This window comes from Nelumbo lutea, chromosome 7 (genome assembly GCF_056320005.1).
Source record: "Nelumbo lutea isolate HS-2025 chromosome 7, American lotus-T2T, whole genome shotgun sequence".
Lineage (NCBI taxonomy): Eukaryota > Viridiplantae > Streptophyta > Magnoliopsida > Proteales > Nelumbonaceae > Nelumbo > Nelumbo lutea.
In genome coordinates, this window is record NC_142690.1 from 13,146,046 (window position 1) to 13,218,134 (window position 72,089).

At 37.0% G+C, this 72,089-nt stretch overlaps 2 protein-coding genes, 1 long non-coding RNA gene and 1 pseudogene across 4 annotated transcripts; all 4 read right to left on the reverse strand.

Moving 5' to 3' along the window:
* Nucleotides 1–2,471: 2,471 nt before the first annotated feature.
* Nucleotides 2,472–7,080, reverse strand: LOC148845179 (putative linoleate 9S-lipoxygenase 5; annotated as a pseudogene).
* A 16,545-nt stretch (nucleotides 7,081–23,625) lies between these two features.
* On the reverse strand, nucleotides 23,626–47,888 carry LOC148845180 (Homeodomain-like superfamily protein). Of its 2 annotated transcripts, XR_016102531.1 has the most exons (9): nucleotides 47,455–47,888; nucleotides 39,978–40,085; nucleotides 39,198–39,866; nucleotides 32,317–32,396; nucleotides 25,494–25,970; nucleotides 25,308–25,391; nucleotides 25,127–25,227; nucleotides 24,140–24,485; nucleotides 23,626–23,999 (listed from the first exon to the last, which is right to left on the reverse strand). XR_016102531.1 is itself a non-coding variant. In XM_088955997.1 (8 exons), the coding sequence occupies exons 1-8, from the start codon at nucleotides 47,459–47,461 to the stop codon at nucleotides 24,416–24,418; spliced, it is 1,596 nt and encodes a 531-aa protein (XP_088812123.1). In that variant the 5' UTR covers nucleotides 47,462–47,888; the 3' UTR covers nucleotides 23,626–24,415. The 2 variants fall into 2 exon arrangements, 1 of the variants encoding a protein (XP_088812123.1); XM_088955997.1 differs by having other exon boundaries at nucleotides 23,626–24,485.
* A 17,542-nt stretch (nucleotides 47,889–65,430) lies between these two features.
* On the reverse strand, nucleotides 65,431–66,103 carry LOC148845181 (uncharacterized). Its single transcript, XR_016102216.1, has 2 exons — nucleotides 65,983–66,103; nucleotides 65,431–65,481 (listed from the first exon to the last, which is right to left on the reverse strand). It is a non-coding gene; the product is annotated as an uncharacterized LOC148845181 (long non-coding RNA).
* A 405-nt stretch (nucleotides 66,104–66,508) lies between these two features.
* On the reverse strand, nucleotides 66,509–68,472 carry LOC148845182 (two-component response regulator ORR9-like). Its single transcript, XM_088954923.1, has 5 exons — nucleotides 67,911–68,472; nucleotides 67,642–67,742; nucleotides 67,479–67,556; nucleotides 67,278–67,348; nucleotides 66,509–67,091 (listed from the first exon to the last, which is right to left on the reverse strand). The coding sequence occupies exons 1-5, from the start codon at nucleotides 68,011–68,013 to the stop codon at nucleotides 66,812–66,814; spliced, it is 633 nt and encodes a 210-aa protein (XP_088811049.1). The 5' UTR covers nucleotides 68,014–68,472; the 3' UTR covers nucleotides 66,509–66,811.
* Between the last annotated feature and the right edge of the window lie 3,617 nt (nucleotides 68,473–72,089).

Genomic DNA, 72,089 nt, shown 5'->3' on the forward strand with positions numbered 1-72,089 from the left:
GCAACAGTTATGGAAATGGTGGGGCTGAAGAGTTAAGGCTTGGAGAGTTGAAACCACAGAATCCTGAAAACCTCGGAGAGATGTGGAGCCTTAAATGGATTCATCATTCATGGTTCCATGAACCCAATGCAGAATTCGTTCAATCTTCTTGTAATTGCTGTCATGGTCCCTCATCGTTGGGGTGCAGGAATACTCAAGGTGGAGGTATGAGTTTTTCAATGGCGAGTTGGGATTTCCTGCATTTTTTTCCTCACCTTTTCTTGCACTTTCATTGACAAGGTATTTTAGTATACATGTATAAAAATATTCATAAAATATATGTATAATGGGACATTTGTCACAAATTGAATAGAAGTGTATGAAAATAGTTTAGGCTGCGTTTTGAAACGATGCAAATGGAGTGTAAATTCCGGTTTGGGGTAAATTTGCACTCTAGTTTACTTTTGCCTGTGTTTGGCAATATTACATTTATGCATTGACAAATGACAGAAAATACATTTCCCAATGCATATTTATATTGATAATAAGATGTAAAAATATATCAATAAAAAAGAAGTAAATTTACATTCAAGTGGGCTTTTGATAAAAAATGTATATGATTTATTGAAATTCTTGTTTGCATCCATTACATCTAAAAGTCTGTTTGGTAAAATGGTAAATTTGTTAGTGCAAAATTAACCCAACTTTGCAATTTATATGAACCATTTTACACTTTACATATTTACATTCACACTTATTTGCATCGTTCCCAAATGCAACCTTAAAAAAAAAAGACTGAGTTCACATAACTAGGAGGGCAATTCGGGTGGGTTGGGTGGAGAGTCAACCATTGCTTAGCGTATCGTATCATATCTTTTAGCTGTGTTTGGAAGCGACGTAAATCAAGATCAATGTAAATATTTACATCGGTTCGGTTTTGTTGGCATTTGGGAGGTGTATAAATCAAGATCAATGTAAAACCCCACTCCAATCCGTTTTTCATATGTTTGGATGGAGTGGAGTTTTACATCATAAATCGATGTAAAATTTCATCTAAAGTAGAGTTTTATATCGACCATCGATGTAAATACTACATTGATGTAAAGTTTTTCTTTTCTCGTCATACCTTTCGAAATTCAAAGTATTCGATGTAAAACGTCATTGATATACTTTTACACCGATGATGTTTTACATCACTCCAAATGCAGCCTTGGGGTCCCGATACACTTGTTTACAGGTGTTCTAAGAATCCTCTTTGTTTTAATAAAAAATATACTTAAAAAATCCCCAAAACCAAAATTTGAAAAATAACTAAGAAAAGAAACACACATGGTTTTTAGGTTGTGTTTGGAATTGTTATAAATCAAGAACGATGTAAACATATACACTGGTTCGATTTTGTTTGCATTTGGAAAGAGTGTGTAATAATGATCAACGTAAAACTCCACTCCAGTTCAGCTTTGTGCATGTTTGGATGGAGTGGAGTTTTATGTTGTGAACCAGTGTAAAACCTCATCATATGTAAAGTTTTACATCGATTATCAATGTAAATACTACATCAATTATTGATGCAAATACTATATCGATAAAATCAATGTAAAACTTTATACCGATTGCATCACGTTTTACAAAAATACAACGATCACTTAATGACAGTTCAGTGTAAAACGTCATTGGTGTACTTTCAAAAATACATTGATTCCAAACACAACCTTAGTATTAATACACCTCTCCTGATACACAGGGCGCATCGAAATTGATACTTTGAACCCCAACCCGAGGTAAAGCCTGAATTTTTTTAACTCATGCTCAATCAAAGTTTAATCTAATACACAATGGGCTTAGTCAGGTTTGGTTGGGCCTGAGCAAGTTGGTCAAATTTGAAGATATTTTTTTAATATGTCTTAGGCACTCATCTTATATGGGGCTTTATAAATTATAACCTTTCTTAAGATTAGAATGGATTAAAATTATGCACAAAATGTTATTAATGAATACATATATAAATGCTTTATAAATATAAACAAACATATATAATATATGCATATTTGTTCAGATAGGTTTGGGTTGGGCCTGAGCTACCTAAGCCCAACCCGAATTTAGGTCAGGCTTGAATCTTCTGGACCAAAAGGTTTGGGTTGGGTTGGATTTGGCTCCGGTTGGATCTGCCCAAGTTGCAGCCCTAGTGATAAGTGTCCCTATATACTTTATATGGTTTCATCAAGAACCATGATGTAAATAGGGGTGTCAATCGACCGGTTTTGGATTGGATTCAATCCGATCCAAACCTTATCAAATCAGATTTGGACGGTCCATTATAATTATTGGATTGGGCCAATCTAAAATAAATTGGTCCATATTCTTATTGGTTTGAATTGGACCTAAACCAAATTTCCAATAATCCGATCATGAGGCCAAATCCTTGTCCAATTTGAAACCGATCAGAACTGAAGCTGACATAAAATTACTTTTATAAAAGTGCTTTTATACTTTTATGAAAGCACTTTTACAAAAGCACTTTAATAAAATCATTTTTACGGAAATACTTTTATAAAAGCATTTTTATGGAAGTACTACAAAAACACTTTAATAAAAGCACTTATACGAAAGCACTTCTATGGAAGTACTTTTACAAAAATGCTTCTATAAAAGCACTTTTGTGAAAGAACTTTTATAAAAACATTTTCACAAAAGTACTTTTATATACATTCACCAATTAGATTATGGTTGCAATAAAGGAATGATAGTTCAATGTTGTATCATCACCTAGGCTTTGCTTGTAAAAATTGCAAAAACTGAAAAACTCACGTCAATTTACTACCCTCATTTGAAAGAAACACTTTTTGACCACTCATAAGCATTATCCTTTATTAACTTATTTATCAAATAAGCACTCCCAAACAATGGGGGTTAGTGCACATTTGGCTGGGTGGCTGAAGTGTAGTGGCTTCTGGCTTTTCGAATTGGCCTCATGTGGGCAGTGTGCTTTTAAGGCTATAAACTATGTTTGGTGAAACTGAAAAATGTGGAGAGCCCAAATTGGCTGTCAGTCCTATATTGGTTCAGTGAGTCACTTGTGCATTTCAAAACAGCTGAACCAGCTTAGCCGAATCTTCAGCTCCTCCCAAGAAGGCCTTATTGCTTTTCCAAACTCAGTTGGATTAAAAGAAAAGATCCAGTTTCTCATAGATAAGTCTTTACAAGGCAAGTTTTTATTATATACCCACATCTATTACCAAGTGCTTAACTCAGCTAGCCCATAGCACAGCATTGAGCTTTGGGCTAAAGCTCATAGTGATAGCATAATGTTTCATCTTGTGAATCTACAGGCTAATAATAAGGCCATCTTTGCTTTTTGGTAAGTTATTTATCCGAGTAAATGCACTTATCCAGGTAAGTGTTTCCTAGAAAAGACTTACTTAGGTAAGTGCATTTACCCATGGTCTTTTATTTCCCATGTAAATAAGACATTGACCTTGTTAACCATAAAAATCTATTATTAATTCTCCATTTGTTTTTCAGTAGGTCATTTACCCGGGTAGGAAAGACTTACCCGGATAAGTGCATTTACTCATGTTCTTTTATTTCCCATGTAAATAAGGCAATGACCATTTTAGCCATAAAAATTCCATTATTAAAAGGGGCATTTTTGTCCCATCCAATTATTGACAACTTTCCCCTAGATGGGAAAGTTAATTTACTCACTTAGGAGATGGGTATCACTTACCTGTGTAAATGATACCTAGGAAAATAAACTTTCATTGATCTTCACATAAATCTGAAAAATGAACATGGGTTTCTTGGTCAATGGGAATCAAAATCCCATTACCCAACTTCCCCACCTCTCAAAATCCAAAAAAGAGAACACCCCCTTAAAGGGGCATTTTTATCCCATTTAAGAATTGGCAACTTTCCTCCCATGTGGAAATGTTATTTACCCACCTAGGATAGGCAAGTGAGATACCTAGGAAAATAAACTTTATTTGATCCCCACATAAATATGAAGAAAGAACATGGGCAGCGTGGAAGCAATGAAATCGGGCTGGCTATGCAAGCACCGGGCGAACACAAGCTTCTAGCGAAGCAAGAACAAAATTTCTAGAGGAGAGAGAAAAGGTGGCGAGAATTGAAGAGAAAATCTGAAGTGTGTATTAGCTTGGAAAGAGCAACATTTATAGTACATCTGGAAATTGTAGAATAAATATGAAAGAAGTTTATCTAAACATCATGTAGCTAGGATCGAATTCTTCTTGATGTTGCCTTGCTTGGATCGAAATCTTCTTTGGCTTGATCTCCACCGTCCGATCTCCTTGGATCTGATCCATGCATGGGTTATCTTGATCTTGGTATGAATCTTGGATTATCTTGAATTCTTGAGTTTCCTTGGATCTTGGACTTCTTGAATTCTTGATAATTCTTGAAATCTTGAATTATCTTGGATGTGCCCCCTATCTCTTGCATGGCCGCCTATGTGAGGAGATGGGTTTTGAGATGGGTCTCCATCATTCTCCCCCACTTGGAAAGAACTCGACCCTGAGTCGTGACTAGGGTATGCAAGTGTCATCTCTGGTAGGTAGCGATGGAGGTCAACAACATTGAATGTCTTAGAGATACCCATATGATCTGGTAGGTCCACGACATAAGCATTGTCATTGATCTTTTTCATGATCTTGTATGGACCGTAGTTCCGAGGCTGTAGCTTGTTATACTTTCCCACAGGTATGCATTATTTACTTAAGAACACCATTACCCACCGAATCAGCTGGCAACATCTAGGGAGGAACATGCCAAGGATGGTTTGGAGCTGGGCTGTAATTGTTTTTAGGCAGACCTTATCAGGGTTTGGCTCAAGCTCAGCATAATCAGGAGTCCCTGGCTCAGGCATGAACCGATGACTTATAGTCAGACGGTTGGGGAGGTTGTCTGCATAAGGATACTTGTCCGAAATTCCCTGCTGCATAGATGGCTGAGGCTATCCATATGATGATTGTGCATGTTTGGGTCTAGTCCGAAAGCGTTTGCATCTTGGACCACCATGGCTCGTCCTTCTTGTCGCCATGCCCCACGTTGCGGAGCTCAGTCCACCAGGATTGGAGTTCAGAGTCACCCTGGATCAAGCCATCGTTCGGGTAATAGTAGGAGCAGTAGTCATGGACCCATGTTTCAATGGTGAACCATATTTCAAGTCCATCAACGGCATAGGGATAATCATCAATGAGAAAGCGGAGGCCATGGGGGCTGTTGCTGTCTGGAATTGCTATACCCCTGTACAGAGCAAAATGATCTGTTGATGAGATCTCCTGGGAGTGCTAGATCCGTGAAGACCCAGCTCTTGTAGAGCACGTAAGACATTTCCATGGAAAATTTTGCCGGAAACAGTCTTTCCAAGCACTCCACCAGCATTGATGAGAATCTGCCGGGCCAAGGCATCTATGCTCAGTGTGTCCCAGAAATGAAGATGCAAGAGCTTATACATCGGATGCAGCACACTCAACTGTCTATTTGTTGCAATCACAAATGATTCAATGGTCGCGTGAGTGTTCAACCAGTGGCTGATGAGTTGATGATAGCCAGAGTCATTAACAACAACATAAGTTTTAGCCAGCTGCCAAATTGAACCCTCGACGCCATGTTCAGATGGAGTGAAGACCTTACTAACTAAACCATGTTGCACTCCTTGTGGGTGTGGTATGCTCAACTCAATAGCCAATGGCTTCAAGGTCCCATCATCTTTCAGGAAGAGGATTGTTCTGGATGCATAGGTTTTTGTGGTAGTCGAATTAATCCTCTCCAAGTAAGGAATCAATGCATCGTGATAATCCAATATGAATAGCCTCTTCTTCCTAATAGCCTCGTTGACTGATAGTAGCCCATTCAGGTTATTCTCTATATGTTCTCTGGTTATCGAACCAGTCTGGTTGCCGTATAATTTAGGATCAAGCTTGCTTGCCGGTGGAAACTCTTGAAGACCACAAATGCAAATTGGGTTCACTCCAGCGAGCATTTCTCTTGCAAATTCTTCGTCTGTCCTCCAAGCAAACTTATCGTGCTTAATAACTTGAGGCAAAGGGAATGTGAGGAGCTGTTCACCGTTGGTCCGGAAAAGTCCTTTGAGCATCCCGAAGGGGATTGCACCCTTGAGACGATCAAATGCACCACTGGGTAGCTGGGTTCCTCCTTCATAGGGATTGAACACATCTTGAAAAGTGTCGAACTCGTTAGGGGTTTTGTCACATAAAGCTTTCAGCTCTGTGAGCAAGAATTGAACCAGGGGTTTCAGTGCATATGCAAGGAAATCCGATATCTTCAGGTGACCAAACCGTTCATCTGTGGGGACGTAAATGTCCAGACTGAGAAGTGGCGGCAATCTGCTGAGTTAGGATCTGGCATGGTGGGTTTCTGGCCAGTTCTTCCCCTATGAGAATATGGGTACTCTGTGGAACCTCTAAGGATGGGATGGGCGTATTCAGGACCCTCGTCAGGAGCACCTAAGTCATTGTAGCAAGCATAATCATAGACTGGGTCCCATTCCTGGAGCTCTTCGATTCCATCTCCTCTAAGATTAACAAGTTCTTCCTCCCTGTACTGGTGCAAGGGTTCTGGCGTTTTAGCTGGTAGGTAGCTCTGGTTGGTGAAGAAAACCCGATTATTTTTGTAGCGCTTAGCCGGGTAAATCCAAGAATTATAGAGGAAGTGGAGGCGACCCACTCTTGGAACATCTTCGAGCATGACAGTCTTGAGGAAGAACTCACTGTGATGAAAGTTCTTAATCATGAAAGCTCCCGGAACTCCGATATCATCGTCCCAATCAAAGGTGACCTAGAATGACGATGCACCATCCGTCAACGGTGTCACGGTTGTAATCCACTCTTCCAAATAAGCAGCCTTTCCAACCTTGCCTCGCATCCCATTGATTGGGTCTGCATTAACATAACTAATGAGCTGCAATGCAACTCCTTCACCAAGTAACTCATCAAATCGATCGAGGACCGAAGCGTAGAGGTCATTGAAATCCAACAAGTTCGTCTTCATCAACACAACCGTTCCTCTAATCTTCGTCTTCCCGCCCATCTCATCATTCAACTTGGTTTGGGTTTCCTTCCCGGTTCTGCCCTCACCGGGAATAACTGGAGCAACGCCGAATTCTAGCTCGTCGTTGCCATCATCATCAAGAATAGGGTTCCGGGGTATAGGATCGATGATTGGTCTACCATGGTCATCTACTTCGATTGGATGTGGCTTTTCCTGGTTCCGTGGAACAACCTCCCGTAACAAGGTTCACAGTTGTTCAGTCATCTCTGCCAACTACTGTTCGATGTTACGTGTGGTCGTGCGTTGCTCTTCGATTGCTCTCCAAACAGCTGGGAACCCCTGATCTTCGTCATGGGGTGGGTTGTGACTGCTACCGCCTGGGTTGGCCATCTGGTTGGGTGAATTCCCTGCTCTGATACCACCTGACGCAGCGTGGAAGCAATGAAACCGGGCTGGCTATGCAAGCACCGGGCGAACATGAGCTTCTAGCGAAGCAAGAACGAAATCTCTAGAGGAGAGAGAAAAGGTGGTGATAATTGAAGAGAAAATCTGAAGTGTGTATTAGTTTGGAAAGAACAACATTTATAGTACATTTGGAAATTGTAGAATAAATAGGAAAGAAAATTTGTAGTTTATCTAAACATCATGTAGCTAGGATCGAACTCTTCTTGATGTTGCCTTGCTTGGATCGAAATTTTCTTTGGCTTGATTTCCACCATTCGATCTCCCTGGATCTGATCCATGCATGGGTTATCTTGATCTTGGTATGAATCTTGGATTATCTTGAATTCCTGAGTTGCCTTGGATCTTGGACTTCTTGAATTCTTGAATTATCTTGGATGTGCCCCTTATCTCTTGCATGGCCGCCTATGTGAGGAGATGGGCATCCATCAATGGGAATCAAAATCCCAACAAACAACTTTCCCCCTTTTCAAAATCTCAAAAAAGAATTCCCCCCAAGGCCCCATTCTCTTTTCGGTAAGTTACTTACCTAGGTAAATGCAATTACTTGGGTAAGTTTTTCTTGGAAAATACTTACCCGGGTAGGTGCATTTACCCATGTTCTTTTATTTCCTATGTAAATAAGGTAATGACCATTTTAGTTATAAAAATCCATTATTAAAAGGGGCATTTTTGTCCCATTCAAGTCTTAGCAACTTTCCCCCTAGGTAGAAAGTTATTTACCCACATAGGAGATGGGGTATCACTTATCCAGGTTAATGATACACAGGAAAGGTAAGTGGTAACTAGGAAAATAAACTTTCTTAGGTCCCCACATAAATCTGAAAAATAAACATGGGATTCTTGGTCAATGGGAACCAAAATCCCATTGACCAATTTTTCCCCTCTCAAAATCCAAAAAAAGAAGGCCCCCTAAATAGTATGACCAAGCCATTTCATCAAAGCCAACTCTTTTGTGGATATAATGACATACTCTCTCATTCTTCCAAAATAACTTCTAAATCATAGAAAAGTGATTTGAGGAAATTAGTTGCATCCTAATTTCTAAAGGACTATTTTGCATATAACCTTTGATAGTTTTATATTTGGTTATTCTCTTCCTAAGGTTGTATTTGGTATTGTTGATATATTAAGTATTAGCATAGACTGTTTTCAGTTAAAATTAATGCCGTTAATACTCAAAACACAAGTGCCGCTGTTTGTACTTGAATCCTGTTTGGTGAGAAATTTTTCATCAATGTCAGCAATCAGCATTACTTCAGTCAGGTCATTGAAACTTTGCCTCCCAAAACAAGAAAAATCAAATTGGTGTTTCTTGAAGCATTCCTGATTTATGTTTCATGTAGAAACACCATGACTGTTTTAACTCAGAACAATCTCAACCAAACAGAAAATTGACCATTAAACTTGAAATGCATAGGTGGTGCTGATGGGGCATGTTTCAATTAGACACAGCATGGTTCCAAACAAACATTCCCTAAATCTGGTATTTCATTTTTGACCAAGGAAATGAGATATTTAAATATCATTTAATAGTATAATTAATTATTTTCTTAAATTTTATACTACAACTTTTCCCTTGTGGACAGTTCATTTTAATTTATCTGTTTTGATTTAACTTAGAAAACACATTTCATTAAAATAGTTTCTATGGTACAAAATTGATAAAAGGATTAATGAATAACATTAAGAACTGGATCACTTAATTGGTCCTTTACTTTTTAGAACAAATTGATCCTGATTAGGTATTCTCCTATAGAAGTTTAGCTCCAAGAATCATTTACACAAGAGTGTTGGCTAATGAGGGAGCATGCCTTGACAAATTAAGTCAATCAAGATGTTCTTATGATCTACAAACGCAGCCTTAACCTGGCTGAGTGATCAATCACGATGCTGACCGTGATGACATTAGCTGTTCAGAAGGCTGTGAATAGGGAATCACAACCATTCAACCTCTCAACGTATGTAGGTCTCATGTATTTTGTCACGAGTGTGAAACATTATTATTGGTTTCACAATCTGTTACACAATTAAAGCGTTTAACTAATCCGATTTCCTGTTATTAGCCCCTAAATAGTATTATTGGTTCTACAGTCTGTTACACGGTTAAAGCATTTAACTAACCCGATTTCCTGTTATTACCCCCTAAGTAGCAGGGGAAGGGTTCTGCACTGTTGTGGCAATTGGAAGTTTTGTTTGGAATTCATAGAGCACCATGTGATATAGCTTGAAAATATTAGACTTAGAAATCTGATAGAAATGAATTGGGTTTTCAAATTGCAAATATTACGTTTACATACAAGCAAGGTTCAAAAAATCGATATGATACGCCCCATATTTAACCCATATTCAGACCATTTGCCATGACCCTGGACCTAATATTTCCATTTTCTTAAATAGAAACTAGTCGAGGCATGTCTAATCCAATTCTCTATTCAGAGCTTGGGCCTTCTCTCCTCCACTATAAACCAATAAATATTCCGAGTTATCTCTTCCTTTCTAAAGCAGTAAAGTCCTCTTCTTTCTCAAGCAATGGCTGCAGCTAGGGTTGATGATAGCAGTTTCAAAGACGACCAGCTGGCGCCACTGTCTGTACAACATCACTAGGGTCAGGAGAAAAGGGTCAAGGTGGATTGGGTTACGGGAATCCAATGGGTCACCTAAAATGATACATGTTTAAAGCAACACTTACCTCATAAAAGAGAAAAATAATTGAATAATCTTTTTATCAGTTTCCTCCACCATTTCAATGCCACATTTAACCCTTTTTTCCCTGAATCTTCAATGAAAAAGAAGTAAGAAATAATTTTTTAAAAACATGATAACTAGAAATGTTGTTCTTCTGAAGGCATAGAGACAATACCTAAAATTTCTTCTGATGTTATTCATTTGATCAGACATGTTGGAAAACGACCAGGGAAATGAAGATTACTCCATTTTTGGCTTGTAGTCTCATTAGAGGAGAATGGTATCGCCTTAGAACTTCTGATTGTATGATAATGTTTTTACCTGTTCTTCAAAAGATTATACAAATTATAACCGTCCAGGGGCATTGAATGATAAATCAGTGTTAGAAGCATGAAATATCCATCTAGGTTGCATGAATGAAGACCTCAAGAAATGTTATTAGCCCGTTGAATCAGTTTTGCTGGCAAAAATTGTATGGATAAATTTCTTATATCTCCCTTGAAGTTTCTGGTTGTTGCTGAGACTTTCCTTGAAGTTTGATAATTGTAATAACTTTCCCTTAATTTTTTGATATTGTTGCAAGTAGATCCCCTTTGATAGAATCTTCTAAAAAGAGACAAAAAATATCCAAAATACCCATGTAGTTACTTTGACAAAAATGTTTATTTTTCATATTTTTTTATTCATATAAATCACTACCTCAAATCCTTCTAATCTCTTTTCTGAAATTGATTTTTTTTCCAAAATTGCCCTTCATATCAATCACTCAAAGGTAAGATGCAACTTTAGATTCTCTTTTTTTTTGTTGTTCATAAAATTTGCATTGCTTTTTCTCTAGAAACTAGCCTCAATAGTAACTTCACGGGTATTTTAGACATTTTCATCCTTTTTTTAGATGATTCAACGGGGAGAGGGTTTACTTGCAACTGTATCAGAAATCTTAGGGGAGGTGATTACAACTACTAAACTCTAGGGATGTTTCAGCAATGGTAAGAAACATCAAACATCAAGAGAGGTTTCAGCAATTTACCCAAATTATATTTATACCCATGTTCATAACATGTCTGTTTTCTTTATTTCTTTTTCTTGGGGGAGAGTTAGAAAGATGTATGGCAGTAGGGGTGTCAATGGATCGGCCGGTCAGGTTTGGCATAGGTTTGGATCAGCCCAAACTGACCGACCAAATGAAATGGGTTACCGAAACCAATCCAACCCATTCAATGAATAGGCTATTCATCAAGGAAAGGGAAAAATTCTACCCTGAGGTTTTTAACAAATTTAAGGAATACTAAAACTTCTGCCAGTTTTATTCTAATCCTCAAGCATTCCCCATTAAAGGATTATAGATTCTACTGTTAATCTTGGCACTTTGACAGAATGGGAGAGACAGGAAAAAAAGTCTTATGGGGGTTTTGGATGGTTGAAGCTAATTCTCACGCATTCCCCATTAAAGAATTATAGATTCTACTGTTAATCTTGGCACTTTGGCAGAATGGGAGAGACAATTAAAAAAAAAAAGCCTTGGGGTTTTGGATGGTTGAATCTAATAACAAAAATGTCCTACTTGCAGATGAATCACTAGGTTTCAGGCATGGTCAAATTAATAGCTTCATGGCTAATCAAAACTACATGAAAGTCTTTCCTCTAAACAGGTGGCCTATGAAATTTGGGCCAGGATGGTCTGGGTTTAAGATCAACCAGGCCCAACCATAAGAATTAGGTTTAAATATTGAATTCGATGTTAAGTTTGATCTGTCTAACCCAGAGCCAACTAGCGCTGAAACATTATGCACTCAGGTTGGATTTGGGCCATGGCTAGGCTCAGGTTGATCAATTAGCCGCACTAAAATTTGACATCCGTGTGTGTATGTATGTAGATATTAACCCCATCCAGTCCAAAATCAATTTAGACGGAGTGGACAGACCAACAAGACATATTGGATTGGACCTGCTTCGTTCGTAACAAATCTATATTGGATTAGGTTGGATTAAATCAATGTCTGGTCCATTGATATAAGATAAGAATATATGTGTCAATGGACTAGGTTTGAGTTAAAACCAATCTAAATCAAAATGAATTTGAACAGATTGGATGGTCCAGACATTGAATTGGATCGCTCCAATTGATCTAAAACATTCATCGGATTAGATTAAACCTGATCCATTTATAGATTCACATTGGATTGGATCGGATAGGACCAAATCCGGTCCAATTAACATTTCTGCACCCGATGTTGCTCCCAACTACAGGGGGTGGGCAGTGGACTGGATGCCAATCTAATCTTTGGCTATTATTTATTTATTTATTTTTTGCACAAAGTGATTGGCTGTTTTTCCTTGATCCGCGTTATTAAGATTGTCAATCCTAGATTCTACCATTGCACCAATAAATGACCTCTTGTTCGAATATTGAATACAACTAATAAATTAAATTAAAAATGATGATAAATGAACAAAAAATGACTTCCATATTGTATTATCATGAATAAGATTACTTGAAAATAGTTTCCATGAGACTTCCATATTCTAACATTTTTCCAGTTGTGAGAAAGCTCAAACTCTTTATCCAAGGTTTTTCTGTTTCAGTTTTGAGCTTCAAACTAGGTTTTGGCCTGATTCCAAACAAAAATATGGACTAAGTTTTTAAGTGTTTCAATCCAAAGACGCAGAGATGATTCCCATTAATCCCCAAGAGACCGTTTGGCAGGTATATTTTCTATAGTGAAGATATGATACAGTTCAAACAAAGTAGAGATTCTACAGTCTCTTTTCCTTCCCCCAATAGAGAGGGGATTCTTGTTTGTCACCTACCATAATGTATCTGTGGAGGTGGCAATACAAACATGGGAGTTGATGTTCAAGATACATTGTTTCCGTTTCTTAATAGAAGATAACAAGACAAGGGTGGGTAGAAAGTGAGAAAATGAAGAGAAAAATCCTCTTACAAACACCATCTTATATGTTAGGCTTGACACCATCAAAACACCATCTTGTTTGATCGCATGTAAAATCCAAACCGTGGGGTTTGATCTACATCCAAAATGGACCGTTGGATTCAAATCTGGGTACTTACTGACATGAAAATAAATAGAATTTATCTTGTAAAAGGTAGCACTAAATCACAATCATAAGAAATAAAAAATAGTATAAATAAACGGTTAACAAACAGAAGCTTTGGGGAAACGCCTCCTTCAATGCCAATATGGCACAAACAATACCAAACAAAAAAATGCAATATCTATTAGCGTGGACGTTTGTTTTTTTGTAAATAACGCCAATAAACGGCCATACCATCAAACACCATCTTAGTATATGTTTGGCATAGATGCTGCAGAAAATAATGTTGTGTATGTATGGGTTGAAAGCACAATTTTTTGAGAAAACGGTGTCTTTTTATTTTTGTTTTGAAATGTTACTGCCAGTGCCAAATAGGATGTTTCTTGGAACAATAATACCTTCTGTTTGGTACCAGTGCTCTATATCTGTTTTCAGCACTGGTACCCACTATAGAAAGTCCACGTTACTGCCACATCATGTCCTCATTGACAACAAGAAGCTCCAATCTGAGAAAATGTCGAATTTGGCGTTGCTTCAAACCACACCTTCTTGATTTCTAAGGCGTAGCTTGGAGCACCGTTTTTTATGAGAAAATGGTTCCAAACATATTAATGTTTCCTGGAGCACCGATTTTTCCAACGTGGCACTAATGTGTCACCATTTTCTGGAGCAACGGCATCGATGCCAAACAAACGCTTAGGCTATGCTTGGTTTGAAGGAAAAGGTAGGGAAAGAAGGGGAAAGACAGGAAAACCAATACAAGGGTTATAAAGGCTTCCCTACCTTTCCCTACATTTTCCTTCAAATCAAACATAATCTTAGTTTTAGAAGCTTTACCAGCTCTGCCTCCCCCATAGTGTTCTTCAGCCCATAACATTTCTTGTAATATTCTGTGAACATAATCAACTGTCACTATTTAGAGCTGAGTTCAAATCAGCCCCCCACAACGTCCCACAGCACATCCCCGCCATGTATTGAAAACTCTTGATAATGACATCAATCATCATTCCGGATATTATCATCGGGAGATATTTTCAATACATGACAGAGATGTGCTGTGGGGGGCTGATTCGGTGGTATCTTTAGAGCTAGGGTCTATAAATTTTAATTGCATGATACATGTTTAAAGAAACACTTACCTCACAGAAGAGAACCAAATTGAATCTCTTTTTATCAGTTTCCTCCACCATCTCAATGCCACATTTAACCGTTTCTCAACTTTTCCCCTAAATCTTCAATGAAAAAGAAGTAAGAAATTCTTTTGTAACAACATGATAACTTGAAATACCTGGAATTTCTTCTGATGTTATTCATTTGATCACATATATTGGAAATGGATTAGAATTTTTGGCTTGTGGTCTCAAACTCTGATTGATTATATAAATTATAACCGAACAGGGGCATTGAATGATAAATCCGTTTTAGAAGTATGAAATATCCATCTAGGTTGTATGAATGAACACCTTAGGAAATGTTAATAGGTTGTGGAATCAGTTATGTTGGCAAAAATTGTATTTATGTCCATCTTTCTAACATTTTCATTTCCTTCCTTTCTTTTTCTTTGAGGAGACTTAGAAAGATGTGTGGCAATGGGAATGTCAATGGATCAGCCGGTCAGGATTGATCAACCCAAACTGACCGGTCGACCAAATGAAATGGGTTAGCAAACCTAATCCCACCCATCCAATGAATAGGCTGTTGTTAATCAAAGAAAGGGAAATTTTCTTAAACCCCCGGAGGTTTTTAACAAATTTAAGGAATACCAAAACTTCTGCCACTTTTATTCTAAGCCTTAATCATTCCCTATTAACAATAAGCCTTAAAACCTGATGGGGTTTTGGATGATTGAATCTAATAATAAAAATGTCTTAATTTGCAGACGAATCACTAAGTTTCTGACATGGTCAAATTAATAGTTTTATGGCTAATCAAAACCGTTAATACAGAAGTCTTTCCTCTAAACAGGCCGCCTATAAAATTTGGGTCAATCAAAGGTTAGCATATAATCCAAAACTTAACGTCTATTTTTAGAGGTGGCAATCCGACAGGATGGATTGGATTTAAGATCAACCCATGCCCAATTCTAAGAATCAGGCTAAAAGATGTCAACTTTGATCTGTTCAATTGCATTCAAGTTAGGTTTGAGCTCAAGTTTGGTTCAGATTGGTCAATCAATTACATTATATGTATATTAGGTATATATAAATGTATGTATTAGGTATTTAAGTACATATCTAAGATGTAGGCCTGAGCACAGCCTAAAAATTAAAAAACCAAAAGTATTGGGCCAACATCCAATCCACATGTGAAAATGTGGGCTGGGTCAGTCTGATTTGATTTGGACTTGTCCAAGTTGAAAGACTACTAATTTAACAAAATTTCAATGACAGAATTCATTGGTTGAGACATACATGGATTGGTTACACATACTGTAAAGGCCATTATTATAACAAAAAATGTTTTTGCCTTCCATATTATATATCATGAATAAGATTACATGAAAATAGCTTCCATGAGACTTCAAACTATGACACTTTTAGGAGGTGGTTGCCAATATGCATCAAATAAGCAGTCTTACCAAAAGAACATATACAAACACCATCATATTATTATAAATATTTTATAATAAAATACAGTTATCATAATCATCATCATCATCCACTCTCATTCTCTCACAAACAAGTTTGTCATTTTAATATTTCTAAGTGTTTTGACATTTATTAAGACTAGTAAATTTGTACGGGCTTTGCATGTGGCAAATTTAGATGGTGAAGATAGTAATATACATTCAAATTATTTTAAATTTTGTAATATACATTCAAATTATTTCTATGTGTCTAAAATAATTCTATATTAGAGATGTCCCAAATGTTTTCTACAAATATTTTGTATTTTTATGTTCTATTTCTTTAATTTTTATTATCTAATTATGAAATCATGGCTTGACCCAGATGGTTGACCTTACCCACCACCTAGACAAAAGGACAAAATCATTTTTTGGTTCAATTTAAAAAAAAAACGTGATCTATATTTTTAAAAGTATTGGATATAGATCTAATAACATAATTTATTGGTGAGAAAATATCTTAAATATATCATTTAATGGGAGAGAATGGACGTTAGCACCTCAAATATATGACTTAATGAGAGGGATTTGAATGAAGTTAAAAAAAATAGTTCAAATTACAATTTTTACCCTCACAATTAAAAAGAGACTAAATTCAAATTACATTTTTAACATTTTTTATATTTCCATGTGTATAAAAATAATCCCTATTTATGACACTTGTTTTTGTTTAATATGATGAACATACAATATTAGAGATGCGCCCAAATGATTTTTTTTTGTGCAAAATTTATGTATTTTTTTTCATTTTTTCATTTCTATTATGTTTTTTAATTTTTATTATTTAATTATGATGTCAAATATTGACACATTTGACCTAAAAGTTGAACTGTTGACCTAGACCAAATAGGAAATCAATTTAATTTTTTTTGTTGGTTTTAAAATTTGCATTTCATTTGGATTATCAATGAAAATAATTTTTGTTTATGACACTTTTTTTCTTTAATATGATTAATATGAAATATTAGAGAAATTAGCAATTTTATCTACATTTTTTTATTTAACTATGATATCATGGATTCACCCAATTGGCCCTAAACGTTGAATTGGCTTACCCACCACTTGGATGGAAGAATGGTTTCGGTTTTTTTTTTTTTTTTTTAATTTGAAAAAAGGTAAATTACTGAAACCTCCCCTAAAGTTTCTAACCGTTGCTGAAATCTCTCCCGAAGTTTGGTAATTGCAATCGCCTCCCTTGAATTTTCTAATATAGTTGCAAGTAGACCCCCGTTTAGAATCTTCTAACAAGAGTTACACAAATGTCCAAAATACCCATGTAGTTGTTATTGAGTCTAATTTTTGCATAGCAAACAATACAAAATTTAAACAACAAAAAATGTTTAAAATTGCAACTTTACCTTTGAGTGATTCATATGAAAGTAAAATTTATAAAATAAATCAATTTTGGAAAATATTGGAAGGGTTTGGGGTAGTGATTGATATTAAGGGAAAACTTGGAAAATAAACATTTTAGTCAAAGTAACTACATGGTTATTTTGGACATTTACATGCCTCTTGTTAGAGTATTATAAGAGGAAGGTTATACTTGCAACTATGTTTAAAGTTAAAGAGTAAACATTTTAGTCAAAGTAACTACATGGTTATTTTGGACATTTACATGCCTCTTGTTAGAGTATTATAAGAGGAAGGTTATACTTGCAACTATGTTTAAAGTTAAAGAGAGGTGATTGCAATTACCAAACTTTAGGGGAGGCTTTCAGCAATGGTTAGAAACTTCAGGGGATGTTTTATCATTTTACCCTTTAAAAACATGGGTTTCTTATTGTTAAAATTTATTTTTGTATTTGATAAAGATCTAATTATTAGAATTATTAGATAAAAAATACCTTAAATACAAGATTTAATGGAGAGAATTTGAGTTAAGACCTTAAATATAAGACATAATGAGAGTGAACTAAATAAGGTGAAAAATTATAAATGATATTACATTATTAGCTCTTAGAATTAAAGAGGGACTAAATTCAAAGATAGGGGTAGTTTAGTAAAGTTCCACGCCCTCATTGGTACTTTTAATAGTAAAAATAAATATACTATATACACATATCTGTATGTATGTATGTATGTATGTATGTATGTATGTATGTATGCATGTATGCATGTATGTATGAAATAAAAGTAAAATATACACAAAAAATTCTGATTTCATGTGGAAATTTTAAATTACAATAAAAATTATTATTTATTAAATTTTGTATTCTATTTCCATCATAAATAAAAATTAACAATTATTTTTATTTGACACGATGAATATATAACATATAACATTAGAAATGTTCTGAAATGTTTTAGACAAAATTCTATACTATTTCATTTTTTACGTTTTATCTTTTTTTTTTAATTATTTATTATTCAATTATGACACCATGAGTTAATTTGAAAAGTTGGATAATTGACCCACCATCTAGGTAGGAAAATAGCTTTGTTTTTATATCAATTTTAAATTATATATTTCATCTACATTATATAAATAATTTTACTTATTGCACTTAATCTTTGTCTGATATAATTAATATATTAGAGATGTGCACACATTTTTTATAATTTTATATTCTTTTCATTATTTGTACTTTTTTACTTTTTAGAGATTTATTATTTAACTATGACATCATCAGTTAATCCATTTGACCCAACTGACGATCCAAAAAGGAAAATAGTTTGGTTTTTCGATTTTTTCTAGTTTTTTATTTTTGTGATTATTTTTATTTTCTATTTTTAAAATTTTCTTATTTTGACTATGATGTCATTTCATTTCTAGGTTGGTTTTAGATTTGACATTCTATTTTCATTATTAATAAAAATACTTCTGATATTTTATATTTATTTTGTTTAGTATAATGAATATAAAATATTAGAGATATGCCCAATTATTCTTATTTTTTCTATATTTTATATTTTATTTATTTTAAATTTTTATTATTAAATTATGGCATTGTTGATTAACTCATTTAACCCCAGTCAAATGGTTGAATTTCTTGCCCACCATCGAGAGGGAAGAAAATGATTTTGTTTTCAAATTACTTTCCAAAATATTTATTTTTATACTATTAAAATTAATGTTGCGGATTTAATTTATAGAATTTAATGATGAGAAAAATATATCTCGAATATAGAATTTAATGAGATAATATAATTTAGATTGAGATTTAATGAGAGAGAAGGGAATGGAAAAATAGTTTTATTTCCAATTGGTTTTAAATTTTATATTCCATTTCCATAATTAATAAAAGTATTTCTTATTTATCATAATTATTATTGTTTAATATGTCAAATATATGATATTAAAAATGTTCCTAAATTTTTCTTTAATTTCTATATATATATTTGAATTTTTTATTGTTTAATTGTGGCAACATGAGTTGGCCCATTTGACCCAAAATGGTTTAATTTCTTATCACCACCTAGATAAAAACATTGTTTTTTCCATATAAATTTTAAAAGTATAAGTTTTTATGTTATTGAAATTATTAATTAATTATGTATAGATTTAACTAGTGGAATTTAGTGATGAGAATAAATAAAAATGCTTTAAATATATGATTCAATGAGGGTGAATGGGAGTTAATACCTTAAATTTAGGATTGAATGCATTGAATAATAGTATTAAATTTACATATTTACCCTCACAATAAAGGAACCATATTTCAAAAAAGGGGATATTTTAGTCAAGAAAAAATTCAAAAATTTTAGAGGCTATTTGTACTTTTTATAGTAGTATAGATATTTGCTATACATTTTTCTAAGATATAATTTTAATGTTGATTTTATATTTATGTGATTTTGCTTGCAAGTTGAACTTGCATGATTGGACGGATCATACATAAATGGATACATTGGAGTTGTGTTTTCTATTTTGACCCTTTGACCCTATGCAATTAAGCCTACAAAATTAAAATTAGGGTAAATTACAGATAGGTGCCCTATACTTTAGGGTAGTGATAGATAGGCACTTTGAACTTTCAATTGCAATACTTGAGTACCCTGAACTCTCAAAAATAGACACTTAGAACCATCCATTAGTATTCTGCCAATTAAACATTATATAATGCCAAAAATACCCTTCTCATGGATAACAAATAACATATTCAAATTTCCAATAGCGACATTCTTTGGTGATGATTTTACTCCGTAGAATGATCTAAAAAATACACAATAAGGGTATTTTTGATATTATGTAATGTTTAACTGACAAAATATTAATGGATGGACCTAGGTGTCTATTTTTGAGAGTTTCAGGTACTCAAGTATTGCAATTTAAAGTTCAAGGTACCTATCTATCACTACCCCCAAAGTATAAGCTACCTACATGTAATTTACCCTTAAAATTAACACAATTATAACAATGTTTTGAACCCATTGCTGACCTGACTCCTAATTGGTTGGACCAATTGAGCCAACATCTGGCTAGGATTCTAGGTAGAGATAACAAATTGACTCATCCCTGTGGGGCTCTACCCCAATTGAGGCGGAGTTTTTTTTACCACAAATTGGGGTTCAGTGCGGATTCGGGAAAAACCCAAAACTCTAGGGTTGGGGACGGGGCAATGAAGGTATTTGTCCATCCCACCCTGACTATATTATATAACATATATTATAATATATTATATTATACATAAAATAATTCTAGATATATTTAAAAAAATTAATAAATATACAAGTAAAAATGACCAAAATAGGGCGAGGCAAAGTCGGGGAATTTGAATCGGGGTCGGGTACGGGAAGGCAAAACCCGGCCCCGCCGTTGCAATTCTTAATTCCAGGTCTTGACTAGCCCCTAAACCGAGTATTCACAAAATAGTATAACTAAGTCAACAATCCAATAGCCTGGTCTGTCAGTCAAACGGTTTAGCTGTTTAATATGGCAACAATAATTTTCATTTATCACAATTTTTAATATAACAAATATATTATTATTATTATTATTATTATTATTATTATTATTGTTATTGTTGTTATTAGAGACATTTTTATTTTTACAATTTTTTTATTTTTCTATATATTAATTAATTTTTTAGTATTTTTCTAAAAATTACAATTAATCCATTTCACCTAAACAGTTAAAAAACTGATCTGCCACACGGAGGAGTCATAGGATAAAAGTAATTCCATTTCCGGGTGCTTTTCTATAACACCGACATAATCTTTTTCTTTTTATTTTAATTTAGTAATTTTAAATTGTTTACTATTACATTTTTCTCTTGATTCATGATAATTAAAGTTTTTAATATTTATTTTATTGATAAATAGTTTCTAAAATTAAAAGTAGCAGAAATTAGAATTCAAATATAACACCTGAAATTCTAATTTTCTTGCATCCAGTTGTTAAACTTAGTAACTCTGTTTCTAAATCCTCTCAACTCCTATTCATAGTAGAAGTGTAGAACTAAGATCACAAATAAAATTACAGAACCCATCACCTCAAAACCATCCATTAATTCAGTCTGGTTATTCTTCTTCAGCAGAGAGAATTGATGTATCGAGTTTCGACGAATTCCAGATAGCAAAAGCCAGGGCAGAACTTCTGGAGAGCTTGGAAAATGGCGGAGGTAAATTTAGTGCGGCCTCAAGCTGGAGAAGCAGAAGAAGGCTTGAACGGAAACATCACCCCCAGCCAGGAGTCCCTTGGAAACTGGGTCCAGAAGAAGTGTTGTTTGCAGCATTGAGTGCAAAAACGGTGGAGCTGGCGAGGCTGAGGGCAGGCCCAGGTGGGGACTACAGAGGAGCTTTAATGGCGGTGGAGTTGAAGATTGCAGTTGAGTTGGGGAAGCTTTTGGAGAAGACTTCCCACCCGATATTTGAAGGGCTGAGCAAGGTGGCGATTGAGGAGGATGGGCTGGTTTGTGGAGTGTGCCATGAAGAGATGGAGGTTGGAAGCCATGGGAGGATGATGGAGTGCAAGAACACGTTTCGTCTGCACTGCATTGTGAAGTGGCTTGAGCGGAAGATGACTTGTCCTCTCTGCAGATATAATATGCCCATCATCATTGATTAAGAGAGAGAGCAGAGATTCGAGTGTTTTTACTGTAAATCGATCACCATTTTCTGTTTTTCTTTCTTATTTGGTTTGCGTTTGTAGTTGTACATTGTAATCATCAACTGTGTATTTTTAGTACATACATAGAAAGTGCAAGAAACTCTGCTTTTAAATCAATTTGTCAATGCTCTTCACTGAAATCTCTCTCTCTCTCTCTCTCTCTCTCTCTCTCTCTCCAACTCAATGTGGTTCATTCAACAAGATCATTGCCTTGTTAATAAGCTTCTGGGTTTTGGGTTTGAGCCACTAAACGTTCTGTTGGTAGACTAGATATCGTTTCCTTGTCAAGATAGGAAACCATGAATGTCCTACCAGCATCAGCATGTATTATCTCCCATCATCTGTAGGGTTCTGAAAGGACCAGCAGGGCCATTCCTCAGAGCCTGATGGTCATAATGCATGAGAGGATAGCTGAAGTTGTTTCAACACAGCTTCTACATTCTTGAATGTAAAAAGAAAGAGGATTAATGTCATCAAAGTAGACTTAATTCAGAGGCTCATTTAGATTCTGGCACAACGCCGTTTGATCTTCTCAGTGCCTAATGGAGAGCCTTCGATTAGAGTGTATGACCTCGAATAATAATGGCTCCATAAATATCAAAAGCGACGATCCCAAAAGAAGGCCTTAATTCGGGCTGAGAGCAGTTTATAGAACGAGCATGAAGCAGCAATAACGACACTCTGGTTCTACTTCAAGTTGCAGATAAAGGCGAAGAAAGCTGAAGAGATCGAAAGGCAAGGATGTTGTAGACTGTAGAGTAATAAGTGGATTAAGAGTGTGCATCATCTGACCAATCGCAGAGCACAACTAGAAATTCTTCGACGACCAGAAGCGGTGATTTTGTTGAGACCTTTTGTTGATGAGTCATGGGTGTGCTGACGTGATGGGGTTGGTCAGTTTGCCACGGTGTATAGTTTACATAGGCATCTATCTCACAGGCGCCCTATATGCGCATCTCCAGCACTTATCATTGGAACAGATCTAGTCCTGTCCGGATTTTCTATTCACACTCACACCAAATGTTCCAATAGGCATGCTCTGTGAGGACAGAAGCAGATCCCAATTCATTGGAACTTGAAAGATGCTTCCAATACAGGGTCGGGATGTGCTGTGATTGTGAGGCCCCCATGGGGCGTACTCTGTGGGGTGCACTGTGCACATGCCAATTCGGCATATAAGATGCACATTTAGATTTGGATGACACTACGACCGAGGAAGCAGTTTGGAGTGGTGCAAACTGCAAATCAAGATCTGTCCTTTTTATTCCATTGTCATGGCTTACAGTATTGGGATTTGGGACTGCTTTGGTTGTGCATTTCTTGGTAATGGTTAATGTTTTCGTGGAGAAATATTCAAAGACATGTTTCATAGTGATTGAATCATGCATTCCCATTACATTGTTGGGGCTAAGGATTGACCGAGTAATATATATATAATTCAGACAATGCAAATTTTGCGAATGAAAACTTGGGTGTTTAGGGCTTAGTCGTTTAGAAATAAAAAGAGAAAAAGCGCTTGCACATCTCTACATATCAAATCTCAATTACATTTACATAATGGATAAATAAGCCGAAACACAAATATGTTTTTTTTTTGTTTCTCTATTTCCATTTTTTTCCATTGTTTGCATTTTTCATAGTTCATTCAATATGCAAAAGTTTTTATTTATTTATTATTTTTTTTTTTGGGGGGGAGGTTGCAGTTGGGTAGTAAAGTGACACCCCTCAGTTAAAATAAAACCCGAGTAAGACTGAGAATCAAAGCTACCGGGAAAGTTTCAAAGCTTCTGTTGATGACACTTCATATGCTTTCTGTTACAAGATGATATTCTAACACTTACTGATAAACATTAACAATAAATCTACAAAAAAACAACAGTAACTCTGCATTTAAACATCCCTTACAATTTGGTGGAACATCTACCAACGTCAGTAAATCAAGTCCTTGAAAAAACAAATGCAGTCTTCTGGCAGGCCAAATGCCTGCATCTTCTCTGGCTGCTGGTTAGATGAAATTTACATGCAGAAATGGCATGATACAACTCAATTTACACTTCAGTGGATCTGAACTACATCTGCTAAAGCATTCTGTACCGCTTTCCACTGTAAAAACATATGCACATACATCAACAAGGAGAAAGACAAGCATGAGTTGAAACCTCAAGTCACAGTTCTCTCCCATAAACGTTGTTTTTGACACCTGCCAAAAAATAGTGGGTATGAAGAGAAGACTCCCAACTCACCAGAGGGTCAACTATAAGTTGCTGTCTTGATGCTTCAGGCCAATGGTATCGTATACAAATACAATGTGCCAAGGTCCCATTTGTGTGACATGCATATGACATACTTTTCCACTACAACAAATTGCAATCCAATAAATACCATTGTGTTTTCTCTTCAGACCTTTTGGATCTCCCTTGGTTCTATTCCAGAGAAATTTTCTAGGTTTCAACTACCCAACTTCCAACAGTTGCTACCTAGTGTAAATCCTGTACAATTAATCAGACGCTGAATTCCTCTCAATCCATGGAAGAACTGGTTGCTGCAGTTTCATCTTCACTGAAACTAGTTGGCATCTCCACAGCAGACCTAGATGATTAACCATGCTATGTCAGAAAAATGCAGAATAATTTCCAGGTAATATGTCACGGAATGCCAGTTTAGCCTTGGGGTTGAGATTTGAAACTCTCATAGTATAAACTAAATGAAGTAAATAGTCATGTCAGGAGATACTTGGCAGAGGGCATCAACCAAACTGCAATAAGTTTAAAAATTAAATATTCTTTGTTGTGCAACAACCATGACCCGAGTTATTTTATTTTATTTTTTTGATCCATTATATAATCAGCAAAAAGAATAGGAACATTCTTCAAGTCTCAAGACAATTTCTAGTGAAAAGAAGACAGCTGAAACGTAGAAAGCCTGGTCTTCCACCATTCAATAGGACCTCCCATCCTCAGAGCATGTCCAACAACTCAAGTCTTAAGACTTGAACAAAATACAGAAGATGGACAGACACCACAGTAGGCCAGTACCATGACCCGAGTTTCTTTCCATGTTCTTAACCATAACGCCTTATTATTTGATTAACTAAATCTACATCTAGCATACTTCCAAGAGTAACAGATGAAAAAAGATGGACATATTACAAGAATGGTGATATTGCAACTACTTGTATTCATATAATCATATGATGAGGCCAGCTTATTGCCTTTGGTTTGGATACTAACCCTTTCATGTGATTTGTCCATGACAGTAATTCCTGAGGAGATGGTGTTTTAGATGCATAATCCCGTGGAATAAGTTCATGACCTCTCATTCTCCTCCCGATCTTCAAATAATCAAAGCAAACATCAGAAAAAGAGAAAAGAAATTCAGAATCCTGGAATACTAACAATAGCAGAAACTCACTCTTATTTCATTTTCTGGTTGCATCCTGACTTTAACTGGATTGGCATACTCCTTACTTGTTCTCCCCCTATAAAGCTTCTCAGCCTACACATAGAACACCATAGATTCAATTGTAAACCATCTTTCCAATCCGGAATTGATTACAAGTAGACATACTGCATAGCATAAATTGTCAAGTACTCAAACCTTTGCCATCCTTCCAGACTTTCCTCTTTCCTCTGTATCAAGAGACCCACTGTGCGTAAGTACCAAATTAGAAGATTTAGACCCAATGTAATCATTCCTCTGGAACAAATGTGGGTTAGTAGAGTCATCACATTTATGTAACTGAGGATAGAAAGGTTCATTGGCAATAAGTTTTCCACCATAAACATGTGGTAGATCATTGGCAAGGGCATCTGATCTTATCCCTTGAACAGAATGCTTAGACCTTGCTCCACAGTTCCTGCTGATGCTAAGCATAGAGGTTTCCTCAATGGAATCTCCATTCATATACATGGAATTCTTATCAGGGGCGCGATTGCTGCAACTGGTGAATGAAGACTTTCGCTTTGATGGGAAACTAGAAAATTCATCCCGATGGTCTAACATGGTTCTTCTAAGATGTGCTCCTTCTGGATATGAGCCTTGAGTATGCATCATGGAGTGGTATCTGTCATACCTCTGAAAGGAGGGGAGGGGTGAGAGACATCAGTCATCTACATAAGTGAAGAAAAACAAAATCATAAAACAAGAAAATATGAACAATGTATCAAGATGGTTTATGATACAATTGAAAAGAAGATAAGACCAGTACAGATGACAAAAGTCTACTTCCATAACATAAAAAAAATTAATGAAACATTTAATTTGCTTCCATAAAATCCACAAGTAGCTCCATTAGTTAGTCTTTCTGACAAGAGAACCTCTTGTCAACAACACAACTTACTTCTATACAGTCCAACAGAAGCAGCATCCAGCAATACCTTACTATCAGATTATTAAAGTGTATCCTGAATACCTAAATAGGACTAGTCTAATCACTTCTATTTCAATCATCCCACCCAGCTAACGGACACAAGAAAAGAGATAGATACCCCTTTACAAGCACGAAGATGTGTTTTTCTTTTTTTTTTTTTTTCGGGGGGGGGCAAATCTTTTCTGTTACAGTAGGGATGCCACATGCCCTATTAGTTGCAAAGAGAAAAAAAGAACGGACTTCTGCTTTAACACTGATGTATGAACAAATGAGCAAAGAAGCCTGTACTAGTCTATTACTTAATTGGAGGAGTCGTCCTATGATCTTAGCTACGTTGGCATGTTGCTAGGCAGAGACCTCTTCTCTGTAGTCTGTCTCATGTATTCTTTATTTGTAACTGAGAGAAATTGTCTCCATGTAATACTTGGACAAGATTAAGGTAATAATGATGCATCATTCTTCTCTTTTATAATGGCTGCAAAACTAACATGATAAGATGAGGGTCCTACATGTTTGTCTCTACTCTTGTAAAAGCATGGAAACTACATGTCTACAACTGGTAAGCCTTGTCTTATAAAATTGGCCTTGCGTGGAGAAGAGAACATGGGTACATTTGATGATTGTGTGTGTTTATGCTTCTCTGCAAGTACATTACGCAATCTGGGTCTTTGGATGTTTTACCCTTGCATCAGTATCCATGCTCCTCTACCTATGTTGATAACAGGCATAGTTGTCAAGGCAACACCTAGGCGACAAGGCAACCTTGGAGGCTCACCTCGCCCAGTTGCCAAACAGTTTTGTGCACTGGGTTATAAAATACTTTTATATTTTTAATTTTTTGACATTATAATTATAAAATAGACATTATTAAACTAGAATATTCATTTTACATGTTTATATACTAGCTTCTTTTTATTATTTTCTTATTTTGTTAGGGTTTAATCAATGCAAACATTGCTAACAGCTGTATTGAACCCATGGTTCAAAGTATCGATACACTTCTGTGTATTGGCAGATGTATATCAGTACTTATAATGATACTCCCCCTATTTTTTTATTTCTTTAGTTTTCAATTTCATTTTTAAATATATATATATATGTATATATATATATTATTTAAAAAAATGGGTCGCCAAAAACGCCTGTAAATAGGTATCGGGACCCCAAATATACAATACAATACACCTGATACAGAGTGTATCGAATCGGAATTTTGATCCTTGATTGAACCCTCAAAGTTTTCAAAACCTGAACCAATAAGCAAGGGAAGAACTTAAACATTTTCTTCTTCCACATCTTCTTTCTCCACCTTTTTTCTTCTTTCCTATAACAAAAGTAGGGGTTCAGCCCCTATATTTTTTTGAATTTTCTTTACTTTGTTCTTTTTCTTCTCATAAAATGTTGACTTTCTAGACTTAAACATGAAATTTATACTTCTCTTATGAAAATTATGAATAATTATTAAGGAAAGATGGTTATGGAACCTAGGGAACTACCCTAGGATATATGGTTTTATTTAAAAAAAATCCATCGCCTAGGTGCCCACCGCCTTGGCACCTTGAAAACTATGATAACAGGTAACTAAAACAGATCCATCTAAGTAGAGAAGAAAAATAATCGCAATGATAAAACAAGTTCTAAATATAAATACCAAAAAATTTTGTTAAGTATGACCCTTGATAGAGTGGAATGGAAAAACAGGATTCATGTAGCCGACTCCATACAGTTTGGGATAAGGCTTTATTGAGTTGAATTCAGTCCAAGCATCCTTGTTTACAGGGCTTGCCAAGTCATACTCCAAGAGAGACAAGCATCTAAATCTGATTCCTGTGCCCAAGTCCATGCAACACTGCTCTAATGTCTAAAGAGGGAATGAGGAGTTCAAAAAGCTTGTCAGTTCAAGTAATACTAATAAGAGAATAAAGCAAGGGCTTTAAGAGAACGTTTGTTTTGGGCAAATTTATAAACTCTTTCGACTGCTAGGGTGAATTTTACACCCACCCTTTTGTAATTTTCGAGTTACATTAATAAAATTTCATTCTACTGAAATAATTCAAGGACTTGCAGTTTGGTGGAAGATAGAGACCTTATTGACTGGAATGGAAAAATAGGGTTCCTTTAGCTGACCTCACATAAGTTGGGTAAAGCTTAGTTCAGTTGGTGAAAATGGTCTGGTGGCCAGGTCCAATTCAAGTTGAGTTACTTTTTCACATTACTTCTTTCAAAAGAAGACCATTTAGAACCCCACCAAATTTAAACTGACTATTCTTCTTCATCTTCTGTTTCTACTTGGAAACAGCACACATATTTTTATGAATCACAAGGCAACAAAAAAAATAGCATACATAACAAGCAGGACCTCCCAAGTAGAAGGACCAAGCCCCAAATCTGAAACCAGAACTATGAACAAAATACAATCACAAATTTGAGCCCCAAAATAAAAGTAAGATGGGATAGATATCAACCAACACAAATCATGAAAAGCTGTGCACTAATGTATCGATTATAAACACTTGTAGTTCCAGCCGTCTTCCATAAAAATAAAACTGTAAATTAAATAAAACAATTTAAACAATGTATACGTTTCATTCAGTAACTTTTTTTTCTTGAAGAGTAAAAGCCAACGACTACAACAAAGAAAGGCCATTATAAACTGATATATATCTGAAACTCCATCACATGCCAAAAATTCCCCACAACTGTCCTGCTTATCTTCTCAACTCAGGAATCGGAATAATCCAGTCCAAGACATGATGATCTACTGAAGCCACCAGCAGCTCAAACTTTTGGAATAGCCTTCCAGACAACAGACTGACTAAGGATCACTGCGACTGAGCACAAACCTGACCACTTCTAATCTGATTCTTCTATCTCAAACCCCTAAAACTCCAACTCACCACCCTCGTCCTGAAGATCCTGCCTACCTTTATATCAGACTAAAACCCTACTCCTCACATTCCTCCCCCAGAAACTCCTCCTCTCCCCCCCTTCTTTGTCCCAGTCACTGTTCTTAGGACAGTCTTCCTCTTTCTTCCTCTCCTCTCTTCTGTTTTTTCTCTAACTTTTCAAAAGCATTCCTTGCGAACTCTTCCCCTCCACAGAAAAACAAACCCAGCGACTTCCCCACTGACACCTCCTTTTCTACCAAGGTACTTATCATCCCCACCTCACCCTTATTTCCCCCTTTTTTTATTTTTTATTTTTTTATCATCAAAGGAAACTTTCATTTGAAATTAGATTTAAGAAGTTTTACAACTTTGTGTATGGGACTAGAAGTCCCATACGATTACATATTTCCGTCCCTTTTACAATGCAGCCCAAAACAACTGTTGCCTCAAAGCCCCTTGTTTAGCAAGATGATCAGCTAAGCCCATTTGCACTCCTTCTAACCCATTTGAATTCTGCCACTACCTCCCTTGCAACCTTTTCCACTTCGCTTATCACTTGTTTGAAGGTCCACGGAGTAGTGCTATTGTTATTAGCCCAAGAGATGATCACCTTGGAATCCCCTTCAACCTCAATTTGCCTCATTCCAAGTTGCTTGGCTATCTTCAATCCTTGTAGCAAAGCCATTACCTCAGCTTTTAGAGAGTTGCCCATGCCAAATAGGTCCAGAGAATAATGCTAATATCCTCCCTTCAGAATTTCTGATTACTCCCCCAGGACCTGACAATCCCGGATTTCCAAATGAACTTCCATCAAAATTCAGTTTAATTCTGTTACCATCTGGGGGTTTCCATTCCATCCTTACTCTCTCTTTCACTCTTGAAGATTGTGCTACTTCTGTCCATGATCATATAATGTCTGTAACTGAGAACTCCTGGAAGATATGCAAAGATCTTACCCAATGGGCTACTTTAATTTTGATTGTGTCAATCACCTCCTTCGTGGTTCTACTCTTTTCCCCTTTTTTTTATCCCCTTGCCTTTTTGCCCCTCCTGTCACTCTTTCCCCTCCCTGTTTGTCCTCGACCTCCCTCTCTTTCCCTTCCACACCAGAGTCAAAGTTCCCAACCCTTCTTTTCCTTTTATAGGCCAAATTCTTCTCACTGTCTCTCCCTAGTCCCTACCTCCTCTACAGCCTTCCTCTTCCTCTTTTCCACCCCCACTTCACCAATCCGGCTACAGGAAGGAAACTCTGGACGAGCCCCATTCGCGGCCCTCTCCAACGGAGATCCCTTGTAGTTGAGGATACTAACCTCTCCACTGGGTCCAATACAGTCATGTACCTGTGTAGACTTTGTACCATCAGCTGTATCTGCCTGACCTGCAAACGCCTGCTATTGTGGTGAAGCGGATTGTGCGCTTACAGAGATGGGAAGAAACAGCGTTGGACTCATCTTTTCACTTGTAATTGGTACCTTCAACTCCCTCCCTTTGGTTGTTTTCGGATTCCTTACGTGATCCACTGCCTGAATAGCCATCTTTTGCTTTGCCAGCAATCGCTGTCAAACCATTTCTTGACCGGAACTCCACTTTCTTCGTATCTCCCCCTGTATCTTGCTATTACCCATAACCAATCATCACTTCCCCTTTTCAAAATCCTCAACCTTTTAATCGAGTTTTTCAGTCTATCCCTTTTTAATGACATTTTTCCTATTCTGCCCCTCCCCCTCCTGACCCCCAGCCCAATCGATGCATGGCTGTGTCAAAATTTTCCCTCCCCTTGGACTCTTACTGCAGGTTCCAATAGCACCTAAATTGGCTGAGGTCTCTTTTGCCCTCCCTGATAAACCTTCTTCCTTTTCTATGTCCCACATCGATTGAGTTTCTACTCTCCCCTCTAATTCCCCTCCCATGTGTCCCCTTTTGTTCCAAATTCCTTCTCTCAGTTCTTGTGAAATCTCAGAACTACCCCCCATCCCCTCCACCTCTGCATCTTTGTCAACCTTTGAACGACTCTTCGTCTCCTAATCACCACTCTCGCTGCGGGCTACATCTCTGCAGTCAGTCCCGTTCTCTGGACTTCCAGCCTCGTCTCTGCTCCCATTATTCTCTTTGGGCGATTCCAGGTAGGTTCCATCTTCTCCTTCCACAATTAATCTGAGGCCATAGCGTTCCTCAGCAAAGATTAACTCCGTCCTGTCTGGAACCCCTGCAACCTCCACTTCTACTAAAATCCTGGCCATGTCAAGCCTCTCCCAACTTCTGTTTTAGTCATCTATTTTCAGGAACCTTCCGCAACGACCACGTATCTCATCGAGAGTGACTATACTCAATGCATGAACGGGTATTCCAACCACGCTATCCATACTGCCCTTTTCCTCCTCTTCTTTTCTTCGCTCAGAGCTCCGGTTGCAAGAAACCACCATCCCAGTCTGAGATCAAAGCTTCTCCTTAACCTTCTCTCTGCTTCTAGCATATTCTCAGCCCACTCCCTACAGTGAAACATGAAGAGATAAAGCCCAACGTGCATCTTTCTAACCCCCATAATCTTATTGTGAGTTCGTGACCCCATTCAAGTCTTGCCCAGGCTTCCACTTTCTCTGTATCCATTTCCTGCCCAACAAAACCTCCCCACCGGGCTGGCATATAACATCTTCATTCTCTCCTCCATCTTTCCCACCTTGCTGACATCAACTCTCAACACCACTTCTTTCCTTCTCCCAGCCCCTCTCCCATTCCCTTAGTGGATCATCGGAGCACCGACTCATTATCCTTCAGTGACTCACTTCTTATTTCCCAAGGACACTGTGAATCTGACTCCTCCCTTTTACTCCCCACTATTGTATCCTGGTGATTAAATTATTAACAACCTCCTTAATCCAATTATCTGTCAAATGCCATGGCTGCCTCCACACGAGGTACTGTATTAGTTTGGTTTTACATATTTAGTAAAGTTTATTATATGATATGCTTGAACATAGCATATAGTTAATAAGCCCAAACAAATTCACCTCCATATAGCATGACTGACGTTCAAAATAAAGAGAAGCTGTAGTACCATTCTTAATTTGTGCATAACATAGGCATAAATATAACATTGAAAAATACTTATACATCATATCAGCGGAGATGAAGAATTTGATTCAAACTTCAAAGTCACACTTACCGTGCCAAGAGTAGGATCCTTGCAAACACTTGGTATGCTGTGAGAACTCTGCACTATAGGATCACCCACATAGTATGGTTCTGCGAAATTGGAAGAAAAGAAATATGAGATACTGCAAGTCCAAACAATTGTGGTTCATATATCAGGACTTTACATTTGAGACCAAAATCCAGAAAATAGTTAAAAAAACGCCCTGTGCAAACAAAAAGAAATGTTAAAAGAGGAGGAATACATTTGTAGATCCCTGACCAATTTGGCATGGAGTAAAATATGATGCAACATATGCAGAGGCAAAGGCAAAATAATAAAATTATTATAAGGTTTTTAAACAGATATCCCTTCCATGCACACACACAAATCATGCACAAAGAAGTAATGTAAATGTGTACATATACATAGTTTTTTTAAAAACAAAGTACAAGGAAGGTGATAAGAAATCACCCAAGGGAAAAAAGAAGCAACACCCCAACAAAACCCCAATTCCAATCCAACAAAATACAACACCTGCCCTAAGAAACAAGACAACATCAATCCAAAAAAGATAGAAAACAAACACCTCACAACCCAAAATCTTATAACCACCACCCCACTCACTCCTAAATCGCCAATCTGAAACCCCAGGACAACCAACCAAACACCTTGTTAACAGCTGTTATTTTTTCCTATGTATAGTACCACAGGGGTACTATTGTACTTTTACTCCTTTTTATCTTAGTTGTTGTCGCCCTAGTATATATATTAAAAAGCTGTGCCGCCAGCAGTAATCTTTTTGCTCTCAGTTCTCTCTTCTCTCTTCTTCTCTCTCCTTTCTCTCTTCTTCCATTCTTCTCTCCTGCATAACATGGTATAGAGCAGGACTACCAGATCTGAAAGGAGAAGTCGAGCGAGCAGTCTTTTTTTTCTTCTTCGCACCAGATTTCTAGATCTGTCACCCTCATCTGCTGTTCAGCTGATTAAAGATCTCACACATTGAAGTAACCTTTCTCTCTCTCTCTTACCTTTTTTCTGGTCGTGTGCCAGGGCAGAACCTGTACTAGGTCTGCCGATTGGATGTGAGGTGATCAGCACCTCTTTCTTTCCTTTTTTGTGGGGTCAATTGATCATTGTGAAACTATAGGTCGTGAGGACCTTTTTGTGTGCTGCAACAGCAGCTTTTATGTTGAATTGTGGGTCAGAAAGTGACTAGTACTTGCTGTAACAGTAGTCCTGTTGATGCGTATGTCAAGAGATGACCTGTATGCACTGTGGCAACACTTGTGTTGAATTTGTAAGTCAAGGGATGACCTGTTAGTGCTGTAACAGCACCTGTAACAACACTTTAAGGCTGTATGCCCCATTTAAGAGTTGTTTTTTGAATATGAAATCATGAGTGGTGAAGATTCTGCTACATCCGGTGTTTCCTCAATGCTGAATGGAATAAGTGGGGGTGTGGACCTATCCTTTCCCATGGCTGTTATCCCTCTTGATGGTTTAAATTATTTAGAGTGGTCAAGAGGGATCAAGCTGTACATCACTGCAAGGGGAAAGATAGGTTATATTAATGGGAGAATCAAAGAACCACATTCTGGGAGTGCTGAATATGACAGATGGAACCAGGAAAACAACACGGTCATGTCTTGGCTTTTAGTTTCTATAAAACCTCAAATAAGAAGGAATTTCATGTGGGCTGAAACGACAAATGAGATCTGGGAACAAGTAAAATCAACATATTCGGAATTGCGACACTATGCAAAAATCTACCAACTACAGGCAGGAGTTAGATCATTATCAGAGTATAGACTGGAAGTGTGATAAAGATGCAAAACTGTACAAAAAACTCGTTTCCCAGTAGAGAATGATTGCTTTCTTACATGGTTTGAACCCTACATATGAATCTATCAGAGTTCAGATCTCAGGTAGCAAGGATCTTCCATTAGTTCAGGAAGTTTATGCTCTTGTACAATCAGAAGAAAGCAGAAGGAATTTGATGAACAGATCTGGAGGAGATGCAGTTGTGTTGGCAGCGAAAGGGAGTATTACTACCGGTGGGGGAAATACTTCTAGGAAGGGAGATCTTCAAAAAAAGATGGATGACAAGGACAAATTGTGGTGTACTCATTGCCAGAAACCCCGACACACCCGAGACACATGCTAGAATCTTCATGGGAAGCCGAAATGGGCTCAAGATCTGAATAAGAAGCAAGGTTCAGATATGAATAAAAAGTCAGGACAGCAAGGTACAAGAAAACACACTATGGCAAACATGGCTACTCAGGAGAATCAGCCCCCCATTCATATTGTGACTCAGACACATTCATTTGGATCTAACGCAAGGGAGGATATTATAAATTCCTTCCGTGACCATTTAGAACTCTATAGTAGAGCAATTCGTCAGATGGATGCTCCTCCCTCAATTTCATTTGCGTCTACATCAGGTAACTCTGCCACATCTTTCCATGTTGCTTCTCATAACCCTGACACTCCCTGTATCATTGATTCTGGAGCGTCAAAACACATGACTGGTACATCCTCTTACTTTCAAACCTACCACCTTCTTTCTAGAAGAGACAAGGTGAGACTAGCTGATGGATCATATACTACCATAGCTGGTCAATGAACCATTTCTCTCCCTCTCGGCCTTACCCTCTTTGACGTTTTACATGTTCCAAAATTTTCTATTAATTTATTCTCTGTTAGTAGTATTACTAATTCCATAAACTTCTTAGTGACCTTTTTCCCTTCTTATTGTGTGATCCAGGATTTGGCCTCGGGGAGGACGATTGGTAGAGGATGTAATGGTTGATGGACTTTACATGTTGGAGAATAAGGTTGGTCTTCAAGTCACAGAGTCTAAGAGTCAGTCTTGTAAGAGTCAAGTTTATTTATGGCATTGTCATCTTGGTCATTTATCTTTTGAGTCTTTGAAAGTGGTGTTTCCATAATTGTTTAAGTCAGTGTTCGTTTCAGATTTCTCTTGTCAAGCTTGTCAATTGAGTAAACAGTGTTGAACTCATTTTCTTTCAAAAAATAATAAATCTGAATTTCCTTTTCACATTGCTCATTCAGATGTGTGAGGCCCTGTTACTTTACCATCTGAGAGTGGCTGCAAGTATTTTATTACCATTATCGATGATTATTCTAAATATACATGGGTATATCCCATGCGGACCAGGGACGAAGAAACAAAAATTATCCAAGATTTTCAGCAGATGGTCTTCACCCAATTTCAAACTGAAATCCAAATTTTTCAGTCAAATAATGCCAAAGAGTATTTTCATAGTGATCTCACGGAATTTTTTGCGTCACGTGGTTCACTTCACCGTAGCTCTTGTGCCCGAACACCACAACAAAATGGTGTTGCTGAAAGAAAGAACCGACACCTCCTTGAAGTGGCTCGGGGTTTACTACTCCATATGAATGTCCCAAAACGCTTTTGGCTTGAGGTTGTCCTTTGTGCTACCTACCTAATCAACCATATGCCCTCTCGTTGGTTAGAGTGCAAAGCCCCACATCAGCTTCATGGAAACATAGAATTTCCAAGAAACATGATCAGAACAACGGTATCCCTTTTGAGTGAAGGAGTACCGTTGTTTCTCCTCGAGGGAGAGTAGGAATGAGGAGAAATTGGTTCAGCTCCCTCCTCTTCCTGGTCCTCCTCCTTTTCGTGTCTTCTTCTGTCGTCACAAAGGCCAACCAAATTCAAGAGTTGTGGAGAATCCAGAAGTTGTACCTCCAATGCCATTAAACTCTTTGGGGGAAAATCATACTCACCCAGGTATCTTGGTTCCCATTGATGTCCCTAACCCCATTGCAATTGATTCCTCTATTGATAATGACCTTGACCTTCCTATTGTTCACAGGAAAGGTGTTAGATCGTGCACCACTAAACACCCCATTTCCCACCTTGTTTCCTATGAAAACATTTCACTATCTTTTCGAGCCTTTCTCACATCCATTGACAATGTCTCTATCCCTAAGAATGTGGCAAAAGCTCTTTCAGTACCTGAATGGATAGATGCTATGAAGGAAGAAACTAATGCCCTTCATAAAATGGCACTTGGGAACTTGTAGATCTTCCTAAGGGAAAGGATCTAGTTGGATGTAAATGGGTGTTCATAGTCAAACATAGGGTTGATGGCACGGTGGAGAGGTATAAAGCTCGTTTAGTGGCAAAGGGGTTTACACAAGTGTACGGAGTTGATTATGCAGAGACTTTTGCACTCGTTGCCAAGATGAACTCCATTAGAGTTTTATTCTCTCTTGCTGCTAATCTTGACTGGGAACTACATCAGCTTGATATCAAGAATGCATTCTTGAATGGTGACGTTGAAGAGGAAGTTTACGTGATACAACCCCCTGGTTTTCAGGCTCAAGGCAATGATCAAAAGGTGTGCAGGTTGAAGAAGTCTTTATACGGGCTAAAACAATCACCGATAGCCTGGTTCAGCAGATTCCATGCAACGGTTCAGTAGAAAGGATACAAGCAATGTCAATTTGATCACACATTGTTTGTGAAAAGAGGAGAAGGTAAAATTGTTGCTTTGATAGTATATGTTGATGATATAATTATCACTGGCGACTGGAAGGATGAAATCTAAAAGTTGAAGAGTTTTCTTGCCACACAGTTTGAAGTAAAAGATCTAGGTCCTCTAAGAAACTTCCTAGGAATTGAAGTTGCCTGCTCAAAAAGGGGTATCTTCATTTCCCAAAGGAAGTATGTCCTAGATTTACTCCAAGATACAAGAAAAATGGAAGTGAAGCCAATTGATTCCCCCATTGATCCTAACCATAAATTAGGAGACAGCCAAGGTGAACCTATCAACGATGTGAAACAGTTTCAGAGACTTATAGGGAGATTGTTATATCTTTCTATAACCCACCCAAACATTGCTTATGCAGTTGGTGTCCTTAGCCAGTTCATGCATGCCCCTATGACCACTCATCTTGAAGCAGCAGAAAGAATCCTTTGATACCTTGAAAGGTTTCTGGGTGCTGGCTTGTTGTTTCAAAGGCACGGACATTTGAAAGTTGAAGTGTATACTTATGCAGATTGGGTAGGATCCCTGAATGACAGAAAGTCAACTAGTGGCTATTGTATCTTCATAGGAGGAAATCTAGTTACCTGGAGAAGCAAAAAGCAAAGTGTGGTAGCTAGATCCAGTGCTGAAGCTGAATATTGAGCAATGGCTCATGGAGTGGCTGAAATTATGTGGATAAAGAATCTGTTGAGTGAGTCGGATTTTCTAGTGGACAGACCTATGACCCTATTCTGTGATAACAAAGCAGCCATAAAAATTGTTGCTAACCCTGTGCTACATGATAGAATTAAACACATCGAAGTCGACAAGCATTTTATCAGAGAGAAAATTATCACAGGGGAAGTGTGTACTCCCTATGTCAGCTCTGAGGATCAACTTGTAGACATCTTTACAAAAGGACTACACCACTCAAGACATCATGATTTATGTGATAAGTTGGGCATGATTGACATCTATGTCCCAACTTGAGGGGGGGTGTTAACAGCTGTTATTTTTTCCTATGTATAGTACCGCAAGGGTACTATTGTACTTTTACTCCTTTTTATTTTAGTTGTTGTCACCCTAGCATATATATTAAAAAGCTGCACCGCCAGCAGTAATCTTTTTGCTCTTCGTTCTCTCTTCTCTCTTCTTCTCTCTCTTTTCTCTCTTCGTACATTCTTCTCTCCTGCATAACACACCTCTATATATACCAACTTGACTCACTGACCACACCACTTAATATACAGAATCAGCTTCTGCATAGGCTTGTCTGTGGTCACCTCTACTTCTCAAATTAATCTTCCTAGATTTCTTCACCTTCTCATTACGTCCAACATCAAACAATCCCCCCTTTCACCCTAGCAAAAACTTTTGAGGCTTGAATTAGCTCTTTGATTTTGTTGACTTCTGAACCTTCTTACAATGCATAGATGAATCTATGTATAAGACACTCGAGCTAATTCATTCAACTCAATGCTCCTAAACCACCAAAAAATATCTGTTCTTATTATCCAATAAAAGAAGAAAAGAAGTATGATGCTGTAGATTATGAACGAGTCTACAGGAATTGAATCTTTTTTTTATCAGCAACAGGTATTCTTTTTTTTATATAAGTTTGATCAGCAACAGGTATTGAATCTGTCATCTCAATGATTGTGACTCCCTGACATATAACAGTGGATGATCAAATCCATATCATTTGTGCCACAAGCACAAAGATTTTTTAGTACCGCAGGAAGTCTTTGTGGTATTTTTCCTGTTTTCTAAATCATTATTTAACCATAAAACCTCAAAATTTTATAACTACTACTGCTGATCTTTATTCTTAATTAGTTAATTTGCTTTTTTAGTTTCTCATTCGGCTAATCAATATTTAAGCCATGAATTTTTCTTTATGCAATCTTGTTATTCTTATTTCTTAATATGCGAGTTTGCATGAAAACATGTGATCAAATAATTAATAATTTTACTCAATATATGTCGATATATTAATTATCAAAAAAAAATATATGTCGATATATTCCAATTTCTAAGATTTATATAATGTAAGAAAAATGACAGCCACTTAGGTTACTAATCTTCAATTTGCAGAACAAATAGCTCTCTAGATCCCAGTTTAGAACACAGATATACCCTCACCAATGATCTTTAACTAGGCCTAAGACAGGTCCTTCTTGCTTTTAAACTACACCCCGCCTATAAAAAAGGAACAAAATAGATAAACAGAAGCAATGTAATGGTACAGTACCACTAATAACAGCTAGACAGTGATGATACTGTAAGATAACGAAATTCAACTTAATTAAAATGAATAAAGGAATCAGATTTCCCTATCTAGTGGAATATTTATATGAAACTCAGTGACATCTATATAGTTATTACCATGGTTTGGATTAGTAACCGGTGAATCAAATGCACCCGGAGGAAGTGGCTGAAATTCAACACCAAGTGGTGGACCATCTTCCCGATAATGCCTCCCTAGTTGCCTCTTAACAGCAGTAATAGCAGCATTTTCAACCTCATCCTGCACGTTCAAATATCCTGATGACATCATATGCCCCCTGTTCTTGATGCCCTTGGAATTCATCAACAAATAGCTGCCATTCTGAGATGAGTACCTCAAAGATTCCATACCATAGGGATCCTCACTCTGAGCAAACAACCTGTCCTGTGAAGCTGAGCTACTTCCTGAAGATGAATTCTCCATGGCATTATAATTCCCAGTATGAATATATTGACCCCTACTCATGAGAATCATATCTCCACTTGGATATTCTTGGCCATAAAGCCTTCGACTTTCCACCTCCTTAGGATCAAAATGCTTGTGTTCCCCTTGCTTGGTGCTGCTACATGAGTCCTGCCTATGTCCACTGCCCCGATCCTGTATAACACCACTAGAAAGATCTTGCCTTGCACTTGCATATGCTTCATCTTTAGATAGCTTTTTGTCCTTCAACCTTCTATGGCAAAACCATCCAGATACCTGCTTTTCCGACAATCCTATCTCCTCTGCAAGCTGTAATTTCATTGACTCTGTGGGGTACTTGTGTTCTGGGTAAAATAAAGTTTTTGGTAAGAGACACTTCTTACAAGAGTTCAAGTGAACTTAATAGCAAGTCAGAACAGTAAAATATGTTAAAAGGAGCAGCAATACAGCAATACCATTATAAAATTTCTCTAAGGCCTCAACTTGGAATGGTGTCTTTAGCCTCCTTTTCTTGTTCTTCTCGGGAACAGCTTTGTCCTCTTCAGAATGAATATCACAGGATTCTGAAATGTTGACAAATGAAAAAATAGCATTAATTTTATTAATGATGACTGTGACAGGTGAAATGGCATTAAGTACCAAGCAATATATTTTACTTCATCACTTGTTAATAACTTATTAGTGATTGTACCTCAAAGGCGTAAATAAGCAATGCACAGGAACAGGAACATGAAGCCTATCTTTAAATTAGGAAATAACATGCATAACAGAAATTGTGACAATAAAATAAAATAAATAGTAGCCAATAGAAGAGCCCACACTTAAATTGGCTTTCTCTGTTAACAAAGGGATTTCAATAGGAAGATGCCAAGTGTTATAGCAGAGATATTAGAAGATTTCTTGTGCCATGACACGGGAGAGTCGCAGCTATGAATGCACAAATGGATAAAAAGAGTCCCTTCTATTTGTTTCCCAGTTCATGATTATCCCTTTATTTATCAGTAGCCTTAACTTTATCATCCATGTTTTTTTTTTATCAGTAACTTTATCATCAATGTTAAGGGACAATGCTTCTTGTGAACTCAATATGAAATTTGGCTAAGAGGAGCATGGTTTTGTAAAATTAGAATACTGAAACAGATGTAACATGTAGAACCACTTTCTATTTCAAAGTCCATTGTTAGGTACATACTAGCTGATCTAGAAGAAAAGAAATTACACATATTCCATAAAATAGAGAAATAAAAACCACATTCTTAGTTCCTTCAGAGAAAAAGAGACAGAGAGAGAAAGAGAGAGGCTTTGACTAAATAACATAGAAAAAATTTCTTCTTCCAATATGGACTGAAACCCCATTTTTAAGTACTACTATCAGACTCATGCTTGGGTTATTGCAGCTTCTTGTTTAATAAGTCACTTCATCGTTTTGTTATTGTTACCAATACTTCAAATTTCAAATTACTAGCCACCACCAACAAAGCACTTTTCTGGATATCTACATTGTCATCAAAACCAATGCCTTTTTGTGATCATTAATAAAATCTTTCATTAAAAAGGGAGTAAAGTGCAATATGAGAGTCATAAGCATAGCAGGTACAGCGCAAAAAATGGTCCATCATTAGACCAAAACCCTGTCTGCCCTGAAGGCTACCAAATAGGAAACATTACAGCCCCCCCTATGGCATGGAACTTCCCAAAAACAATTTATTCCTGTTTACTCCTGCTCTGTCTATGTTGCCAGACAACTCATTTGCTGTTCTCCTGATCCAAGTGAACAAGAATATTTTTTTTTCAATCAGCAAATAAGACTTTTAATAAGATCAGAGAAATATTGAATTACAAGAGTTAGGTTTCAGCACTGCATTGACCCAAGCTACAAACGCATACAAAGACATACAAACAGTTACAGTTCTGCCCAGAACAAGGTAGATCGATTTTCCCCCTGTTTTGCTAGGGTATCTACAAACCATTTGCAGTCCTTTTAACCCAACCAAACCGAGAGTTGAACCTCCTTGCAAGTATGTCAATTTCCCTATAGATAAATTTGAGCTTCCAAGGTGCTGATGTGAGTTGTTTAGCCCAAGAAATGACCAGTAGTGAGTCTCCTTCAATTTCTAAATATGTTGCTCCAATCTGCTCAGCCAGCTTTAATCCTTGTAGGAGAGCCAGAGTTTCAGCCTGAATTGAGTCACCAAAACCTATTGGTCTTGAGAAAAGTGCCACAACTTCTCCTTGATGATTTCTAAGCACACCCCCTATACCTTCCCTTCCCAGGTTGCCAAAGGAGCTCCAATCAAAGTTTAGTTTTAGTTTATTTAGTGCAGGTGGCTTCCACTCCACTCTCACAATTTCTTTGGGTACATCTGTTTGTGCCACTTCAGTCCAGTTCCTTTAAATGCCATTCGTGGAGAAGTATTTGAATAGTTTCATGGTCATCACCCAATGTGCAGTTCCGATTTTTATGGCTTCAATGACTTCCTCCTTTTATTTGCTTTTTTCAAAGAAAATTCTTTGGTTTCTTTCCTCCCATATAGTCCATACCACAGCAGCTCTTGCTGCTTTCCATAAACACTTTCTTTTGTTGCCTCAAGAAAGAGGCATTGAAGAAAGCAAATAAAAGGTTTCTTTCCTCTTTTCTTTTGTTGCCTCAAGAAAGAGGGGCTAAAGAGACTTACTACATCCTATGGGGGAGCCCATTTGCATCCAAAGAGAGAACAAACAATTTCTCAAATTCAAGAAACAAAAGAGCAGGATAAGAGTAAATGGGGGTAGGGTTTCACCACAAGCCTTACAAAGGACACACACATGAGGAGAGAGGCATTTGTTTGGCCTTCTTTTCTATAGCACATCACAATGTTTACCTTTCCTAGAAACACTTCCCAACAGAAGACTTGTACTTTAGGGGGGATCGGTTTGCACTAGATTTCTCTCACTGGGAAGTTTACCCCCAAATTTCAGAATGAGTGAGCAGACTGAAGAAAGGTATTTTGGGGACTAAATTCTACTATCAGTTGTATTTTGGTCTAAGTGGACATTCTCTAAGGTTGCAATCAAGATCAATAGGGAAGCACATTCATTTTCCCTTAGACTCCTTCTGAAGCCAAAGTCCCAAGAGGGGCCCAAGTCGGAAAGCACGCCAACCCTAGCAACAAGTTCATTTTTTAGGTTTGACAAGGAGTAGAGGTAAGGAATTTAACACTAAAGGGCAAATCCCCTACCCATAGGTCTTCCCAGAATAACACTTTATTGCCACACCACACCCAACATCAAAGTAGATAAAGTTAAGAAAGGTTGGCAGTACCTCAAAGATTGCCTTCTAAGGGGAGTTTGGAGCTGCATTGGAGGCTAGTTTTGCATCCCAGCCGTTTTCTACTTCACCACGAATGCTTTTAATGACCCTATGCCACAACCTATCTTCTTCACAAGAGAATCTCCATGGCCATTTCCTAGGAGGGGCATATTCTTCTTTAAAATGTTCCTTATACCTAGGCCACCTTGCTCCTTAGGTTTGCAGACTTGTTCCCACTTCACTAACTGATCCCTCTTTTCATCACCGGCTTCCCACAAAAATCCCTCATTATCTTTTCCAACTTCCTAGCTATTTTCATCAGGATCCTAAAGGCGGAGAGGAAATAAGTGGGCAAATTTGCTAGGGTGGATTTTATCAAGGTTATTCTTCCCCACAAGGAAATATAACTTCTCTTCCACATTGCCAACTTCTTAGTGGATCTCTCTAAAACTGGTTTCCAGAAGCTTTCAGCTTTCGGGTTCCCCCCCAAGGGCATACCTAGGTATTCTAGAGGTCAGCTTTTCACTTCACAGCCTAGTAAATCTTCCATGGCTTAGATGTCACCCTCTTCTAAGGTTATTTCAGCTACACAAGTTTTTCCCCAATTCACTTTTAGTTTTGAGGCCTGCTGAAACTTACCCACCAAAATTTTCAGATTCCTCAAACTAGGTTCATCACAACTCTCACAGAAAATGATAGTATCATCTGCAAATTGCAAGTGAGACACCACTACCGCTGATCTACCAATCCTCTAACCTTTAAACTGATTTTCTTGGTCAGCCTTAATGATTTGTCTACTCAAAACCTAAGAAACAAAGGTAACAAGAAGGGGGATAAGGGGTCACCTTGTCTCAGTCCTCTTATAGCCAGGAAGAAGTCCTTTGCTACCCCATTTAAAAGAACAGAAAAATGTGCCGAGCTAAATACATCCTTTTATCCACAGTCTCCATCTTTCACCTAGACCCATCTTTTCCATGAGATTCAACAAGAAAGACCAACCCACCATACCATAGGCTTTCTCTAGGTCCAATTTACAAATCAAGCCTTTGCCACCTTGTTTTTTCTTCGCTGTCACACATTCATTTGCCACTAAGATTTGATCCACTATTTGTCTCCTTTCTACAAAAGCTCATTGATTTTGAAAAATGGCGAAGGGCAAGACAGTCTTCAGCCGACCAGCCAGAACTTTTGCGTTGATCTTATACATACTACCCACAAGACTTATCGGTTTGTAGTCCTTGGGGGTTTTGGCCTCTTTCTTTTTAGGCACTAGAGCAAGAAAAGTTGCATTTACTCCTAAAGAGATTTCCCCATTTTTATGGAACCCAACAAAGACATCCATTTAAATCATCTTTTAAGATTTCCCAGCAATCTTGATAGAAAGCCATTGAGAAACCATCTAGCCTTGGAGCTTAAGATCTATCCATCGAGAAAACTGCTTCATGGACCTCCTCTACACTGAAAACTCTTTCTAAGAGGGTGGCTTTGGATTTCGGCACTCTATCCCAATGTAATTCTCCCAATTCCAAATTGCTTTCAACTAAGGAGGCAAGGATTGAATTGAAATGATCCACAAAGCACCTTTCAGTTTCCTCCTTGGAGATTATTACTCTTCCCTCCACCTCAATGCTAGAGATTTGATTTTTTTTCTTCTCCCATTTGCTAGTGAGTGGAAAAATTTGATGTTTCCATCCCCAAAAGCCATTTACACCTTGATTTTTGTCTCCAAGAAATTTCTTCCTTCCTCAGGATCTCCTCTAGTTGCACTTTTAAGTTCCATCTTTCTGATCTATCCTTAGACCCTCACTCTTTATAGACTTCCTTTAGGTCCAATTCCTCTATTTTCCTAGCTAATTCTTCCTTTATGACCTTGAGTTTTCCAAATTCTTCTCTGTTCCACTCCTTAACCTTTTCCTTTAATCTTTTCAACTTCTTTGTGAATCTCACCCCTTTTTCTCTAGCCCATATTCCACCTTCTAACCACCAATCTTTTACCTTTTGCAAAAAGTTTGGGACTTCCAGCCACATATTCTCAAATCTAAAGGGTGTAGGGCCTCCAATAAGGTTTCCTTGGTAAAGACTTAGGGGGCAGTGGTTCGAGGTTACTCTAGGAAGGGTTTTCAGTGTTAAGTTTCCCCACAATCCCTCCCAATCAATGGAGAAGAGGAACTTGTCCAACTTTGAGCACACTTGACTTTCCTAAAGATTTGACCAGGTGAAAGAGGCTTGTGACAAGGTGGGTTCTCTTAGTTATAGGGACTCGATCAAGGAGTTGAACTGTCTCATACTTGTTGTTATAGACCGGTTAGGGTTGTTTGTCTCATTTGTGTACCTTATCACATTGAAATCCCCTCCAACCACCATGGTCCCTACCAAAGGCCCTTAACTGTGGCTAGCTCTTCCCAGAAGGTATCACTTTCTCTATATGAGTTAGGGCCATACACATTGGTCAGCACCCAGTCCCTCTCATCATTCATCCTCTTGACTTTTATTGACACTGAGTATTGTCCTATCAACTCCTCCTGACAATCTACTTCCTCGTTCTTCCAAATTGTAAGGATACCACCCGAAGCGCCCCAAGATGGGACAAAAGACCAGATGGCTTCCCATCCATATATTCATAATTGAGGTCTCGCAATTCAACACTTATCAAACTTAAGAAACATAATATTCACACTTCAATAACAGAACCAAACCTTCAAGTTGAAAATATTGATTATTTCACTAGATAATACCATAGACACCATCCATCAATGACTCTGATAGGTCCAATGTAGGCAGATCCTCGTCTGATACTAATAAAAAATAATGGCCCCTACGTTCCAATTGCCTGCAAAAGTAGTTAGATTTGGTTAACATAGAAAACCAAAATTCCATATGCATTTCTCTTTCTTTTTCCCTCTCTTTTCATTGTAGCCACTGGACAGCTTTCTATTAAAGATGTTTCCTTTCCTTCCATAGGTTCCAACAGATTGAGAAAGACATTAGGTTCCACAAGATAATCTCATCTTAGGACTTGGTAGACAAGATGACACCAAAGCTGCAAAGTCTTCTATGATAATCCATTTAGAAAAAACTGCCGGAAAATGGGTCCAGACCTCATTGATGGGAAATTGCTCATCTAGTGCTACTGACTGCAGGGGAGGTAATTGCTACATTATATAAAACTAAAACAATTCATAAAGCTATAACATGGTAATAACAAAAGGCAATAGACATATGACGCAAATCACCAACAGCTCCAGTGTTCTACCAGCCTCTCTACTACTTTCTTTTTTTGATAATTCATCCTCCCTATTACTTTGTGCATGTATCATTATCATCATTTGCCTTATCCGCCTAAAAATGGTCAACAACACAAATTGTCTCCCTCCATTTGCACTATTTAAGGTCATACATTCCATTAAAGAACAAACCAACAAATCTTTTCTCACTACTTGAAGCAAAGTTTTTTTTGTTCCTCCCCTTGTCCTTTTAGAATCTTTGACTGGACACTGGAACCAAAATCATTCCTCCTCGATATTATATTTCAAGTATTGCTATACAGCCATCATAGTCTACTTTCGCCTTATTCTGTAACTGGTACTACCACTACATTATAGCCAACTTCTCCTGCCTCTAATACTTGTCTATCTCAACATCCTCATTTAGGCTATACCATTAACTGAATGTCTTATTTCTTTATTTTCTTTTCTTCTTTTTTTTTTTTTTTGGACAGGGGGTTCAATAACAGAAGGTTTGTTGCTAAGGCAAACGATATGGAGTAAAATCATCAATCCTTTTCAGAAAGGGAAAGAAGAGACAAAGAAGTTTAAATGATAGGAGATGAGATTGAAAATAGTAATAGCAAATTCGAAAAAGAGAACAGCACTAGTTTAGTTATGTTTTCTTCCTCAATATAACAATTAACAACGTTACTTATATCAAAAATGCTTTCTAATCAAATTGTAATAAGTTACCAATAATCATAAGTTTTTCATGTAACTGAAACTCCCATGCTAGAAAATTTACATATGGCTTATATGTTGGGCAAAACCTCTGAATCTTCAGAAGTCACAAACTCATTTCAACAAAAAATGACGAGTTATCATGTAAGTTTCCATTCAGCTACATGTGTACAAGCATAAAACAAACACCATTCCCCCACTGAAAAAATACTGCACTGATAAAAACAAGATAGCTTTTCTATCATACAAATGATGGGTCCTTTTGTAAATGAAACTAAGAATATTCATTATTTTCTTAGAAAAGTCATAGTAAAACCACCATAAACCCTAAGAAATACTCCACGCAACAGAAAACATAACTTCCCTTTACACATTTTAAACACAAAAGGTCAGAACGGGATCTTATGTGCTAATCCTGAAACAATTCGCCCATTCTTATCATCAAACCAACCCATAAATCAACCAAAAAAGGAACAAAAAAGTCGGAAATAAATGCTACCCAAAACATAACATGATTCCAAACGAAAGCATGACGAGCCAGACATTCCAAGTCTCCAAATTACATACGTCAAAGCAGAGATTGAACAGAAAAGAGACATAATGCCAGAACTAAAATTCTTCGCAGTCATTCACAGGGAAAAAAAAAACTAAATAAAAAAAGGGATCGCTGATTCTGAAAATTGTAAACAAAAATACCTCCCATTTGGGAAATCTTCTAGGGCTCCCTCCTCCTTCCTGTTCTCCGGGGATCTGTATTCCTTTCTCTCCTCCAACAAGCAAACGCCAGTAGACCAAGATTGAAGAAGATAAGAATGCAATAACCGATGCCAAAGATCTCAGGCGTTACATCTTAACTCTTAAAAGAAAAAACAATGCGGAGAGAGAGAGAGAGAGAGAGAAGAGAGGGAGAGAGAGAGAGAGAGAGAGAGAGAGAGAGATTAACAAAATGAGAAAACTGGGAAATCCTTTCTTGTTGCCATTTACTTCCCTCCTTCCTCCTTTACATCATCCTCATTTGTTTTTTTTTTTTTTTTTTCAGTTGATTAATCATTAATTCTTCTGCTTGTCCATTTTGTTCTTGTTGTTAGAGGAAGTTATCGGGGGCTTATCGCCCTTTGAAGTTTAAACCCGCCGACGGACCTACCCGGCTACCCATCAAAATAAAAAAACAAACCCACCTATAGGATTAGGGCCCACCACTTTCTTTAGGGACCTTCTGATCTGATGACAGTGAAAGAAGACCACACGGCAATGATGATATGATCTTCTTCTTCATGTAGTGCCTTATATGGTCCTGGTATGATCGACCATCTCTTATAAGGAAGCTATGGGCTTATGGCCCTTTAAACCCACCTATAAGATTAGGACCCACCACTTTGTTTAAGACCTTTTTGATCTGATGACACTGAAAGAAGATCAGAAGGCAATGAAGATAGGGTCTTATCAACTTCTTCATGTAGAGCCCTTATATGGTCCTGATCTGAACTATATATTATGGGGACTTGTGAGGAAGTTATGGTGGGCTTATGACCCTTTAAACCCACCTATTAACCTATAGACCTGCCCATCAAAAAAAAAAAAAGAAAGTAAACCCACCACTTTCTTTAGGACCTTTTGATCTGAGGGCATTGAAAGATCAGACGGCAATGACGTAGGGTCTATCATCTTCTTCATGTAGTAGAGCCCTTATATGGTCCTGATATGACTCTCGTCCCCTCTATAAATTCAATATAAAAATAATAAGTAAATCCATATAGGCCTATACAAATGGTTAAATAATCCAAGTCAACGTAAGAGTCGAGAGACAACTTAGTGTAGGAAATTGAAAATTTCCTTTATTAGAAATTAGATTTTGTTTGAATGATCTAAGACAATCAAAAGGTTCCATATTAGTGGCTTATTTCTTTTTTTTTTTTTCATTCTTTTGAGTGAATAATTTGATTCCATTGGAGTTTTCATTTTTTTTTTGTCTAGGGTTTTTAGATTTTTTTTTTTTTTTTGTCTAGCGGTGATGTAGGATTTCATGTAAAATGTTACTATTTTATGGATGGGCTACATTTACAAAGAATCAATGCATGCATCATCCATGATCCACCCATGCATATCAAACCGTTGATTTGAAATATTGACATTAATTTTGTTAAAATTAACAAATCACATGGGACCCATTGCAATTAGTAGACCGTTTTTCCAAACCATATGGGACCCATGCATTAGATAGGGGTAGTATTGACAATTTTAATATCCAGATGGGAGGGAAAGGTTAAAAGGTTTTCCAAATGGGCTGCTCACAAATTTGGCTAAAAGCTTTCCGGTTGGTGGTGGCTTTTGGAATGCTGCTGGTAAGGTCTTTTAATGCAAAGAATAAAGAGTTGAGATGGAAACCCACCACATTCACCCTAGAGAATGCATCGGCAAGAATTAAGGCCTCTTTTAGACTGTGAACAACTGCTTTTATTATCTCTTTATTGGCCAAGTCTCCCACCACCACCAGCATTACAAGAACAACCTCACCAATCAAAACACCTTTATAAAATTTGATGAACACCATTGATTGGTCAACTCTTTTATGATTGATTGTAATTTTCTGTCATCTTAGTCCAATCCTATTTTAAATTGATGATTGGTATCATTGTTCTATTTTAAATTAATGTTATTAAAATCGGACCGGACTGAATGGTTAGACTGGAAAAATCAGGAATTGATCATCTGATCGGTTCCATTTTACCTCAAAACTACTATTTGGCCAAAAAACATTGATTTGATCCACGAATCATTAATCCGGGCAGTCAAATTGTTGAATCATTTTACCTAGGAACAGTTTTTGGCCATTTTTTGGTTTTACTTATTTATTTATTTATTTTTTTTTTGTCAGAACAGGCCATCCGTTCGGACCGGGCAGTCAAACCATTCAACTTAGAAACTGAACCCCAGAACAGTTTCCTATCCAGTCCGATTTTAAGAAACTTGATTTTAAACATGTTAGATTGATTAATACAAATTTATGAGAGAGATTTTTATTTCTACATAAAATGTTTTGCCAATCAATACAAAAGTGTTGTTTTACATGAAAGATCAATTTCACATTTCAAGTATAAATGTCAATGATCCCAAACATATATTTTTCTAGCTAAAGTGATTCACAATTGTTTTAACCCCAAACTTTACTCTGGATGAAGGGGCAGTCACCTTAAAATTTAATTACCCATTATTAAACGGAAGAAGAAAGATTGCCTCAAGCCCTAGATCAGCCTTTTATTGCTTTGGTGTAACTCCAATTGTAAACATGTCTGTACCTTTTTCAATACCTGTATTAGCAAGATTATCAGCAGGTCTATTAGCCTCTCTCTGTAAGCTTGAACAAACCTGATATTAAGGGTATTGCAGAAAGATAATCTCTTGGACATGTGATTGACAATACATATTTCTCACCAATTTGAATTAATCAATTAATCAACCCAAAAGGTTTCACGTAGAAACATTAATAATTGTATCAATTACCAAACACCCCCTCAATTAGTGTGTTCATTTTAGGGGGCTTTAGCTATTCAGAATGATTTTACTTTCCAAAATAAAACAAGGGGTAATTTGAATTCAGTACACCTCAAAATTCATAATGCAATCAAATAGTTCGGGTTAGTGTCAATGGGGGAAAGATTCCCAATTCACAGGGATATTGTTTATAAGGGTGGATTCGAGTCGAGCCGAGCCGAATAGTATGAGGCTCGAGCTTGGCTCACCAAGGTAGTACAAAGCTCGAGTTCGGTTCGAGCCAGAACCTTGAGCTCGAGCTTGGCTTGAGTCAAAACACGTAAGCTCGAGCTCAATTTGGGAAAAAAATATATTTATTTGATATTTAAAAATTTAAGAATTATAATAAATATATATATATATATATATATTAGGCTCGAGCTCGGCTTGTTTATTAATCGATCCTGTAAATTGGGCTCCAACTCAGCTCAAAGCTCAGTTCAAACCGAGCCGAACCGAGCTCAAATAGCTCATGAAGAACTCAACTCGTGGCCACCCCTAGTTGTTTATAGGGGTGGGGATAAATACATAAAACATGGGGAATTAATAAATGTATCCTGAGGTAAAGTAGACTATAAAATGGCCACAAAACAACTGCCATATGACTCATATCAACAAATAAAACCATGCATGTAGACCTTTTAATGGACTTTGAAAGGCGGAAATCCAATCTGATGAAGACCCAAGACCTATTGAATTTTATGTTATATAATTACACATCATTTCTAATAATAAACTCAATGTTCAATATTTATATAAATTTATTAGATATAAGTTAAATAGCAATTAGCATTTTTTATATTTTTTATATTTTTATATTTTTTTAAGTTTCATCTTTACTTTCAAGAGTTATAAAACTAGCTTGGGTTAAATCTGAGTCTGATCGGAGTTTGATAGGATTTTCTAATCTACCAATCACATTTGCATTCTAATGTTTAATAATCAGATAAAAAAAAACCCAACTTAGGCCTCGTTTGATAACACTTTTTAGAGGTCTGGTGTCTGAAAAACTTGCTTTTCAGACACCAGACTCGTTTGGTGTTGTGTTTCAAAATCATTCTGAAATATTTTTTCAGATCTGAAATTTTAAGTTAGTAGCCTGACACTTATGCATGTAGACGTAATTGAGAGGTGTGTAAAAGACATAAATGACCTCAAAGAAATTTTAATATTACATGTTTTTGTCCTTCATGTAACTCGAACCGAACCCTCACTATGACCTACGAAGCTCCACTACCACAACCGCCGCTGCACTCTCTCTCTCTTGTATTCCCGCCACCGCCGCTGTAAGGTGGTTCCTTCTCTCTCGCTCTCACTCTCTCTCTCCCCTGTCGCGGTTCCTTTTCTCTCTCTCTCTCTCCCCCCCATGTCTTCCCACCATCATTGCTGCAAGTTGTATTGACGACAATTCCTTCTCTCTCTCTCTCTCTCTCTCTCTCTCTCTCTCTCTCTCTCTCTCTCTCTCTCCCCCTTATCTTCCCACCACTGTTGCTGCAAGTTGTAGTGGCGGCAGTTCCTTGTCTCTCTCTCGTTCTCTCTCTCTCTCTCTCTCACTCTTCTCTCTCTCTCTCTTATCTTCTCGCCACTACCACCGCCCGATGAGTAGAAATAATAATAATATTATTAATTATAAATTATTTTAATATTTTTATTAAATATTAAATATTTTTATTTTTATTAATTATTAATAATTATTTTTATTAAATAGTAATATTTAATTATTTCATTTATTTTTAAAAATTATTTTATTTTTATTTGTGTAAATTATTAATTATTTTAATATTTTTATAGTCATCAATTATTTTTTTAATTTTAATTGTTTCATTTATTAATTAGTAATTATTATTTAATTATTATTTATTTATATTATTTCAATGTTATTTTGAGATTGAAAATTATTTTTAACATTTACAAATAGTATATTCTAGGGGTAAAATAGTAAATTTCAGATGGTAAAGGGTTGTTCCAACACAAACAAACTTATGGATTCAGATCCTCTAAAAAGTAGAAAAACATATATGCCTATTTTCAGATTTCAGACACTTTTAATATCTTTTTAACTTTTTAGATTTATCAAACACCACCTTACTTGCATGCTGCTAAAACATCCTTTAATAAATTTTAGAATTTTTAGACAAAAACAAGCTTCAAAATATGGACACTCCTGACACCTCAACACTTGAACCTTACAATTTTTTTAGTTTTTTTTTTTTTTTTTAATTTTACAGGGTCCAGTCTTAGCCGAGCATATCCTTAGTTATATCATCAAAACTTATAAAAAAAAAAAACTAATATTTCACGTATAGAAGCGGGGCCAATACTTCTATAAGATTGGATAAGTACTTTTTCCTCAATCAACGCTGACAGAAATTGCTAAAATTTGTTGCAAAAAGCATTTGTCCAAATAAAGACATGTGAAAACCTATGATATAAGTCATGTGGACTATGGCTCTTTATGTAGATCATGGGTGAAATGAAAACAGATGTCAGATGCAATGATAGAGTGTAATTGAATGTGCATTGAAATTCATCCAATATCCATGACCTATCTTGAACATTTCATTAGGCTCCATTTGTTTGCAATGCAAAAGTTTGAACCAGCTACAAATGCAAGAGAATATAAATGAAAGGAATATAAATTCTATTTTAATTGAATTGAATTGCATCTATTTGTTTGTAATGGTGTGTTTGGTTGCAGTGAAATTTTATTTTAATCAATACAAATGCAAGAGAATATAAATGAAAGGAATATAAATTCTAGTTTAATTTTGTTTTGGGTTTACTTTATTCTGCTTCAGATTCTATTTTACTTTGTTAGTACTGCAATTAAACAAAACAAGGTAATTTTTGAAACAAAAATAAATCAAAATTTGAATCTGAATCATCTGCACTGTCATGGTTTTGCATCAATGCTAATAAATGTGCACTGCAACTAAATGCAATTATCATTGCAGCCCTAGCTGATGAAAAGTTTGCACTTCTTATGTTCTTTGCACTTATTGGCTGTGCAGATTTTACATCTAAGAAAATGATGCAAAAGTTGCACCTCCTTTCATCCTACCTCAATTCTCCCTCGTATAAGGATGAGACCACATCAAAATTGCTTCCTACCTTACTCCTAAACAAATAACAACCTTCTTCCCACTTCCATTCTCTTTCATATAAAGTGGGGGTTACATTATTTTAACAAACAAAAGCCAATCGAGGGCTGGCTCGTTGATGCGTTAAAGGGTCAGGGGGAAGTTATTAATGATGCATATCACCGAATGCCAAACAAAAAAGCAAACAAAACAAAATCAGATATAAAGTAAAAATAAACTAGAATTTGCATTCAGCCCATTTGCACTCCTATTTATTTACACCAGTGCAAATGAAAATTTTCACTGCAGATAAAAGTTGCCTTAGTTTCAACTTTCAACTCTAACAAAACGCAGAGTCCCAGACCCACCCCATCTATTATTAAGGAAGCCCAACTAACACCAAGCCTCAGCTGCAAGCAGAACAGACGGTTGAGAGCTCTAGTATAATGACTTGTTTTGCAAATGTGCTCCTAGCAACATTACTACTTTTGCTGCAGAAAGCACTTCTGTGCATATATCATTGAATAATAAAGTAGTACAAGAAGACCCTCAAAGTTAACTACATTCAGAATTTAACCATATGAAGACACCTTTTTACATTGCATAGTGCATGGTAAAGGGTGGGGATAGAACAGGATGTACTTGAAGCCCACATTAAAGCCTGTAATTCTTCAGGTTTCCTGTGCCTCCATCTATGGATACCTAGTGACCATCTCAATTATTGGATTATTTGCAAGCATATGAAGGAAAAAACTCAACTCTTTTAAATTGTAGGTATAATCGATTTGTATTGTGGATGACAAGGCTGCGCTTCATTGTTTTTATAAAAAATTTTTAATATTGGGTGAGGTGGCTTTAACATCTACCGTCAAAAAAAGTAATTATACATACAATTAAATTTAATAGGAGCCAAAGTTCTCTAAAAATAAAGATCCTAAGGCTGTATCTAGTTTAAAGGAAAAGGTAAGAAAACCTTTACAAACCCCTAAATAACATCAAAATCCTCATTGTCTTCAATTCTAATAGCATCCAAACCCACCCTATGTGTTGTCAATGGAGCCCACCTAACATCAAGCCTCAGTCTTAAAAGCAAAGTAGTGAGTTGGGAACTTTCATGGACAATTGCTCTTAGCAACATGGCTCATTTTAATACGACACTGCCCAAACTTTTTGCCACAAGGCAGTAGGCAGTAGGTGTTGGATTAAGACTTGACCCATGTATCCATTTTACGATTCCAAGAAAAGAACTTTATCAACTCATAAACAGTCCATTTTAGGAGTATGTTATATCATCATCATCTAAGTGTTGCCCCAACTGTATGGGTCAGCTACATGCATAAATCATGTTCAGCTATGTGCGTAAATCATGTTCTGTCCTATTCTGTTCAGTGTCATATCTATATTTAAATTATAGGCATTTAAATCATCTCTTATTACATCCATCCAACTCCTTTTCAATATCTTCCTAGCTCTCTTACGTCCTTTAATTTATAATATATCATTTTTCCTAATAGATGTTTTATGCAAGTTCGGCTTCAGTCGGGGCAAAGCCCTTCAAGCATTCTTTACTGCTATGCATTGAGAACATCTCCATACTTGTGTATTTTATTTCATGGAGAGATATTCTCAATGCAAGGTTGTAAAAGGCTGTTAGAATGGTGTGGACACAGATTTGCCCTGATACAAGCCGATCTCCTTCTATGCATGCGTCCAAAGCCATCTTAATCAACTTTCTCAAATTCCTTTAAGCCCCGTTTGATTTGTAGGAATAGGGGTTTGGAATCGGAATCAGAATGGGCTATTCCGATTCCAACTGTTCGGTTGGGTGGAATCAGAATTCCATTTCCATTCCTACTACAATGGCATTCCCCCATATAAGGGAATGGCCATTCCTTGCCCCTCCCTTGGGAATGAAACTTCATTCCTTCTGGTTCCAAGTCTCATCCGCATTCCTGTTTGAACCAAACACACTATGGGAATAGATACTTCTGATTATGATTCCGAAGGATTTCCACTCCGATTTTGACTACAAACCAAATGGACCCTTATATGATTTCATTTCTAAGCATGTCATTTCTAGTTGTACTACTCATCCATTAGGTTTAAATATGGGTGTAACTTGGGAACTCGAGCCCGAACTGACCCAACCTGCAATATTGTAAGGGATGGGCTTAGATTTTTGGTCCTTGGGCTGGGCCTGGGCCCAAAGTTTAGGCTTTTTAATTTTTTGGGTTGGGCTCGGGCCTATCCCTTAGGTAGCCCAAACCTAGCCGGACCTTATACTAACTTGAGCCCCACTTGATTATAAACATGTATGTATGCATATATAGACACATATTTGCATACATACATGAATATATACATAATTTCTTTAATAAATTATACATATACGTATACATGGATACATATACACATAGAGGTGTAAGTTGGGAGCTCGAGCCTGAACCGACCCAACCCACAATATTGTAAGGGCTGGGCTTGGGCCTATCCCTTAGGTAGCCTGAACCTGGCCCGACCTTATACTAACATGAGCCGTCGCTTGATTATATACATGCATGTATGCATATATAAACACATATTTCCATACATACATGCATATATACATAATTTCTTTAATAAATCATACACATATGGATACATATACACATACATGTATATCAACTTTTAGTGTGGATTAATTGACCAACCCAAGCTCAACATGAGCCTGAACCCAATCTAAGTGCATCAAATTTTTGCGCAAGCTGGGCTTGACTTGGATAATGCAGACTTAACCTCGAGCCCAGGCCAGGGAACTCGGGTTTTAAGCCCAATTTTTAGTGTTGGGCCTGGATTGAGCTAAAACCTAACCTATCCTGCCCAACTTGCACCCTTAGGTGTAAAGGTGCAATTTGGGTGGGTTTGGGTTGGACCTTTTATTAACATTTGAATGGACCTAAGCCAAGAATAGTGTAAAATATTAACTTGGGCCAACCTGAATTGCATATCTAGTCAGGTGTACATGTTCTAAAGAAAATAATTGAACATTATGATTACATTTAATTGCATATAAAATGAAAGAAAACAAATGGCTTCTTTAGAAAAAAAATTATAGGAAAATAAATAATTTTGTTAATTTTCCTAATGTTTGGCTTAATTTGAAGAATAGACCTGAATGGTGGGAAATAAATATGATAATCATGCGATTTCAATTAAAAGATGGTCATAGAATTAATTGATAGAAATTAAGTCTTTGGCTTAATTGGTAGACCAACCCTAGCTCATAGAGAATCAGAAAGAATGCCATTTCCTTACAATTATAAGTGTCCTTTGGTTTACAGTTAGAATCGGAATCGGAATCGAAATTGAAATCCTTCAGAATCGGAATTAGAATAGTTTATTCCCATAATCTGTTTGGTTCAGACAGGAATGAGAATGGAAATTGAAATCAGCAGGAATGAGATTTCATTCTTAAGGAAGGGTCAGGGAATGGTCATTCCCTTAAATGGAAGAATGCCATTCCAGAGAATGTGATTCTGATTCTACCCAATCAAACAGTTGGAATCAGAATAGCCCATTCCAATTCCGATTTTATACCCCTATTCCTGCAAACCAAACGGGGCCTAAATATTTTGAAAAGCATTTATGCTAATTCTACAACCATTTCTAACAAATTACTAGGGTATTTTCGGTTACAATTTTACATGCAAACTAACAAAAAGTTAGCATAACCCCGCAATTAGAACTACAAAAACACAAATTACATAACCCTAGACCTTAACCTGAAGCATCAAATTATAATTTCTTACTCTATTCTCTCTCAACGTATGCAATCTGATAACCTTTATACCCAAAGTAGAAAAGAAAGAAAGATCTCACATATATGTTCTATTTGCTTGCAGTGGAAAGCTCTTGCATATAAGGAAAAAAATCAGAAAAAAGAAATTACCAAAATGTTTTTTAAAGGAAAAAAGTGCAAATCGTAATATTGCGTTATTAAGATAAATGAAAATATACATAAAAGAACAACTATTTTTCTTAGAGGATATGAAAATGTAGAAATTATAAGAGTTTCTTTCTCCTTCACTTGCTAATTTTTATTTGCTTCAATGTAGAACTGTAGAAGGAACATAATCCAATTTCATGCTGAAGTAATTAACTATATATTTTAATCAATGTTTTAATATAAAATGTTATTTTTGCACCCATTTGGCACGAAATATGCAGCTATAAGAACATTTATGACGGTATCATAAAAATCAATATTCATAAAATCTAGCTTACCCAAAAAAACAAAAACTATTCATGAAAGCAGAAACTACAAGGAAAAAATAAAAAATAAAACATAGGAAATATGTAATTAAACCCATCCAAAATTGTGTAAAATGTCTATGGCCGAAACCATACGCCGGCCCATGAACAGATCTATTTGATAGTCAGAAATCTGCTTTTTGATTTTTATGGATGATGACTGATGAGGTATAGCAATATTCTATGGGTTTGAAACTGTGCCTCCTCAACTCAAAAGAAGGGATGCACACTTGCAGAGTGACCAACTAAACTACTTTGATTGGCAAACACAAAGAAAAAAATGACTTATGAAAAATTAGAAAGAATGTCATTTTCTGTCAAGGGGCTAGTCGTTGGGGCCCCGTGTGGCATTCGAGTGCGACGGGTAAACCTAAGCAACAAGCAACAAGCAACAACACAACACAAGAAAATGCAATAAAAATGGCACACGAATTAGCAAAAGGCTTTTTGTATTGCATTAATGGATGGCAAGCATAAGCATACAATTCAGTGTCGAGGGGATCTCATGCTTAACCTTTACATACTCTTAATTCACTCGACTACCTACCTCTCCTCAAAGAGTACGTAAGCTTTTGGGGGGGTGATTTAAAGATACATCAAAATGATGAAAAATCATATTAGGTAATTACATAAATGCCATTGACAATTACCCCATACAAAAATATATGCATAGCCCACCCATGATACACACTTGGACACTGGAGTGACGGTTCTAGGCACGATGGATGGTGCAGCCAAGAAAACACTTGTGACAGTTCTCCATTTTTATATGCAACCAAACTGAGCCTTATCGTTGAATGTGAATCCTTTGATGTGATTAACTGTAAAGTGCTCAAAAAGACGGACATTGTCTCTGAATGCAAGTGGCTAGCGTGTCTCCCTCCTTTTTTTGTTGATTCAGTCCTAATGGAGCAGCCCATCCACTTGCATGGAGGGCTTACCATCTTATCAGGAGATTAATTGGACGGGCCCCCATCTTGGTCCCGAGTGAGCCCAGTCTGGCCATTCTTCCTTACCAAATAAAATATAAGAAGAGAAAAAGAGGGCAACGTGCTAAGAGCTTCTGTCATGTTGACAGTTGACACTTGCTCAACTCCTTTTGTAACAATGTAGAGAGAGAGAGAGAGTATTCATGTGCAATGGATTCATAGGTCTGCAAGTTGGTCCAACAGGCTTTGATCAGCTTTAAAGAATGGTTTCCTTTTGGTGGCACTCAGACCGAGGTACTATGCTTGCGATGCAAGAATGGACCTCAGCAAAAAGCTCAAGTTAAAACAGAAGACCTTTAGATCAAGTAGATCAAGACCTAATCTATATTTAGGTATATAATATAGACCCAGATATCCCTAAAAAGAACCATCAATAAACAAAAGGAAAAAAAGATGTATAATAGTGGATCTGGGCCCATTACTAAAAGGGTCAGGGCTGAGAGATCATCTGGGCCAAAATTGAAGTTGGTTGGATGACTGCACCACGTAAAACTACGTCACAGTTTTTGCTCAAGAGATCCAAATCCAACCATGCTAGTTTCTTGGACAGTTAATCTCTTAACTGGGCCCAGTCCTGAACCTCTGTTGGTCTATTGCTTGGTCTACAGTTCATTTCTTGAGCTAAAAGTCTCCTATTGTAGCTCCTGCTTTGTGTAACAGTAATCTTTTCAGGCCCACTTTTTTGTCGGACCAAGCTTGGACTGTAAGGGACATATAGAGCAGGCTATAGTAACAGAACCTCCAATAGGCCCAGTCTAGCATGTGTTTCTGTCACTGGTTTTTTTTATCAGAAGAAATATCAGACCTTGTAAGCTCCTTGAGTCTTTGTACTCACTAGTCACTAGTGGGCTAGGTTGGACTGGGCCTGGGCCTACATAAAGACTGAGGCCCCGTTTGGTTTGTGGGAGCTATTCCGATTCCAACTGTTTGGTTGGATGGAATTGGAATTCCATTCCCATTCTTGTAGGAATGATATTCCCCCATTTGAGGGAATGGCCGTTCCTTACATCTCCCTTGGGAATGAAATCCCATTTCTACTGATTTTAATTCCCATTCTCAATTCTGTCTGAACCAAACAGACTATGGGAATGGACCATTCTGATCCTGATTCCAGAGAATTTTGATTCCAATTACAATTCCAAATCCAATTGCAAACCAAATGGACCCTGAGTTTGTTTAGAGGTTTCCATTTTCTACACCCGAGGTGGCCCTGACCAGGCTGCTTGGGGTACTCGGTTAAATTGAGCCTAAACCCAATTCACTGCATCTCAACCCCTTTGCAATTTTGTATCCTAGCTCATGTGCAATTTGAACTAGAAATCACAACTGGGTATTCACCCATTAACGCATCTGTTTGTTTGAAGTGTAAATCTGAAGTAAATACAAAATTTGCACCAGTTCAATTTCACATCTGTTTGTTTATAAATTGTAAGTCTGATTCACACCGGATCCTATGTATCCCAAAAATTGATGCATAATTTGCACCACTTTCCTCTTACCTAAATTCTCCCTCATATAATGTGGGGACCAAGTCATTTGGATTCCTATCTTACTTCTTATAAACAAATAATATAAAATCAAATCTGAAGCAAAAGTAAACTAGAATTTACATTCAACATATATGCATTCCCATGCATTTATACCAGTGCAAATGAAATTCACACTGCAAACAAACTGAGGCTTAGTTTGGAAAGAGTGCAAAGACAATAAGTTAATGGCAAAAACTTCTAGAGGGTGTTTCTAAACCTTGGATATAGACTTTTACCAAACTTAAAAGGAGTACAAATACAAATATGTACCATACAAATACATACAAAATAATATAAAATAAAAAAGTTTGCATTCTACAAATTTGTATTTGTACTCCTTCCAAACTGAGCCTTAAGGATAAACAGGCAAAGTAGTGAGCACCGAGGTGTGAACATGGTTTTCACTCTGTCTGCTTGAGGTATTGCTTCAACATGATTGTGAAATACTAGGGTTGATCTTGGAAAGGCCTTAGGCTGAATGAGTGCATAATGCCAAAGTATATTATAAAGTAGAGTCTAAAGAGGGCAAAGTTTAGGGCTTCTCCGAGTCATCATGGGGACATTGTGGCATTATAATATGGGGTAGTTGAAAAATAAACCAAGTATCTCCTAATAAAGCATTCCACTTTTCCCTATTTATGAACATGAGAGGCACCCCAGATGGATGTCAACTTAGCAGAGTTCTACAGCACCAAATGTGAACAAATGCACTTGGGTTAGGTTCTAGTTTGCTTAAGCACAAGCTAAGGGTCCTAATTTCTACTTGGCATGATTCTAGCATTGATTCTAGAGGCAAGAGAAGGCCAGAGGCAGACATTGCTTTTGCACTAGAATAAACTAGTGCTAGCAGTCATCATTAAGCTGCTTGACCTAAAGCACATTGTAATATGATTAAAAAAGCCTACAGAAAAGATTTTCATGTTGCAAAGCCTTGCTAATGAGCATCACTTTCCTCGATGGATAGAAGAAAGCTGAGATGATGACTCTTTCTGATGAATCATTAGCTTTTATGGGTGTCTCAGCTTTCTTTGATAATATGCTTATAGAGTCTAATGACCTATAGCTCCATTGGCCAAGTGTGGCCTCCTTCTATCGACAAAACCCAATATCAAATACATAGAACTATATGTAAAAAGTGTTGGTGCTTCAAGTGATCTCCCTCACAGAGAAAACCATGAACTGTATCTTAGAAAGTGTTCACTGTGGGTCCTGTTTGAATTCTTGTCTGCTAGTTCAATGAGCATGCTAAGCTTTCTGCTTCATTGACCCTAAGTTAAGGGCCCTGCTCCAGTTGCAAACTGGGGAAGGGGGCCATTATTAAAAACAAAAAAGAAAGGAAAAAAGAAAGAGTGATTGATGTTATAGTATTGTTATCAATGCTCATTATAAACAAATTAGGATTAAGGAATTAATTATTTCGTGAGCAGATAGACATAGATTGGATCTGTACAAAATAAAACCCTTGATGAAGCTCACCTTTTTGACTGCAGAAACCTATCATTCTTATGTGACTCAGGCTGTCTCTGGAGCATTTAAGCAACAACCTGTAAAGGGGTTTGCATGTGGTGATACAAATCTAGTTCATCTGCGTAGATTCTTAGTTCAAGGTCTTGTTCACCACAATTCTCCATTAACTTTGAGTCTTTGACTAATTTGCAGAAAGTGAAGGTTTAAAGTTCAGAGAAATATTCATTTAAGCAAATTCTCTAATACCCAAGAACTTCTATTTTGTAAACAAGAAACAAGTGGGGGAGCTTTTATGCAACTTTCTTAAATGCCCACGAATTTGTTTTTGTTAGTGAATTTTAAAAAAGTGGATGAGTTTCCAATATGTTTCCAAAACAGTGAGTAGTTTAGTTTAAGCACCAAACATAAAATAGGTCTGCTTTCTCACGGGGTTGCTTAAAGCCATCAATTGAGTAAAGTCCCACCTTATATGGGAAGGGGGTCATGGAACGTCTAATAAAACAAACAGAGAAGAGGGACTACTCTACGATCTTTCGATCACAATTGGTCAGTTGTTTATTTTTTTTGGTATTTTAATGCAACTCACTAATAACTCCCAAGGTAGGTAGTAACAGGTAACAGGACTCGAAGCCACATCTCTGCTGGGACTGCGCAACTAACAACTAGGGGTGGTCATGAGCTGAGTTCGAGCCTAATAAAATTTGGTTTGTGAGACACGCGAGCCAAACTCGAATGCATACATACATATAATAATAATAATAAAATTATAGAAAATAATAATATATAATAAAAATATTATATATATATTTATTTATTTTTGTAAAAAAATTTTCTCAAGTTGAGCTCGAGCCTAGTTTGGCAGTTTGAATCCACCCCTAGGACCAACTGAACCACCACTCAGTTGGTCTATTGGGTGCTTTTGTTTTAGAAAACAAAACCATTCACATTGACAAACATCCCTAAATCTAATAACTCTTCCCAATAGTCTCCTTGAAGCCTTTAGTCCTAGGGCTGCAAGTCATGCCAGGCTAGGCCAAGATGAGGCCAACCCTAACCTTAACCCAACTCAACTTTTTTGGGTAGGGTTGAGACCAGGTTGGCCTGGTTTTTCACTTAATATTGGCACATTAAGGTCTGTAAGGGACAATGACATGATGCTTTAAGGGTACTAAGCTGATATTAGACAAAAAAAGTGCTCTTAATTTGCCTACATGAATGCACTCCAATATAAATAAATGCATATTTATAAAATATTTATACAAACAAATATGAAGACTTGTCTAACCGCTCTTATATAATAGTTAATATTTTTAAGTCTTTATATGTACAATTTTTTATTTTTTATGTCAAAATTGGCACACTGTCAAATTTGAGCTGAATGTAACTCAAACTTATGAGACTTTGAGTTGAGTTGAACTTGAACTCCTGTATCTAGTTTAAACTGAGCTCGAGCCTGGACTCAAGCCTAAGCTTGAATAACCAAATATTCAGTTCGGATTGGCTTAGACCCACTCCTAGACCCATTCTAATTCACTTCGAAACAGAACCAAACTAAATTAACCCATTCCAATGACGAACCCAGGTCACCAAATAATAATGAGGTAAGAGTAGTCTAGGGGTTGATAGTTGGTCATCCCTAATTATAGGTAGGTTCCAGAAATCATATAGATTCATTCTCTCAAAAGATAGGGTTCCTTCTTCTGTCTCTCAGGTTTTAGGGTTGCTGTTAGAGATTACCTCCCTCCCTCCCTCCCTCAAATTCTCTCATATTACAGATAAAACCATAGGAAGTATGTCACCCGATCCCTTTCCAAAGGCTACGTAGTTCAGCCCCTTCAAGGGGTCCGCCTACCGTTCATCTTCCCCAACCCAACCATCAACACCACTACTATTGGCTTACACCAAGAAATTGTTGATTTTCCCCTATAAAGCATCAACTACATATTTTTGAATCAGAGTAATGAGTAAACCACTAAGGCTGCCTTTGGAAATGATGCAAATGGAGTGTAAATCTCAATTCAGGGTAAATTCGCACTCTGGTTCACTTTTATCTATGTTTGACAACATTACGTTTATGCATTGACAAATGATAGACCAATGCATACTTACATTGATAATAAGATGTGAAAGTACATAATAAAAAATAAGTAAATTTGCATTCAAGTGGGCTTTTGATAAAAAAAGCATATGGTTTATTGAAATTCATGTTTGCATCCATTACAACTTAAAATCTGTTTGGTAAGAAGATAAATTTATCAGTGAAAAATTAACCCAACTTTACAATTTATATGAACCGTTTAACACTCTACATATTTGCATACACACTTATTTGCATCGCTTCCAAACACAACCTAAAGATCACCATCCTCTTGTCCGAGCAAAAGAAACAGATTCCAAAATGGCTCCTATGCTTTGCCACCACACCTAATGAACCACTCCTCAGCTATCAAAAGAAAAATGAAGAAAATTAGTATAAACCCAAAAACCATAAATGCCTTTATTATTCTTACTAAACCCCATGTACTTGTGTTTGGTTTCAATGCAAATAAATTTGCACTGATGCAAAACCATGGCAGTGCAAATTAAGTAAATTAAGACATGAAACTGAATAAACTAAAATCCAAAACAAAATTAATTAAGAATATGCATTTTTTTACGTTTTCATTCCCATGCATTTATACTAGTGCAAATAAATTTGCATTGCAACCAAATCCAGCCTTAGGCTCAATTTGGAAGGAGTACAAATACAAATATGTATAGTGCAAATAAATACAAAATAATACAAAATACATAATTTTGCATTTATACTGTACATATTTGTATTTGTACTCCTTCCAAATTGGAAAGAGTTCAAATACAAATATGTAGAGTGCAAAACCTTGTATTTTGTATGTATTTATAATGGACATTTGTATTTGTACTCCTTCCAAACTCAGTCTTAAGCTCAAATTGAAAAGAGTACAAATACAAATATGCATTGTTTAAATATATACAAAATGCAAGATTTTGCACTCTACATATTTGTATTTATACTCTTACCTCACGGAGCCTTAATATCCTTCCAAACTCAGTCTTAAGCTCAAATTGAAAAGAGTACAAATACAAATATGCATTGTTTAAATATATACAAAATGCAAGATTTTGCACTCTACATATTTGTATTTATACTCTTACCTCACGGAGCCTTAATATAGTCCCTCCTTAATTCTTCATTATTACCATAAGATTTTATTATATTAGATTGGCCTTCACCAAGACTACTATGAGCCTGTTTGGGAGGGCTTCTGCCATGACTGAGCAGCTTTGAAGAAGCTACCAAAACTAGCTTAAAGTCGAGTTATGAGCTTAACAATCGTATTTTTCAGCTTTCTGAGTTCTACGTAGCGAAGTTATCAAAATGTTTTGCATAAATTTGAGAATCCAATAACAAGGGTGAACAATGCCAAACTTCCAGATATAATAAAATGCTAAACTCGACCAAGCCAAAGGGGCATTAGCATCTTGATTTTTCACCCCGGAATTCAAAACAAAAATAATAAAAAAAAAATTTAAGGCTGTGCTTGGTTTGAAGGAAAAAGTAGGGAAAAGAAGCAAAATATAGAAAAACCTTTACAAATTTTGTATAAATTTCCCTACATTTTTCTTCCTAACCAAACATAGCCTAAAAGATTGTCATAGATCCTCCCTTACAGTTAGAGACCAAGGGCTAAGCAAATAAAATCTCCCAAGCAAAAGGACAAACAAAAAACAATGTGATAGAGTTTCGGAGTTTTCTTAGCACATAGGACATGTGAAGAAATTCCCTTTCCATACAAATCGAACTTTACAACAGCAAATTCCCTACAAAGCCACCATACGAGGAATTACTTTGCTTGAGGTTCTATTTTACTTCATCTACACTACAAATACAACAAAACAAAGCCTGAAGTAAAAGTAAAACTCAAATTTGCAGTCAAATTAATTGTACTCTCATGCTTTTGCACCATGAGATTGCATTGTAAGAAAACAAGCTTAAGAGTGCAAATAAAAATATATTCAGTGCAAAACCTTACATACAGTAATTTTAAACTTTGTATTTGCATGCTTCCCAAACTGAGCCTGTTTCAAAATTAATTGTACTTGAATTTCAATTCTCTCCTCTCTCTCTATCAAACCAAGCTTTGAAACATATTATCTTTAAAAGGGACTGATACTTTGGCAACAATCAAGCCAAAATTTGTAAATTTTTATGAGGTAGGTCAACCTAACTGAACCAGAATGAGAAAACCATTTGAGTGAAATTCCGGTTTATCATCCAACCCGATTGATGGTGACCAAACAAAAATATATTACGGCACTTACCAGTTCCCCCGGGCAGAGCACGGTCCAATACAAACTCAAAAACCCAGTTCCAACTCCAATGGGTCAACCCAAACCAATAAAAACCGGTTCATTCAAAGCCGACTTGCTGGCTTGACCCAATTCATGGTGTCTACGTCAGTTCTCTCGATTGAATCATTGATCTCCAACCTACTTCCCTGTTTCAGGCTTTCAGCTCGCTGGTTCGACGACAGCCGGTGATGGGTAATAGCGATGCTCCTCTTTTCATCCATGGTTGATGGTTCATGGCCTGTTTGAGACCTTTTCCTTCTTCCTCGTAGGCTTCGACTGAAGACTGAAGACTGAAGCCTGCATTGATCGGGGATATGCTTCTCAGAGATTTTTCCTCGGAGGTGGAAGAAAGGAAAATCCTTTCAAGTTTTGTAGTTCAAGTACTCGTCAATTTTACCCAAAGAAGGAAAAAAGCAATCGTCTTAGATGAAGCTCAGACGTTTTATAACTAAAAGCAGACAAAGGGAAGAAGGTTGATCGAAACTCTAAAGGATCATTGACGAATGACGATATGGCTGCTGCTTTTTTATTTCTTTCTTTGTTTCCCTCAACAGAACAAAATTTGAATGAGTTCTTTCTTTATATAAAAATGTATACAAGCGCCCCACAAATGATGATGGAACATCTCTCTCCTCATTCATCCCTCTCCCTCTCTCCCTCTCTCCTCTGAAGTTTGATCTACATGTTCCCATTATGCCTGTGTTCTCAATCGTCAAGCAGTACTGGGAAACAGGAAAAGGAGGGGAAGAAGGTTATGGAACCAACTTGAGCTGATAAAAAAATATAGAACTATTATTGATCAGACCATTGCCAAGCCACTGTATCTTGGCCTTCTTCTTTCAGGTGACAGGCCTTCTTCAATGGCTTTTCTCTTGTTGCTCGGTGGCTGTGGTTGTATTTGTTGTTGTTGAACTGCTGGAGGGGGTGTTGGTGGTGGCGGTAAAGGCAGCTGTTGCTCTATTTGTAACTGCTCTTGCTGCTCCTTCAATTTCCCTTTCAACAAATGGGGTCGAAGTCTATTTACATCAGATAGTTGCACTGGTTTCAGAAAGAATTCCTCTGCTCCTTCTTCTAAGCATCTGGCAAATACCCATATCAAACCATTTAAGGTTTCGAAGTTCCATCCTAAAAGATTCAAGAGTCATTTTTTTCTTTTTCTGTCCTGCTATTTTTTTTTTTTTCTATTTTCAGGGAGGTGGGGGGAATTTATAAATTTGAATCAGATTAGAAGGGGTAAAAAGGCAATATGGGTCTTTATTTCTTACCTGCTAATCCTTGAAGGTACATTCTCAGAGGACATGATTACAACTGGTATGTCTTTCAGAGATGAAGATTCCTGCAAGTTTGCAGAATATCGTGGAAAATCTAGTGAGCTTCTTTCTGAGGTGGGAATGAATCCCAAAAAAAGAGAAACAAAAGCACAAGGAGAAAAGAGACAAAAGGATACACAAAGTTACAAACTATACCTTGATCTTTTTGAGCAGGTCATAGCCTGTCATTCCAGGCATACAGTAGTCTGTAATTATAAGATTCACTTCCATTTCCTGTAAAGCAAGAAACCAAAGATCAACCAACAAAACCCAGAAAAGAAAAGATTCAGACTTTCAGAAATCCAGGACAAAATCATACATGATGGTTTGAAGAAACAGAAGGTGGATTTGGGTATGTTTGGTCATCCTCACGCAAACCCAAAAACTCCAGGGCTTTGCTTCCGGAATCCACTGTAGTAACTGCTACGAGCAACAACAGAAAAACCCCAAGCCAATAACAATTAAAACTCAATACATTCAAATCTGCAGACAGTTCATGATAGAATGATCTTCTCATCTGTTTTTTTCTTTTTTTTTTTTTCCTGCTTGTTTCTAAATCACAAAACTCAGGTAGGATCATCAACATACCTTGGTAGGAAGAGGTCTTAAGGAGCCTCTCAATCAATTTTCTGTCTATGAGGCTATCATCAACTGCCAAAACATGAAATTGGGCCTCTGCAGCCATACCCATTTCTCTGCTTGAATCTCCAATATCAAAGAGGAAGAATAGAGTGGGAAAAGAAGAAAACAGACAAAGAACCCAAAACGTAGTAATTGTTGCTAACTCGCAGCTGCTGTGCTGGTGCTTGTGCTGCTGGTGATGGTGCACTGCTGCTGACGGTGAAGCGCGGAAGAAGAGGATTTCTAAGAAAGAAGAGAAGAACCCATTTGTGTTGAAATACTACCCACCAAAATCCCACAGCCTAGAAAGCAAGATCCGACCAGATTTCATACCGAATCTCCCGAATTTTCCAACTTGATTTTTGAATTAGAGAACAAGCAATGGACCCTCCTTTCTGCATATTTTTTTCCTCAATGAAAACAGAAAAAACAATAACAAATCTTTGGGTCTCGATTCTCTTATACTTTTATTTAACAAAACCCCTTCAAATCCACAAGGATGTGAAGGTTTTGTTGGGCTTTTATTTGCAAAGAAAGAAATCGAAATGTTTTGGACTGAAAGCAAAAGCTGAGGTGGGGGGTGATGTGGGTCCCACCAAAATCCCCCCAAGAGATACTGTGACGTCACCCCTGCTTCTTTTCCTTGGTGTGAAATCATGTGCCCTTACCATATCTTGAGCAGGTGGGGTGGTGCAAAGAGGGGGCAATTTTATTTGATTCCCCAAGATTTGCTTCCCATGGCCATTTAATGACAGCAATGTGTTCCTTTTGCAATGTGCATCCACATCTACTACATAGTCTACATTCACCCCCCATCTCCACAGCGGCATTTTCTCAAACACCTATAAAACCAAACCAAGCAAAACAAAACAACCCCTCTTTATCAGCTCACCTGTTATGTCCCCACTATCGTTCCTTCACCCTCTTTGTGTAAAATCAAAATATTCAATATCCACTAATATCTTTTGATTATCTTTATCCATCCATTCTGATTCTCGGTTGCACATCCTTCGTATCAGCTCACCCCAGAAAAGGAGAAGAGAAGATGAGAATCTCTGCGCTAACCAACTAAAGCTGACTATATATTACTTGAATTTTTTGTAGGACCCATCTTACAAAAATATCCCATTTTGATTGGCTGAGTGGTAGACTTTTTTTTGGATGCTTTTGATGATTCAACTTGGGTTAATTTTCCTTCGGGTTGGAAGATCTTGGAGCCAGTGGAAATGTTGTTACTGTCCTCTGGATTTGTGCACAACATGTGGTAGATCCAGTGTCAGAGATTCCAAACCAGAGGTTGACTTGGTCAAGGGTGATTTTTTGGTTGGACCGATTTGGTTTGGTGTACATAGTAAACTCGGGTCAACCTGGGCCATTGAAGGCGACTGATGCAAGCAAAATCTGTTTTTTCCTTCAATAGTTCAATCCTTTGACTTGATTAATAAAATAAAAAAGAAAAAATAGTTTCATATCCATGGGCAGCTCTTCATGGATCTTCTTCTTGCAGTTTTCTTGCAAACCTATTCGTCCTAAAAAAACAATTATAATTACTTTGGTTTTTGTTTGGAAAAATTCTTGCTTTTGAGCTTTGGGCTTTGGATATTGATATAAAAAGTGTCAGTCATGATATTGTTAAGCCAAACATCTACAAGCCCCCCAAAGTAGAAAGCTTAAAATTGGGATTTTGTGCTTTTGGGCTTCAAAAGTAAAGATCCTGACGTTTATCCAAACGCAACCTTAATCATCATCAAATTGGATTCCATGTAGATTGGCCGGTTCATGGTTGAACCGGTTGAGGGTCCATGCATGGGTCAACAATCAGTTAAATTGATTGCTCTAAATTCTAACCCATCAGATGGATTGTTACATCCTTCTGATATCTGTGGGGTCCCCATGATTCAAATCTACTTTTCTAGAGATTTGCATTTATGGTCTTAGAATTTGAAAAGAGTGATGACTTGAAAAAGAGCGATGACCAATGACCCTCAATGACCCTCTAGAAGTCACATAACGTCTAGTTACGTGAATAAATCAGAACCCTTCAATCCATTTCTGAAAAACCTAATCAGAACCATGATGTGTGATCAAGATGGTGCTCCTCAAAACACCCTAGAGTATCTCTATAGCCATGTTTAACTCTCGACGTTGAATGATTAGTGCACAAAAGGTGCTTTCCATCCCACTTTTTAATTTTAATTAATACTAAACTTCAAAATCCCATCAAACTAGTAGTGGGCCATGAAGAAAATGAACCTTCCAGATTGAGTATCACCACTAGTAAAAAAAATCAGAACCCTTCAATCTAATGTGAGAAAATAATCAAAACGATGATGTATTCAAAGCACTCCAGAGCATCTCTATGCCCATGTATAGCTCTCAAGGTTGGATGATTAGTTCACAAAAGGTGCTTTTCACCCCACTTTTCAACTTAATTAATTAAAACCCCCAAATTCCATCAAACTAGTAGTGGGCCATGCACAAAATAAACGGCCCAGATTGGATATCACCAATCTTACGTACAGCCCAACTAACCCTTTTAACTGTTTAAAACTACCCTAGCCAGACCTAGGAAAAATAAAAAATAAATCTTATTAAAGCAAGCCTTAATTTGATAAGGATGGGGAGTACATCAAAATCCCATCTAAAAGATTTTGATGATCCATCAAAGCCAAAGAGTTATTAATTAGTGAAATGAAATGCCATCTACAGAGCTTTGAACAGGTGAAGCAGCAGACACTATTGAAATTGTAATCTATTGCTTTGTACTGCGTTTAGCAAAGATTCCCCGACACACTTTACTTTATTGTACTCCCGTGTCCACATAATCCGCACCGATGAGACCTTGGGAGCAGTAATTATTATGGCTTCATAACCTTTGTTAACCGTAATCAATGATTCCCTGCTTCTCACCCCCACCAAAAAGACCCAAAACGCTGATGATTTAGATGGTCCTTGCTCATTGATGGAATGATCAATTTGAGAGGGCCCACAAAGGACTACTAATGACTTTCAAACCTCAAAAGCCGTGACCCTGACCCACATTCATCTTGGATTTGGTAATCCTTGTTATGGGCTTTTTGTGGAGTTGACCCCAGGATTTGTCAGCTTGATCTTTTGATCAGTGCAGATTATAGCCGTCCGATGGATTTCATCATATGACCATCCAAAAGAAGGAAAATCTTATTTTCTTATATATCTCCTAAAACAGGGTATACAGATCAAGCGGTTAAAGGAGTAAAATCAGCTTCAGGGATTGATTAGGGTTAAAGGGTGGAAGCCCGGTAGACAAATGGGCAGCCACGCGGGTCAATAGTCGACCGTCCAGAGAGTGGGGACCACCCAGACAGGTCACCCTTCCATGAACGGTCGTCGAGCCAAAAGTTTACAAAACGTTGGACGGCGAATCGACCAACAAATTAATCTCGGCGATCCTGTCTCCCCATAATTATCAACCCAAATCATGCGTTGTTCCTTTGGACCAGGGGTCCACGTCCAGTGACCTAGACCCGCTGCGGCAACCGCAGGATTAGAATCTTCCAGTTTAGGGTAGATTGAATTAGCCCCTAATCAAATAATTTATCTTTTAATCTCAAGGAACAAAATGAAGCTTAAAGCCTGGCTCTGGATGCAGGGTCAAATCCATGCATCGCTTCATGAGGCCGAGGTTTCAATTTGTCAAGTCTTGATTTCACATGGTTGGTAGTACATGATTTGATCAATGGAGGAAACTTCCAATGATCTTGGGCTTCAACGTCTGGTTATTCTCTGTTTTTTTCATCTAGGTTTTTTTTTTTAATTGCATAAAATTCAGCATTTTTTGGATATATATATATATATATATTATATATACTTTTTTGAAATTCAATAGGTAATTCTCATATTCGAATTTATTGAAGACATGGGTTATAATATAAATATTTAATTATATTTATTTTAAACACATTTTTTTGTTTGTAAAATTTTCATTATTGCTATTTTTTAGAAAATTTCATATTTTGACTGAAATAATTTTTATAAAATAAAACAAATTATTTCAGCTAAATTTGAAATTTTGGTTTGTTGCTCGGGCGGTTTTGATCGTTTTGGATCGGACGATTCACGTTACGTGCGGTTCGATATTTTCGTAGGGAAATTAATGAAAAAATA

Excerpts from the sequence above, each read along its gene's own strand:
- LOC148845180 (XM_088955997.1), bottom strand. Across the intron at positions 39,867-39,977 it reads CTTAGAGAAATTTTATAATG|AACACAAGTACCCCACAGAG; the intron begins GTATTGCTGTAT and ends TATTTTACCCAG. Across the intron at positions 25,971-32,316 it reads AGGATCCTACTCTTGGCACG|AGGTATGACAGATACCACTC; the intron begins GTAAGTGTGACT and ends CCCTCCTTTCAG.
- LOC148845182 (XM_088954923.1), bottom strand. The coding sequence starts at position 68,013 with ATGGGTATGGCTGCAGAGGCCCAATTTCATGTTTTGGCAGTTGATGAT. Across the intron at positions 67,743-67,910 it reads TAAGACCTCTTCCTACCAAG|TTACTACAGTGGATTCCGGA; the intron begins GTATGTTGATGA and ends TGCTCGTAGCAG. Across the intron at positions 67,557-67,641 it reads CTGTTTCTTCAAACCATCAT|GAAATGGAAGTGAATCTTAT; the intron begins GTATGATTTTGT and ends CTTGCTTTACAG.